Source organism: Melanaphis sacchari, unplaced genomic scaffold, assembly GCF_002803265.2.
Source record: "Melanaphis sacchari strain LSU unplaced genomic scaffold, SCAv2.0 Contig47_pilon_pilon, whole genome shotgun sequence".
Taxonomy (NCBI): domain Eukaryota; kingdom Metazoa; phylum Arthropoda; class Insecta; order Hemiptera; family Aphididae; genus Melanaphis; species Melanaphis sacchari.
In genome coordinates this window covers 813,418-864,731 of record NW_020271320.1, presented here as the reverse complement: position 1 = coordinate 864,731, position 51,314 = coordinate 813,418, and the positions used below count along the sequence as shown (strand labels likewise).

At 24.6% G+C, this 51,314-nt stretch overlaps 3 protein-coding genes across 4 annotated transcripts in view; all 3 read left to right on the top strand.

Annotated features, from left to right (window-relative positions):
* Positions 1-33,155: 33,155 nt before the first annotated feature.
* On the top strand, positions 33,156-40,714 carry LOC112598337 (gametocyte-specific factor 1 homolog). The gene is made up of 6 exons (XM_025344761.1): positions 33,156-33,354; positions 33,691-33,769; positions 37,501-37,666; positions 37,747-37,875; positions 39,166-39,294; positions 40,525-40,714. Exons 2-6 carry the CDS (start codon positions 33,759-33,761, stop codon positions 40,615-40,617), a joined length of 528 nt encoding a protein of 175 aa, XP_025200546.1. The 5' UTR covers positions 33,156-33,354; positions 33,691-33,758; the 3' UTR covers positions 40,618-40,714.
* A 3,647-nt stretch (positions 40,715-44,361) lies between these two features.
* On the top strand, positions 44,362-47,976 carry LOC112598330. 2 transcript variants are annotated; one of them, XM_025344742.1, is made up of 5 exons: positions 44,362-44,535; positions 44,845-45,486; positions 45,568-45,901; positions 45,977-46,089; positions 47,381-47,976. In XM_025344742.1, the coding sequence occupies exons 2-5, from the start codon at positions 44,872-44,874 to the stop codon at positions 47,612-47,614; spliced, it is 1,296 nt and encodes a 431-aa protein (XP_025200527.1). In that variant the 5' UTR covers positions 44,362-44,535; positions 44,845-44,871; the 3' UTR covers positions 47,615-47,976. The 2 variants fall into 2 exon arrangements, with proteins under 2 accessions (XP_025200527.1, XP_025200528.1); XM_025344743.1 differs by lacking the exon at positions 44,362-44,535 and adding an exon at positions 44,542-44,753.
* Positions 47,977-49,477: 1,501 nt separating this feature from the next.
* The window catches only part of LOC112598309 (RNA polymerase-associated protein Rtf1), a 6,618-nt gene continuing 4,781 nt past the window's right edge, over positions 49,478-51,314 (top strand). Inside the window, exons 1-2 of the mRNA XM_025344717.1 lie at positions 49,478-49,706; positions 49,799-50,075. Of these exons, the coding sequence (XP_025200502.1) occupies positions 49,650-49,706; positions 49,799-50,075 (334 nt within the window). The 5' untranslated portion in view covers positions 49,478-49,649. The remainder of the gene's footprint in view (positions 49,707-49,798; positions 50,076-51,314) is intronic.

Sequence of the window (51,314 nt, the reverse complement as noted above, 5' to 3'; positions counted from 1 at the left end):
CATTACAATCGTTATCATTGGCGCAACTAATTCTAACAAATAACACAATAAGCTCTTCTAAGTTAAAACCTTTTTACATTCCTGTATTCTTTACTAAATAACTATATACATGTATTATTTTTATAACAATTAACTATTCTTATCTATTTAAAAATAACAACTATTTATTTGTATAATATTTAAATACATTTTATTTTAACCATGTGTGTTTGACTTATATCAAAAAACATGGTACAAAATAGTAATGTGATTATATTATGGGTGTTTCATGTAAAACATATACTTGATAAAAATTAATACATTTTAATTCTTGACTTTTCAAATTAAATTAGATTACTTTTATAATATATTATATATTGTTTATCATCTTAAAAAACTACATAAGTAGTGAATATAATATGATGTTAAGCATTGAAAAATTACCTTACCAAGTTGTGCTAATGATTATAAAATAATATCCAAGTTACCGATTATTTCTTAAGTTCAAGAAATACAAATCTATTCTTAATTACTTGGTAGCATCATAAATTAATCTTAAAATAGTAACTTTTTTTATTAGATTTGCTCTATCTTTACTAATGGCGTGATTATGTATGATTTATTGAAAGTTGATTAATAAATGTATTAAGTAATGTATTTAATAGAGATTATTTTTAATATACATTATGTATATTCATGTAACAAATACCAAATTAATTTTTATTAGAATATTAGAAGAAAAATGTATGTATTGAAGCTTTAATTTTTTTTTCTGATCATTGTTTTTTTAAATATATTTTTTTCCTTAACAGATTAATATTTTTTTTAATATAATTATATATATATCAATTTGCATTTCTTAGGGAAAAATAATTAATTTCATTACGTTTGCGCCAGTATTAATTTTACAATCAAAAGTATTATTACATTTTGAAACGCATATTTCTACAAATTATTTTGTATATTTATTGTAAAAACCGTTTCCTAATAAGAAAAATCTCCATAGTAATAATTTTTTGATTTTAATTTAAGATTATTTTAATTTTTACATTAAAAAAAACTTAGCTTTATATAATTTTTTTAAGTGCTGAAGTTTACCCTTAGATTATTCATTCGTTACTTGCTGCAATTTTAATTCTTGTTCAGAGTATAACAACAATGGTACTTTGTTATGAAAATATCAATTATCAATCTAATTCAGTTTACATTTAATTATTCAAGTATATTTAACATGTTATGACTTATGAGTGTAATTAAACATATTGTTTAAACAATTATCAGTGGTCAAAGTTAGTTAAAATAATATTTAAATAACAAAATTTTAATTTAAGTATAAAAAATATAATTTATTAAAGTGAAAAGTTTTGATATCCAGTTAGCGCACATTTTTATGAAAACAAAATTAGTTCACAAGAAAAATTAGTAATGTAAAATTAAAAAAGATAAGGCAATAATACAAACCCAATTGATGGCAAATTATCTTAAATAGCATTAATAAAGTTGATAAAACTTAAGAATGATAAATATTTGTGGGATCTTATCCCTTCTCACCTTTCACTACTTTGACCACATGTAATTATTTAATACTATTACAAGTTTTATGTTTGATGGTTGAAGTTACAGACAAAAGATAAATATAATATGGTTTGCTTGTTGCCAAATTTATGGTGCTAATTATTTTCCAATAATTTTTACCTATTGCATACTTTTTAGTTGAATCTTATGTATTTAAAACTTATAAAAATTTAATCTTCATAAAAAACATTCTTGGCTACCAAATTTTTAAATACTTAATTTTAAAATAACTTTTTTTTTAATAGTCTGCTACCAAGTAGTTATCTAAATTTGGTAATCTCAGTGGCAGATCCAGGGAGGAAGGGGTAATATAATTAATGCCCCACCCCTTGAGCTTAGGTTAGGTTACCCACTATCCAAAAGAATTATGATAAATTGTCAATCGGAACTTGGCATGAAGATTTATTCCCCCCCTTAATTAATTTCTGGATTCGCCACTGAGTTATCTATATACATGTTGTCTGTAACTATCAATCATATACCTCATAATAATCATTTTACATAAATTATATATTTATGTTGAAATATAATTTTAATGTTTTTTTGAATATATATTAAAATATATTTGCATTAAATAAAATTTCAAATTAAATAAATATCAGTTACATACTATGTATATCATGTACTATAACTAATTCTGTCGCATGTATAATGCTGTGGTTAAATATAAATATGTGTACTTAATAAATATATTTTAATTATTGTATTATATAAATCCCACTTAAATTAGGATCATGTAAGACATGACTTAGTGGTACATGTTGTACAAAATATGGTGCTGCACTCAAGTTTAAAATAAATATTTAAAACATACAATAGTTTATATTCATACTTAAACTTTAGTTAAATATAGTTATTTTATTGTGTATTTTAATTAAAATCGTTCAGCGTTTTACTAAGTGCAGTGTTATATAGTATGTGTAATTAACTTTCAGCCTGGATATATTTAAAATAAATTTTAACTATGAAATTCACTTTTTATTTTAATTTGTATTAATTTTTAGTTCTTGTATTATATTATTAATTCTATATATAAACTTATATTTTAATATAGTTTTAATAAAACCAAACATTTTTTGTTCTAAAATAATTGAATATTTTTTTTTTTTATAGAATTAATATTTTTGAGACTTTGGAAGTTAAAAATGTTTGGTATTATAATGTAGATTATCATAACTTTTAATATGTAAGAAAAATGACTGGAGTTGTTCTGTATCATTATTTTAATATACATAATTTATACCTATATTAAAATTCCCCATTATTGTTATTACATTATTATTGATTTTTTTTTTTTTTTTTGTAAAATTAGACTAAATAATAAAAATGCTGAAATATACATATACTGATAAAAATATATACATACATACATATTTTATATATGAATACATCATATTTATGTATTAAGATTTTAGTAAACTATTTATTAGGTATAAATGTATATGTTATGATGCCATAATTTGTATTTTTTCTTATTAAAACTCAAAAAATGATTATACATTTTTTTATTATTATTATTATTATTATTATTATTATTATTATTATTACTATCATTAATTTATAATTGTCATTCTTTAGTATATTAATTAAAATTAATTTTGTTTTATTTTACGTTTAACTTTTAAAAAATGAACATCACTTTTAAAACATCACCACAGCAACTATGAAAGATTGTCATCCATAATATTTATGTCGTGGTTTATTGTATATATAGGCTATATTATTTATATGTTAATTTTTGTAACATTTGATTGAGAATAAAAGTTTAATAATATGTATAATATTATTAGTGTAAGAGGCACTTGAGTATCCTGTATATTTCATAAAACAATTTATACCTCTTAAATAATTTATTCTATCCTAGTATTTCTTGTTTATTAGTTATATATTTATCCTTTTTTTTTTACATAATACAGTGGTCGCCGCTTAATGTAATCACTTTGGTACGGGACATAACTGATAACATAATCCGATTGATAACATTAAACGAAAGTTAAAAAAGTTATAAAAAATAATAAAATCTACGTTAAATACATAGTTAATAAAAATATAATTTTTTTTATTTTTTATTATTTATTTATAAATAAAGTACATATGTAGGTATAAATTGGAAATTTAAAATTAAAAAAAAAATTAAATTTAAATAAATAAATATGTATAGTATGTATGTATACCACTAACTTGAACAATATTTTTTTATCGATGTCTGTTTTTTTTTTACCGTTAAAATTTCATTGATAAAATGTTCGTATTTGTACTGTCTTAATGCTGTACGAATGAAAGTTAGATATAAATGTGATATCAACGTGTATACTGTATAGACATTTATATCTTTATTACAATTTTTATCTTTATTGTGAGACATTCTACGAAAAATTTGATTGTATGTTACAAAATTATGATTTTATGAACTCAAACTGATAATATTATGTGGCATATTGATTACAAAAACCGACATGATTTACACATATAAGTATAGGTCCGGCCCGTACTTACACTTTTCGATAACAATAAACGATTGATAACATTAACCGTGATTTTAATAAGCGGCGACCACTGTATTTCAATTTTTAAAAAAACTAAGAATTATATTAAAAGTCAGTAACAGCAAAAGTTATGTGTTACTTAAGCAATTTTAATTGGCCATGTAAATGGGGAAATAATTATAATTTATTTTTATACTAATAGAAGTTACTTTATAATTCACTATTGCCAGCTGATAAAAGATCACTCTCAATCAGTTTGCATGCATTGATAATCAATAATCATATTCACGATAGTATCCAATAAATAAAAATGTTTAAACTTAATAATTTAACAAAAGCTTAATTGCTTTTCTATATGGCAGGTTATAAAATATAATTGTTAGCAATTTTGTCCAGTAAAAATTATTTACCACATAAATCAATTACATTGAAGTCACCTAAAGTTTACCTTAATGAAAAATATAAATAACTAATAAGTTTACTTTTAATATTATTTATACTCGTTGAAGTATAAATTACTATAAATAAAACAACAAAGGAGGTCTATTAAAATTTGTATTTCTGGTTACAGAAATAAGTTAAATCTTGTTTAAAATTTTAGCTAAGTCTTGGGTATTAAAAAGTTTGATTTAAGTTATTTTTAACTATGTTGTATAACAAATTTCTTTTTTTTAGGTGTAAACTCTTGCTTTACAAATTGAATTTGTTTTTATCATTTGCAGTAACTTATGAGTTAATCAATTATATTTCCATGCAAATTTAATTTTTTAAAGTATAATAAATGGTAAAAATAATCCACATTAATACAAAGTTATATGTAAATATGGTATAGGTTTATAATTGTATATTCATATAATATAATATAAATGATAAATGAAATATGAATAATGGATAAAAACAGAATATTATAGGAGTAACCATTTCTGAGAAAATACATATAAATCAATTATCCATTAAAATATACTTATATTTTATAAACTAAGTATTAATTAATATTTATTATTCTATTTTTATAATTGTAAAAAAAAATTATTTATTTAAGTGTAAGTAAAAAGTATTACTGTATTTACGCTTGAAAATGTTGAATAAATAACTAGATCATACATTTTTTGCTGATAATTAAAGTATAAATACAGAAGAGCTTAGTTAATGATAAAATAATTTTATTTTTTATAATAATATGATGAATTACTGTCTAGTGATATAGTAAAATAAAATAATGATTTAATTGAACAGTATTCTTAATACTATGTGTGTTGTTAATTTAGTATGTGATACTTAGAGAAGTAGGGAAAGTCATTGGACCATATAGATAAAATTACTTAAGCTAGGAGTAAATATATATTAAGATCTTGATTATAATTAAACAAATTCAATTACAATAATAAGTGATTGAATTTAGTAGTATGAAATATGTTAATGTCTAATATGTACAGTGAATTGACCTTTCTTGCACGATGTTAGTTTAAAAATAGACCTTACAGTTGATTGCGATGAATATAATATTATTATTGTATCAGTCAGCAAATAATTGTACCTATTGTGTCTGTTATGTAAATATTTTGTAACATAATATTCGTAGGTTTTATAATAATTTATTATTACACAGATTTACACATTTATTTAACTTGGCAGTGTATCTTTTAAGACACGTCAATTTTGCGAATTTTTAATGCAATTATATTTAAAAAGAATATTTTTGATTAGTTTTTGGATACTCTGTGTTACATATGTTTTGAAAAGTGAAAGAAACATCGGAATCACTATATCAACACATTATCTATCATATTAAAGTTTTAGTTATCTGTTTTTTATGTTATAAACCCGTGTGACCTGACGTTTTTTGATTGAGATTTTAGACGGTTTTAATACGTAATTGTTCATATATTTTATTATAAATAACGTATTTCTAAGTAGTATTACAACATTTATGCATTATAACATATAATTTAATATCTTTTATGTATTAAATAAATGTTCAAAGAATGTGTATCTTAAAAGATACATTGCCATAAACTGGCCATTTCATTAATTTTGCCCATTGTATCCTGTAAGATATACATTATCATGAATTGACCATTTCATTGATCTTATTAATTTTTTCCTATAAGATACATTGTCAATTTATTACTGATTGGTCTAGATATTATATTATAATTTTTATGCTATTTTAAAGATATTCATACTTCACAAAATATTATAAATTATTTATTACCATTAATATACTTATATTATATATATACTCATATTAATTTAGTTAACTTTCACCGTGCAACGAAGAAAGTCCCAAAAAATATTAGATATGATTTCATTAGAGAATAGTGGGAGTTCTGAAAATAAATCTAGCGACGATATTGTAGATTAAATTGATAATTATGATTCTTATCCTTTCACATCTAATTCTAATAAGAATGAGTTAAATGTATTTTTAAAAGATTTTGAATTAAATTTAATGGTTTTAAAAATTTTATAATCAAAAATAAATCAAAAATTTTAATATTATGATATTTTGTTTTACATTGTATTTTGCATTTTCGAGAAATATATTTAAATTAAAGTTGTAAGGATGGTCAGATTCGTTAAACTCAATAATATATAGTTGTTATAGTGATCTCAATCAACTGTTATTACTTATTCATAGAAAACTAGAAAATATTTCAAATTTACTTTAAATAATATAATAAAAAATAGATTTTTTTTAATATAGATCGAGATAGAAAAACTATAACCCAACTTAAAAATAAATAAAATAAGAAAAATCAAATTGAAACATTGGGTTTTCGCTATAAACGTATACAAGAAAATGTTAACTGTATCTTGGCAATGTACCTATCTTTAAAGATACAGAAACAAAAATATCGGTTTTTAGTAATGTATCTTTTAAGATCAATTGATAACTTTTAACTTTCAAGTTCAAAAATTGTTTTGATGACATTTTTAAATTCAGCGACCTTAAATTAGTTTAAAAATATCTGTTTTAATATTTTGATGCTTGCCAAGTTAAGGGTCAAAAAGGTTCCATATTGTAAATAAAAAAAAATATTGATTTTTGACCAAGTAATTGCAATTTTCTTATCATTAATTTTCAAATTTAAAACTTAGGTACATTTTATTTTCATGTGTTGATTTTACAATGATGTGTGATTTTTTTAGTACATTTGTACACGATCTATAGGAAAAAAAGGACTTCGATTTTCAAGTTTTAATGAGGTTTCTGGTAGAAAATTGGATCTAGTTGGTATTTTTAAGAGGTCAAAATTAAGAATTCTCAATACTTTTCAAAATAATCGAGAAAAATAAAAATACTGAATTTTTGTAAAATTAGTTATTGACAAAATCGTTTTTATTTTAGATTTAACTGAAAAACGAAAAACTATTTCATTTAATTTTCATTAAATGTGTCATTTCCTACATAATATATATGGAATACAATTGTTTAAACAATTAAATTCGTTTTGAGCTATACATAACATTTAAGGTTTATGATTTTTTTAAATTTTTATTACTTTAATAGCAATATTATTTTTTTAAGTCTTTAATGTTAAGAGTTAAAACATTGTTTCTATAGTGACTAACTTAGTTTGTATTTTAGTAGGTCATAAGTAACTCGCCTCAAAAATAAAATCATTTCCAGTTAGGAAAAACTAACATAAAACTACAGGTTAGGACAAACTACAGGTAAACGGAAATTAATTTACATCAGTACTCGGTAGTTAAATATATACACGAATACGCAACATTAGTTTTTGACTAAATCGATTTTTATTTTTTATTATAATATTCTTAAAAGAATAATAGAACATATTTAAAATGTTCGAATGTTTTTAGTTTTTTTTTCAATTAATCATTATAAAAATGTTTGTTTCAAAGAATCTCGAATTCCTCAGAATCCGTTGTTCTAATAGTAGCTATATATAAGTAATATCAAAACCTTTAATTATCAATTTGTCAATTTGTAAATGTATAATAGTTTGAAGATCAAATATTGACGAAATCAGATACGTTAATAGTTAAAAAATATATAAAAATGAAAATTTTTACAAAAATATTAACCGTAGAAACTTGAAATAATTCTGTATTCTACTATTATTTATAAAATATTATTCTATAATATAACCAGTGGAATTTTCAAGATATTTAGTCTTATTTTAAGTTATTTATGATATAAATGACGACCTTATTTACACCATTCTACGGCATGGGATCGGAATCGACTTATAAAACTTTTTAATCAGTAACAATAATATAATATGATTAATATGTAATATTTTCATTAAAAATTAGTTCAAATTACTGTGTTAAATAAATATTATTTAAAAAATGCATTCTATTATTCTTTTTTATTGTACACTAGCTGTATTATAGTAACTTATAGTGCTTATACAGTTATATAATTACACATTTCTGACAATTCAATTATTAAATCAGGAAATATTATTTATTTTTTTATGTTTATTAAAAATTATTATACCTTTACAGCGTAATTTAACTGATAAATAAATAACTACATTTGTTTTAACTATACAATTACAAATATTCTAACCTATATATTAATGTCATGATATTATGCCATATAACTTTACTTAGATGAGTCATTAAACAATTTTTTGATTGATGGTGTGTAAAATGTATATGGCAGTAGCTATATAGTAAAATATATGCAACGGAAGCGTATGACTCAATATTCGAGTATAAGAAACATATTAGAACTATTTAAAGAACATAACAATTTTACTATATGATTAAAAAAATTAAGTTATATAAGGTAATTCAAAAGTTGGACTATAAAATTGAAAAGCATATCTTTTTAATAAATAGTTAACACTATGCATTTATTATATGCATTTTAAAATGAATTTATTATTCACTAATATTATTTTTGAACATTTTTAAATTGTATTTGTCATTTTTTATATAATTAATACCTAGATAAAGATAAAACAAAAGTGTCGATTTACATCAATCCATTAATCCAATCCAAAAATTTTTATTTTTTAACTATACAAATAATAAATAGACTAAATTATACAAAAACTGTAAGCTTATAGCAGCTAAATATTTCAATAGGTAATCTAGAAAGTATTATTTATTAGAACGAATTCAATATATTTTAAACCTCAAGAATTATAATAAAATATCAAAATCTTAAAAATATAAAAATTTATTAAAATTGCTCTGATAGAAAAAAAATAATATATTTTCAAATTCATAGAAAAAACTATTTATTTATTTGAACAGACGTAGATAATTAATAAATTAGAAAAATTTAAAAATATCTTAAAATAATTGTATTTAAATGCTACGTTTAAACAACAATTGTAAAATGTCGAAACTAAAAAAATAATACACAAAACTACAAAAATGATCACTAGATCACCGGAATCTCGGGACCAATTCAGATCTGAATATTTTTATAAACATATTTTCAATTTAATTAGATTACTATTTTTTGTTTGTTATTTTATTATTAACATATTTTTAATAATATATGTAACCACAAAATCAATATTTGTAACCAAAGTCGTAACCTTTTAATCGATATTTTGTTTTTTCGAGCTTTGGACCGACGTCAGTTATTAGTAACCCAAATTTTAAATTTTGACTTAAAATCAAACTAGGAAATTAATAATCATTCGTAACAATTTGTTACCGTATAATCAGAATTTTTGACTTAATTATTAACCCCCCTCCCCAAATAAATGTTTTCTTATAATAGGTGTTAAACAAAATCATTATTAATTCTATATTTTTGTGAAATCTAATTATTGTTTATCATTTCCAAGTTTTTGTTCATGCCAAAATACGAGGTGCATTTTTTGTAAACAGTAATTTGAGTTCAGCCACCTTTCCTAAGAACTTGTCCATTGTTTTTGATACTCTAGGACATAATACAAAATTTAATTCAGTAGGTATCAAATATTATGTGTTATATAATAAAAATGTTATACTTTTTATTATATATATAATAAAATAATTATTGATTATTTTATTATTATATTAATAAAATAATTCTATATTTTTGTAGAACAAATTTATTTAAAAATTTTTTTGAATCTACTTTACATTATTAAAATAGTATCTAACTAATATTATTGTTATTAACTACAATTATTGTTCCGTTATCGCTTGAAATTAACCCATATTTAAATTAAGCTACTATTATGTTTATATTTTGATTCTAAGTAAAACGTTAAATAAATAAATTATTAAAACATTTTTTTTTTTTATATATATAAATGTTTACGTTAAAATAATTTTTTAAGTATAGTAAATTCATAAAAAATCTACATGGGACAACATTACATACGACACCAGTGATCAAATTTCCAAAATTTATTACCAATCTTATATTTGCAATTTGCAATAATTATAGAAGTGAATAAGTTGGAGTAGTTAACATAATTGTTTGTTACCGAACGCAATAGAGAACAGTTAAAAGACGATTGTAAAATACAAGAGTGTATTAACTATTAAGTATTTTAGTTATTAGCAAAACAACCAACGTAAATGCAAGTAATATTTAAATTCGATTATTATACAATTATCTACTGTAATCTGAATGATAGCGATTTTTTCGAAACATATTTTTAAATGTTAAAAATATTCAATATATTAAAGTTAAACAAATTATTTTAAAAATTAACTAAAAAATCTTAGTTATTACAATAGATACCTGTACTTTAATTATATTAATTTGAAAATTAGCGAACTAGTCAAGTTAAAAAGTAAAACAAAATTAAGCTTAGCTTTAATTTAATGCTGTTAAATGTCCACATTGTGACGAGGTGTATACCTACATAAAATTGGAAAATTACTATACTGAGGGAGAGCGATTTTAAAATTTTTATTTTTTTAATCCAATGTTTTAAAGTGAAAAAAAAATTATTTTGATTTAAAACAAAAAACAAATAAGTTATAAAATATAATAATATGATTTTTTTGATCAAACTGAAACACATCATAAAAATATAAAATGTATTGAGGACTTTCATTCAAAAAAAATATAAATTAATGATAATATTATAATTATTGTATCTTATAGTAATATGATCATTTATTAGATATTAATAATATTTCATTCAATTCATTCAACAAATTTAATTTGTCATTGGTTGGACACTGGATTAAATTGTAGATAATTATTTATTAAAATAAAATTTTGAAATGATATGTTTATTTTTTAAATTAATATTTATTTAAATTCACTTGTATTTGACTGATACAAAAGTAAACCTATTTATTAACTCAAAGATCTAGATACATATTTTTAAAATTTTTAATTTGTAACCTTGTAAAATTGTAAATTGTACTCAAATAAGTACAAGTAGAAACAAAATAACACATCACATATGGACAAACGGTGAAGTTATAATAATTTACCCTCAATATTTCAAATCGATAGATCTAAAGGTTCGGCTCCGCGTTGATTATGAATCTGTCACTCGAGTCTCATTTATATACATATATACAAATTTATTAAATGTAAATTAGGTGACTTATTGAACTTTAAAAACTATTATTTGTTATTAAGTATTATTTTAATTACTTTATTTATCTTTCTAAAATACATTGATGTTTAAATAGCAAGTTCGAAAATTTAGCGCAGGTAAAAACAGATGATGCGAAAATGATAATTGACGTAACAAGATTCATATAGGAATTCCTAAATTGTTGTCATAGGTCAGAGATGGACAACTAAATAAAAATTATTAGAGAGCCAATTTTTAGAAAATTAAAATTTAGCAGACCAGAGTATAAAGAGCAAAAAAAAAAGTTCAAAATGTGCATTTTAATTTAGCATTTATTTTGTTATGTATATACTATACATGACATTTAGACATTTAATGATGTTCAATACTAGATAACGATTATTATATAAATAAGATAGAGTATAAGACTATAAATAATAAATATAGAGTATACCTAGACAATCGAATTTAAAATTGTATGATGTAATTTGAAAATGTAGCGCGGGCCAGATAAAAAAGGTTTGCGAACCGAATGCGGCCCGCAGGCCGCCAGTTGCCAACTCCTGTCATAGGTTATGTCGTTTTTATAAATTATGTATGAGATTGCTGGTTAAAGTTGATAATTAAATTAAATATTCTTTAATGTTATAGTAAGTTGTAAGTTTAAATCTTAAACAAATTTATAATTATGTATTTAAAATTTTAAATATTGCATATATTATAATATAATTAATATAGGTACATAACAACATTCTTTCCTGCTACTTGACCTATCATACATGTTACAAATGACTATGCATAGTACATACAACAAACAACAGGTAATTAGCTTTAAGTTACCTATATATTATATACATGAATACTATAGAGACTATAGTATTATGTAGTATATATATAATTGTTTATAAAATGAATCACATTTAAAGCATAAATATAAAATTTAAAAATAAGTATTTTTATCAACAGTTAGGTTATTTTACTTCGTATATTATCATTTATCATTTACTCATAGCGGTAGTTTTAGTACTAAAGGTGGAATAGTAATAAAGTTTTCATAACTCACTTTAAGGTCCTGTGATAATTTTTAATTATATTATTTAATTATTTATTTTATTTTATTTTTTAAATTTACTAATTTATTATAATGTATAATAGGCCCCACTAAACTATATCACATGAGGTCATTTAATGAGCAGGTACTATTTTCTAGTACAATTTATTTTTGATAAACTTAATATTTAAAATAATTATTGTACATGTAAATAATTTTAGAGAACATAAAACAATCATTTATAAATTCTAAATATTACAAATAGAGGAGTACTTATTATTTAATACAATAAGTCAATAGAGAAATAAAATCTACACTCTACAGCTTATTGAATTATTTAATTAAAGACATTCATTTTTAATGTATAGTAACTTGAACAACCATGCAAATGTTTGGGGAGAATATTAAAAATACTTGAATCGACGTACAAAAAAAAAAAAACTATGTGAAAGATTTATGAACTTGAGGAGTAATAATTAAAATTTTTAATTTACATTTTCTATTAAAATTGTTAGAAATTGATTTGGAAGGTTATTTTATACTAACATACTGGGAGTATAAAAGTTGTTTTGAAAAAAGTTTTTAATTGGCAGAACGTTAAATTTCCTTCACATATATTCTTTACGTGGAAATCTCGACCTTTATTTATGATTTATCTAAAAAAATTATTTTGGGTAATTTCTAATTTATCCAGATTAGTTTTATTTTCATCACCTTATGCAATTAATAGGTGAGTGAGATCTCTACTAATGCTTTGTATACACCAATTTTACTTGAATATTGGTTTAAATCGATCTTATTGTTTGAAGATATAGAATAGGTTTCTTATTTAAAAAAAAATAGTATGTTAAATGTATTATAATTAGGGATTAGAAATTAATGACCTTAAAAATATCTAAAAATGACCTAAAAAAATTCAAACATGACTTAAAAAAGAAAATATGACTTAAAAAATCAAAAAATGCAAAATAAAAACTAGTTATTTAGATGCATATGTTTATGAAACACATTTGTGGCCAGGAGAACAACGTTTGTTAAGTTCTAAAAAATGCAAAATGCCTCAACTTCCGAGCCCTAATTATGTGTAAAAAAACCTCAGACTCCTCTTAATAGACAGATCCGTATTTTTGGAATGAGGACATTTTCCTTATTTTTCTGTAAGAAAACCTATACATGTAGGACAATTAAAATAACGGAAAGTTTTTATATGGCATTCAAATTTTAGATTTAGATTATTTTTCTCATTGATTTAGAATAACTGCAGATTACGCAAATATAAGTTTACAACAATTTTTCCATAGATTGGTATTACAACAATAATGTCAGAATGACAAATAAAATAATGAGAAACTGGCTAATAAAATTTATCTTTTTATTAATTTTTAAATAACGAATACATAGGTACATAATTAAGTAATTATAAATATAATTACACATACAACAAATACTAATATTCATCATCGTTTATTATTATTGATATAAGAATTACCTACAATTTTCTTTACTACAAATGTAACCTTCCCTCCTAAAAAATGGACAAACTTTCAATGACCACGAGAATGTCAGCTACTTATAGGTTTGACTATATATATATATATATATCATTAAATGGTTCAATTCTTGTACGTTAAATTTAAAAATAAAAATATTTTTACAAATATATTATGATTTCTTTTAAGTATTTTGTGGGTGTGGGCAGGCTATTGCACCCCGGGGCCAGGATCGAGGCTCGATTGTACTCGGATATTAAACCCTCCTTCATCTTATGAACTTGGTATTTCTACACAAAACGACTGAAAAAATTTAAACGACCAAACTATGTACGCATAATATAATGTATACCTATATATATTATTTTTAATGTATTTTAACAGTTTCCTATATAGGTGTGTAGAGGATAAAAGTAAAAATATGTCTTTGAATTTATAGTTACCTACCACACACATGTTTATCTGGGCAAATAACACAAAAATTTTGGGTACGGTTTTGTAGAAGGTAGCATTATATTGTGTTTTGTGCGAGGTCTCTAAAGAATGCATTGTTAATCGATCGACTTCATGGTTATTTACTGATTCGACTTGTGACTGTATTTATACAATAATACATGAATATAAATAATATATATACATATATCTATCTATCTATATATATATCATAGTTTCGTAGTAAGCCGGCAACAAAAAAAAAAAATGAACTCCAAACCAAAATATAATAAACAACAAATAATACATTATAATGGGCATTATATGTCAACACATCTATAGTGTCTTTTATTGTGTAGGTATAGTATATCTATATCTCAATACAAAGGGTTTTATATACAAATGTAGAAAGCAAAGGAAAATGCTGTCAGGTATATTGGTACATTATAACATTTTGGATGACCGGTTTAATGCATATGCATCACGTACGAGTACAAAGTATGCTTATTGTACACTACTACCTGCTATTATATGCCAGCCGATTCTTTCAATATAAAGATTATTTTATAGATATACAATCCTTTAGAATCATCTTTTTGTCATCAGATTATGTACAGATGAAGTGACTGTGGATGGTTAGTCCAGTAAAAAAAAAACTCTACAGAAACCAAAAATATAATATGATTAATGAAAATAAATCATACAATAGAAATTGTATCCATTTACAGACGGTTATAAAAATTATTATACCTAAATATCTGTAAAAATTGATTTTAAATATTTAAACATCAAATACGTTAAAAACTGTTATTAATATACTATTATAATTTAATATAAAGATCATTAAATGTTTAGAAACCTTATCAGAGGGAATGGAGAAGATATTTTCGTCAAAACGTAACTTTGAGATGTTGTGTAGTTAATAGTTATATTACAGTTTGTTACCTCAGTCTTACAAACTATAATCCTCAATCGAGTAATAAATTAACCTTAACATATTTTAATCTCGTTACTTTTAATACTAAAATAAATTGACCTACTTATAAATTCAAATACCTCCATTTTCTCTTTTTTTTTTAGTTTGAAAAGAAACAGAAATTCTAGCCGTAAATTTTGACATGAAAGATTTTTGAATACCTATCACCGTTAGATCGTTTTTAGGTCTACGGAGCAAATATATTTTTTTTTTTTTTTATTGAATACGATTGACTAAAGTATTGATATTTTTGTATTACAAATAAACATAGAGATTAACACCTATTACATTACTTTTATTATTATGTTTATAATTTATTAGTATAATATCTAGCTATATATTGATAAATCATACCAAAAAATACAGAATAAATTATTGGAGTCGAGGAGGGGTGTACAACGCAAAAAAATCCCTACGCGGCTATTACACTGCATTATAACTTAGGTACTAGTTAATCGAATTTATAATCAGACAAATTTAATTTTATGAACTAATTATGTGTTTATCAAAAACATTTTAATTTAAAAGCAAAAATAATAAAGCAATAAGTAATAAATATTATTGTATAATAGCGTCTTTTAATTTAATATTATAAAAATATACGATTAAAATGTAGGTACTCACCATTTCAGACTCTGTAGGTACTTAGTCGTGCAATCATAAACTGTGAAGTGACACGGATGGAATATCGAATGCGAAACAGAATTACTTTTTTAACAAAAGTTACTTAATTTAATAAAAAAATTCAAAATTTAATATGAAAATTGTTTTGAGCACTAAACACTATAAATTGAATCACACACAAAAACCGAAAAATCGAAAAACGTTATGTCTAGTTTATAGATATTAAAAACTGTTGAGAAAAATAAAAAAAATTGTCATTGCCACGAACAAACAAAAAGGTAGGTTTACTACCTACTACCCGGACGGTGGTTGTAACTGAATTAACTGTGGTCCGTGGTCTGCGGTTTCACGTGAACGTTGTCTAATGGCGCATCAACAGAATGCGAATGTAGCGCTATCGTGAATTTTATCGCAGAAATAGAAAGGGACCACCGGACCACCAGTATTGGTAACAGGCCCAAAAACAGACCCAAGGTTAATATATCCAAGAATGTGTTCTGTTATAATAGAGTAATATACGAATCAACATAATATTATGTTAGTATTAATATTCCTTATAACATTATTTAAAGAATTTATACGTAGCAAATAATAATATTATAATAGTTGAGTTGGGAAATCTAAGAAAATAAGGCTATTTAATAAAATCAATAAAATAAGATCAAATTAAAAAAGGTATAAAAAAACAATAAATATACAGCTAACAAAATTTATATAGGTGATGTTTAATGTTTTAAAATTGAAAAATGTTTAGTTACCAGTCAAAATTAACCTGATCAAAATATAAAATATGAATTAAAATAAATAAATATTAATCTATAGAAAAAAAAAATCGAAATTGATCATGCCCATAAATATAGATCATACATATAAAATAGAAACCTAAACATTTGGTAAAAATTTCAAGTATCTAGAATAAAATTATAAATTTTAAAATTACAACAAAATTAAAAGGTTAAAAAATAAAATAATTATATTATAATTATTATTTATTTATTATTATTTTTATTAATAATATTAATAAAAAATACTACAGTAGTATATTTTATTTTTGTTTTTATTTTTTCCAATAGGTACTATTTTTCTTAGCTATTTGATTAATACTGTTGTAGTTTTGTTTTCTTAATCATTCATTCTACAATAATAATTTAAAAAAAATTCTTATCGTCGATAACTTATTGTGCTATACGTATAATTTATTATTCGTACAGTCGACAGTTTGCCGAAAGTCTCGTGTTAATCCCAACAATTTTCGTTTATTTATGAACAAATTGTGAAAAATTCTCTAAAAACTAAGAAAATGCACTAAAATTGTCAAAAAATGACCTAAAATGCATTTAAGGTTAAATTTGTTAAAAAAATGCAAAAAAAAATTACTTTAAAATAATCAGTATCACCCAAAACACATTTTTACTTACGGACCAACGTTTCAAAACACCAGAAAAAAAAAGCATTTGCATCAAAATCTCAGCCCTAATTATTATTTTACAATTATACATAAATAAATATAGTACTTTTAACAGTACTTAATAAATAGAGTTTGAATTTAAAGACAATAATGCCTTTTATTGAAAATGATAATAAGTAAAAATAAAATTTTACATAAAAAAGTGTTTTATTTTTTAAGATAATGGATGAGCATTATTTTTGCTTTTTTGTATTTTTTTTCATATTCAAATATCGATTGACTATAAAAGCAGAAAACATGTTTATACAATAAAAATCGATATTAACTTTCAAAGACGCGCGTTGTCGATGTTATGTTTAAAATTAGCTTAAATAGGTATATAAAATAATAGGTATAATAGGTATACTTTATTAATATATTATGATTTTTAGATATATCAATCAAGTATTAAATTAATTGAATACTTTAGCATTTACCAAAGTATCTATAAACCAATATATTTATATGTCTAGATTAAAATGTGTTTCTGTTGGATAAATTTAAAATTGTCAGTAAATATGATATTTTAAAATTTTTAAGTATTTACAAATGTATATTAACATATAAAATAGTATTATATAAATTATTATTTTTATTGTTTCAAATCCGTACTCTAATAATATACTCGTATAATCATTTTGTCTAATAATATATACATTGCCTATCAAACATCGTTTAATAGATTGTTGCACTATTTTATCAAATGGATGAAGGGGCAATAATCAGGATATAAGGACCCCATACATATTTCATATATTAGTTCAATGAAGCTGTTAAAAATCATAGGTTTAGTACCATACTACTTGTATTCAACATTTTATGAGTTATCAACTTGTATTCTTATAAAAGTTTCAGAAAAGGTCGTAGGAGAGTTGTATCAGTTTTTTAACCTAGAACAACGATTCTCAAACTATGAAGCGAATCTCCCTTGGAAAGAGCAAGAATTTAAAAGGGAAAACGTTAAGTAAATATTGATATTGTATATACTATACTACTATAGTACTATACACTAATAAAAATGTTGTTTTATTTATTAAAGGGAGTCGTGATTATTAGTTTTTCGTGGGAAGAGAGAACCAAAACAGTTTGAGAACCACTGACCTGAATATTGTATAAAAATTATGTCTGTATAAGTGGAGTTATTTAAAAAGGTGATTTACAGCACAGTATTGGGTACCCTAACCAATTATTTGAAGATGTACCTTTCCGACAATAGCCGATCATCCATGATGTCGTTTGTAGTTCAGGTAAAGACTTTAATGCAGTGTCATACGCAAATAGGACGAATGCGATAAACATAAACTCAATACTTTACAAACATCGTTTTCAAACGGAGCGTAGTTGGCGGACGGTCAGATTATACTGCAAATATACCTGTATAGATCATTTTATTTAGAAGGGTGACAAAAATCGCAAAATTTGGTACCAGGGCCTTATCCGTAAAAATGTAAAATACACCTTCTCGACAAAACGACCATCATAACACCATCTGTAGTTTTCAAAGACGTTAACGCAGCATTATACGGTAGAACTCTATCTGAATAAGGCGAGTACGATCTGAACATGATCAGCCACGATTACGGTGCAATCAATACGACTAGTTATAAACGGATTTTGTTTCTGACAATTTATATTTTTTTCTATGAATATCGATAAAATAATTTTCGTACTTTAAAATTTATACCTATATAAATTTCCTCATAAGTTTTTATGTATTAATTATAAAATATCAAAAATACATAGTCTTACTATCTTTTTATTTTATAGCTGTTTAAAATTAGAAATTTTTCAAAAGTCGTAAAAAGAGCAAAAATATTCAAGTGCAATGTTTTTAACAAAAATTAATTCAGCTTACCAATTTACTAATGGTGAAAAATTACTTCAGTAACAATATATTTAATTTTCCATAAAAATAACTCAATAATATTAATTTTATAATTGTATGTACCAACTATTTCAGTAATGGGTAGTTAGGTACTAAAGTAAATAAAATAAAATGAAAATGCTCTGCAGCATTACATTCTATAATGTAGGTAATTAATAATAGCATTAAATTATATACACCAAAGCCAATATAATTTTCCTCTTAATTTAAACTTTAATTTTTATCTTTGCAACAACAAAAATTAAGATAAAAAGTGTTAAAATTATTTATATTATACCAATGTGTTAAGCTATTTTTACAATTTCAGTGAAGCTGAGCACTATATCTTTTTTAACATACACAATTTTAAATAAAAATTTTGAGCAAGTTAACTTAATTTTATGTATTTTTCGTTATTTCAAATTTTATTTATTGTAATACTATATCTATGTATATAATATTACTAGTTTCCAATATATTTTTTTAAATTGTTAAATAATAAATCTTTTTTGTAATACTAGATTCAATGCAAAGCTAAAAGTGAAAGTACGATTTTAATATAAATTTTATAATAAATATTATACACAACGTCACTACCAAACACTCATAGATTATAAAGTTATTATTTTTGATTATTTTAATCTTTAAAATTAAATTTTATAACTTCATAGATAGACTATTATAAATACTCATATTCATCTAATCGAATTGGTGATTGTAAACTACGCCTGGGTAAAATTTTAAAAATCAATAACTTTATTTTTGCAAAATAATCTTCAATGTATACTTTTCATTACAACCATATAGTATGAATAATTTATCGTAAATTTGAATTAAATTAAGAATTAAGAAAAATATATGATTTTAAAAAGTAAAATAATTACAAATAATAACATATTGTTATTAAACATTCATCAATTGAGTTAGACCAATATCATATTAATTAATTAAATTTTGTAACTTTTTTTTTTTGTTTTAGAATACAACTGCAATTATTCATTCAATATGTGTTGGTATTTCTAGACAAAAATAAAATTTATATGATATAATTAAAAAAGTGCACAATCATAGAGACTTTAATAAGCCAAAAGTTTTGTTTATTTTACAAACGGGGCACAGGCGCACAGCACAAGTTGTCGTGCGCAGTTTATATTATACTTTTTTTAAAATAGATAAAATTTCGGGTGCAGTTTACATATGCCCAATCAAATACTCTAATTAAATGAATGTGCGGCACGATATAAAAGACAAAACCCAAACTATAGCATAATTATAATATTATACAATACTTCAATGAGTTTACCGTCTAATGTTATCACATAAGAACATTGGTGCAAAATTTCGATTTTAATAATTAGTTAATTCTATTAAATATATTTTTAGCCTTTATTATAATGTTTAAATTTTCTATAAAAATATAATTATTAAGAAAAAAATAATGAATAGTAAAAGAAAAAATTAGATAATCACTAATCAATAGTTAGGTAATTGCTCGTAACCGATTACTTATTTATTTTCAAAAATTATATTATTATGATTATAAAATCTTCACACAAAATATAACATAATCACTTCTAACTTTGATTATTTTAAGCTATAAAAGTAATCTAATAGTCGACGTATATAGTGATTGTAATCGCGATTAAAATGCACCGGTTATACGTAACTTTCAGTTTTTGAATGAACCTTATAGACTCATTAAATACTATACTTTATTGTTGACAAATAATATTCAATATTAATTATAGAAGTAATTTTAATGTTTATTAAACACTTTTCTAATACATACGTATTTCGAGTCGACACTTTAGAATGATTTCTCTTTAATTTCTCTTTACTTTTATCGACTGATTATATGAACACAAAAAAGAAACTGTCGGTACCCTAGACCGGCTAGGCCGATGCCCGATAACAATATTGAGATTTAGAATTAATATAATATTAATAATATGTAACAGTGATTTTAATATAAAGTCAATTAATCATTATAAAATATAAATACCTACCTATAAGATTTGGTTTCGGTGAAACCCAAAAGCGCAAATCATCTACTTTTTTCGATAGATCAAAACGCAAAAATAAATATTGTACTCGTTACACTTACACTATGAGCTTCATTTTAAAATTATTAATTATTAAATTAAATTATTCATTTTAATTAAATATATAGTATTTTTATAATTATTAAAAAAATAAATACATCAACAGTGATCGAGTTCAATAAAATTGAAGTTTAATATTATACTATTATATCGTATACGAATTTTATCATAACGAATTACGGTGAAGGTTGATAATCATTGAAGATAACTACATATACAATATATACGGTATAAACTTATCTAAACTTATAAAATAGACTTTATTTTTGTAAAATGTATTTGCGCATACAGTTATTTAAAAAGATATTATTTATTTTTTTTTTTTGCGCTTATAGGCTACAGCCTTTGGTTTAGTTTTTATTTGTGATTCCAATAAACGTCTGATTCTATAAGCCAGTAATCACATTAAGTAGAATTTGTTGTATAAGTCTAAGAAAAAAACCGTTTTTTGAATGTTATCTTAAAACCAACGAGAAATATGACTCATAAGTACTGATAATCAATTTAAAATAAATCATCAATTAAATAAAAAAATTAATATAAAAAAAAAATTTATGCTGTGAAATTATAACGATATTTTTTTGTAATAGGATATTAATTAAATTAAGTTAAATTGTTTTAAAATTTTGCACCATCTTAACAATGATTGTTTTTGATTTTTAATAAACAGCGAACTACAGGTAGTGTCAAGATGATCGGCCTACTCACAATATGCATCTTACAGTTAAAATCCTGATACTAACTTTCATGTTTTAAATTGCCCTCCTAAATAACACCTATATAAAAATATCCGTGCATAATCTAACCAGCCGTCAACGCTCAAACAATTTTTAGTAAATTTATTACCTAGCTAGATTTAAAAATATTTAATTCTTATCACTAAATTTTCACTCTGTGCCCTCAAAAAAGAAAATTGAACCGATTAGTTTTTAAAACACAAATAAAATTGGCTATAGCTTAAACAAATACAAATTATCTACGCGGACACGATTCAAACAAATTACAACACATAACAAAACATACCAAACTGTTTTGTAAAGTAATTTCTTATAATATTGTACTGATTCTTATTTAGTAATAAAATTTTTATTTAATTTCTAGAGCCTAACGCTTTTAGGCCAGAGGTCAGCAAGCTACAGCCCATAGGCCGCATGCGATTCGTGTAGCGATTTTATGCGGTCCTCGATTATAATTTATAATTGGTATAAAAATATGGAATATCGTATTATGTTAGTTAATAACCTAACTTTATTAATATATACCACGTTAGATTAATATAGGTACCAAACAGTGATGAAACTTAAATAAATTAAATTAAACTTTGTTTAAAATGTAAACTGTAAAATGTAAATAAAAAAAGGTGTATGGCCCGTGGAAATTATTTTTACTATATTTTAGCCCTTAACATCAAAAAGGTTACAGACCCCTGCTTCAGGCTATTACACAAACGACGACGGGATGTAAGCCTGCCAAAAAAAGATCCATCTCACGGATGTGATCCTATTATCTAATTTTCAATTTAAGTCACCTTCTTAAATAGTACTACCAATATATATAAATAACAGTGGAAAATTTTCCAAATATGTTGAACAAGCCATGCTTAAAAATACATATCCAACCATACTAAAAATATTTTACCGTCTAATGTCAATAATATTTTATTAAGTATTAAATAACAATAATAATGTATGACAATATGCATTCTATTTCTGTTATACATACATATATATATGCTTATTGTTTATCATATTTTAATCGTTAGGTACTGTATACGCCATCAGCAATTGCTAGTGAAGTTTGCTGAACGACTCACGCGATGTATGAGAGCGGATATTAAATTTACATAATAAAGGGTATAATAATAGGTAGAATTAATTTCTATATTGATATTATATAACCATAGGCATGCGCACGGGGTGAGCCAGTCGATCCAGGGCTTAGCCGGAATTTTTTTAAGGGCATAATAAAATTTCAACCAGAAACGAATACTAATAATGAATCAATACATTCGTGGCTAGATTATATGAAAGCAAACGGTTACATAAAATCGTTTATTAGATTTTTCACTGTACTAAAATTATTCAGTGTAATACCAGTTAAAATTTGTTCCTGCAAACAAGTATTTTTTAAATTAACAATAGGTACTAAAAATAACACAAGTGTACTATAATACATCAAGACGACTTGATAGTTTATGATTAATGTTTACTGAACCAAAACTAACATCTAGTATTAATATTGACATGATCATGGACGAATTCAAAAGTATGGAAAATAGAAGAATTAATTTATAATTCTTTAATTAAAATTATTACATAATTCAGTTTTTATAATATTATGTATATACAATTTTTTATTCATTAAACCAAGTTTTTTTTAAATTTTGGGTATTGTTTTCTTATTTTTATGTATGATTGTATTTATATAATTTTATTTTTAACTTCAAAAATATATGTTTAGATTCTAGAAATTAGCTCATTAATGTTGTGTGCACATACAACTTGATTCTATTTACACAGTTTTTAATTCATAATTAAAATGTACGTTAATTTGTTAAAAAAAAAAATTAGGAGCACTGTCCAAGTATTGGGGCATTAATTGTTCCAGACTCGACCGGAAATTGAAGTCTGCGCACGGTGCACGCCTAAGTATATAGGTAACGATATGACAGGGCTGACAGGCCATACAACTGCCAAAGACCGTTTCTTTAGACAGTTGGAAATAATAAAATAATAATAATTATTATTATAACAGAATACTAGGTATAGAATAGGTATACAAAATGTATGCAATGCAAACATGAACTACTAACAAATAATAATAATATATAATATGATAGGTAACGATACTGTTGGTGAAAATTATTGACGGTCGAACGCGGCGAAAACGAGAAGATATGATTGCCGGTGTCATCCTGCTGTTGATGTTGATGGCGTCGGCGAGGGTCGCTGAACTTCCGACGGCGTTAATCATTTTAATCGCCGGACGCACAAAATGTTCACGTATTATTAGACGTAAACTACGATAATACGATGGATGGTGTAGGCATCCCAATCACGCACACACGAAAATATAATGTCGCGTAACGCACTCAACCACGTGGTATAAAATGGTACGCACACCCATCACGCCGATAAAAATTAAAAACACCGGACGACGGTGCCGAAAAGACAGAAAGTAGATAAAGTCGCGGGAGAACCGGTGGTCAGAGACGCCGGTCAACAAAAGTCCGCGCAGACGCACTCCGGCGTCAGGGCACCAACATTGTGACAACAGTCACGACTCACGGTGTCGCGCGAACGCATCAGTCGTCACAGCGCGAAAAAGCTCATATTTAAACAGTGACTTTTACTGAAACACACGACACGTCTTGTTATCGTCGTGAAATGTGAATTACCGGATATCCCGAAAACCCACTCTTCTAGGAGCCACGGTTACTAACGCATTCGAGGCGTGCTCGGTTGCTTTTCATCAATGATTTGTATTATTTGTGTTCGACAACGTATACCTAATAATTATTTGAGTTATTTCTCGTTATAATTAGGTAATCACCTTATTTGCTTTTCTTAATACTGTTTAATACCGTAAAGATATGATTTTATATTCTAAAATAATCTATTTTATTTACAAATAGAAAAATGTGATGGTAATTTATTTTGATCAACTCGATTAAAATGATTCAAGTATTGTAACAACTAAAAACTGATTTGTGTACTGATTAATACTACTTTGGTCACCATTCGTCTTGCATAATACACATTTAAGTTACTCAATAACCATTATAGACTATAAATTGTAATGATACGCATAAAATCACGTCGTTGAACGTTATTACTTTGTCACCGCAATAAAAATGATACAGGTTACAGATTATTATAATAGTTTAACTATGGTGACTTTAAATGTATTTCAGTAATTACTTATCAGTACCCACTTCCTTAGTTCCTTAGTCATAGATACTTAGTGACTCGTAATTATAAATTTTTTTTTTGATGATTATAGAATATTTTTGTCGTTTATCAATAGCACGAATAGGACATAGGTATATATATTTTTTTTAAATGTATTTTTAAATATATATTATGCATAAAAAGTAGGTAATTAAGAACTTAATAATAATAAACTAAATATAAATATTAAACTGTTACTTTTTTTTGAAACTAAAGAAAAACGTTAGACAATTTCAAAAGTTGATATTGATACAAATGACTACCATAAATTATTTATAATTATTAAAATTGTAATTGTCATATTGAGTAAATGCTATTATATTATTATTACTAATTTTGATATTATTTTAACTTTGTTTATTTTCTTATTATCAACACTATGTATTAGATAGATTGTAATAATGTAAAAATTAATTAATAAATGATTAAAATAGACTCCTCACTTTCACCTCAAGCTATTGCTTGTAAAAATAGTAGGTTTAAAATACGAGATAAATTTATAAATGTAAATATATTTTTGTTTGAAATAATTTGTAATAATTTCATTCTATCTGTAACCCTGTGCATATGATTATTGTTAGGTAGGTACTGACTACTGATAATAATGCAATGTTCTTGTAAACAATCAAATCAATTAAGTGCTAATAGATTTAGTTTCCAACTTTTTTTTTTTTGTTTGACTCAATACTTTTTTTATATTACATTTTTTTTTTCTAATATTCGTTTATATATTAAGCACCACTTAATTAAGTTTTTATCTTATTAATTATGCAATATTATATTTTTAACACTTCGAAACTAAATTTAAAAAAAATATAAACAACTGATTAAAAATTTATGTTTATCTTTTACATCTCTATATTGGGACTTCTTTGAAGTGAATGCTATGAGATTTCAATTTATTTTATAATTATGTAATATTATGCTGACATATAATATAATTGTACAAGTATTAAAAATTTTTGTATAATAGCTTAAATATAAATAAACAAATTACGGTCAAATAATTATCACACGCAGATAACAGTTAATTCCATTACACAGATGTTTATATAGACATCTGTGTTCCATCACAACTCTTTCATCTTTGATAAAAGACAGGCTTGTATTAATCGCATAGAAATTGACACGTGTTGGTGACAATGAACCACATGACGTGTGACTTTTTTTGTACCACAAGAGACTGGGGAAGACGGAATAAAGGTCTCTACCGGTCTACCGCCAAGGACAAAGATAGTTTCGTGGAAATGCAGAGACTTTTAATGAAGCCACCAGTCTCTCTGACTGGATTGACTATATGTCCATATCGTCTTTTTCGCCAGTGCAAACACAACTACCACCAAGCAAGAGCTCGCAACACAAGATTCTAAGAGCGACAACTGGACCTTTTTCTTTTCAATAAGCTAAACCAGTGTATTTTTTTATTTGGACTAAAGTGTTCAGAAAGTTGTTTCTTCATCTTCATATGTGTTAGCTTTCATTTTTCTATCAAAGTATCAAGCATAACATATTCACGGCTACGAAACTGGTAAGGTGCATGATCATATTATCATACATTCATACTACTTATTATTATCATAGTTTTTATATTAAATTTACGTAACGGTGTACTTGATCACATTCACGAGAACACAACCTTGAAAACCCTCCGAAGATCAAGAGGAATGTAATAACTTGAAATTAATATTAAAGTCTGGTGAGTGGTCATATTTTCCTAGCACTTGTAAGTGTAGGAGTATATTGCCCAGATCTTCCTAGTTATACTTTCTTTTTACTATATTATATTTCTCCTATTTTTCTCGATACTACAATAATTAAATCGGCTGTAGCCTATAAGCACAAAATATGATCCAAACGCAACCTAAAAGCGCAAAATAAATATTCTATAAGCGCAAAAATAAATACCTTTTTAACAAACCATAAGCATAAATAAATTTTACAAAAATAAAGTGTATTTTATAAGTTAAAAACAAGTTTATACTATATATTGTAATGTATAATTATCTTGAAAGATTATCAACCTTTACTGTAATTCGTTACGATAAAATACAATATGATAATACTAAACTTCAACTGAACTCGATTACTGTTGATGTATTTTAATTTTTTTAATTATAAAAGTACTATATATTTAATTAAAATGAATAATTTAATTTAATAATTAATAATTTTAAAACGAAACTTATAGTGTAAGGTGTAACGTGTAACGGGTACATTATTTATTTTTGCGCTTTTACCTTATTACGAAGGTACCAAAGCACAAAATGAATTTGTCTCAAAAAAAAAAATAGATAATTGGCTCTTTTAGGTTTCACCGGTGTATACACTATACACCGATATATGAAGACTTAATTATGTAGTAAATTTACTTACCTAAATTCAACTGGAGGCTTACCTACTGATTATTAGCAGAACCAATGAGTAAGAGATAGGTTTAATATTAATATATTTATAATTTAATACTAATTAAATACACACATCCAGTGATGTATTGGTAAATAAATTTATGAGTATGCTTCTTGAAGTAGTTGAATAGATATACGTAAAAAAAAATTTCTCGTTTCCCTCGAAATATCTTAATGCTTATAAATTATAATGGTATTTAATAATTTTTGTTTTATTACAAACACTTTTCACGTACATATGTATCAAAGTAAATAACTTTTAATTGGCACACTTTTGACATTTAATTTTGGTAATTTATTTTTTATAGTTTTTGAATTTATTTACTTTATTCAACAAATATTTGTATAATTGTGAATTTTTTTTAAGTAAAATCAAAATTGCGATTTTAGTGATAAACAGAATGTAAACAGGTAAATTTGGTTTGAATGTGAGTAGTATTCTGACAGCAATACAGCATACAATTCAGTGGAATATCCACTGACCACTATGGACACGTCATATATTTTAAACTTTTACGATATTGATGCTAATATTTAAAAATTATACTAAACACTAAACAGTATACACGCTCGGCAGTTGCCGAATTCCGAACTTCATACGGGTTTGAAGCTATTTTTTGGACAGTATAATAATGTACCTACATAATAAAACAATAATTGTATACTATTATTTTTTATTTATTTTATATTCTAATATTAATTATGACTGATGACTGATTATATACTAAAAGCTTGCGCATACCTATAATGCATGCATTTTCAGTTGGCGTGTACTCATAATAGACGAATTTTCATTAAGGTACACATATAAATCCAAAAATAGGGAACCATAAATAGGTATACGTCGTATACCCGCGTATACTCACCAATACTACACTGCACAGTGCACACGTCAACATCATTGAAACAAATTGTCAAAATACTATTGTCGCCTGTCGGGGACACGAAAAGTAGCGCGTCACGTGAAACCGCCTCGATCCTAGCGGTAAAATCATCTAATGTGTTCTCAAACCTCTAAAATAAATTGGTTAGAGATTTAAAAATACACATTTCATGCTACACATGTGAAAGACGCCGTAAATTGAAAACCATCGTTTGCTGACAGATGAGGGTCGACGTACACACCAGTTTTCGTGTCCTCGACTATAATATGAATTTGTATAACACCACTCGTTACACATAACCAAAACCGAAGCCTGAAAGCATATGCAAGAAGAGTGATGTTGTAGGGATCCAGCGAATGGTCATTGGATTCGGTACTCATTAGTCACAGATGACCATATGATAATATAGGCATCTGTGTGAACGTGTATTCAATAATATGTATACACTGAGATTCTGATGATAACCAGATGACACCCTTTTTAGTCATTGGCTACAAAGGGAGGTCATCATTGCAACCATTTAAATGTAGTTTATACCGATTTTAAAAATGCAATCATTAAAGTCGGTCATTTACTATAATAGTTTAACTTAACTTAAATCATCCAAAGAATATACAGTTTAAAATTTATAAATACATATTTATACACTATAATATTTCTAAACGTTATTATGACCTATAACTTTATAAGTGTTATTTTTAAAATATTATTGAAAATGTGTCGAGATTCGAGACGTCTTCGAAAACATTATTTCCTTTCATTTTAATTATTTTAGTCCATGACTAAAATAATTGTGGGTAAAATTGTTTATTATTGCTATTATAATCTAAGTATGAATTAAATTATTTCCTTCTATAAAAAAAAAAAAATTAGTAATGCTGCTCCTATAATATTATAGCGGTACTTTTGTGAATTCCAAGTTCCGACATAATTTTCGATGTCGACAGTGGTCGACAATACAATAATCTATTGGAACTGCGTTATGATAAAAATTAAAAACAGCACTTCCACAACAAGGACGGTGTTCCATATTATTTTAAATATATTATGCTACTACATAAAATAACAAGTATTAAAATATGATAAAAATATTGTTATTATAAATGAATAATGATTATTGATAAGCACAATCTAGGACAAAGCCACTATTAGGAGACGTAATATTGTTTTACAGTTATTTTTTTATAATTAATAATTAGTACATTTCTCACATTTTCTTATTTTGATTTTATAAACTAGCATTTTTAATTTATAAATAAACTTCATAAATCTATTAATTTTTGATAAAATATATAAAATGAGGAATTAAAAATAGAAAATTCCGAGTACCTAAACAATGTGCAATATGTACATTGTACAAACAATAAAGTTAAAATGTCAAGTTTATTTCATCTATAAATTATTATTGTAGCAACTAGCAAGTATTAAATATTAAAACAAATGTTCAGTATTGATAAGAAATATCTTTATTAAATTATTTAAGTACAACAATATTATACAAAATTTAGAAGTCAAAAATCGAATGGATATTAAATTGAAAATTCGACAATAATTTATGTACAAATTTTTCTACTTTTACTTATACAAATATGCAATGAATTGTCACAAGACACTTGTTTGATTTTCATGACATCGACAATGGACTATAATAATACTTATATGTATACTATGAATTATGATCATTATTATTGATCTAAAGCTTGCTGACTTTTATATTATGTAAAAAAAAAAAATAATAATCTAAAAATAAATTCCATTGAAATAATCGATGGGTAATTGCCACAAATTGTATTTGTTTAATTTTATTAATCTATATCAACTGTATCTAAACTATCTAACAATTAACAAAGTAATCATTTTCTTTTTCTAATGGGCAAGTGAGTACTACCACTTGGCTATACGACAGGTCACAATTGGGTCACTAACCACTGTAATATATAATATATATAGATATGTTAAAATTAAATTAAATCACAATATATGCGTATATCGTTATAAATAAAAAAAGATTCTGAGTGGAGACTATGTCTATCAGCCTATGTCACTAAATATATTTCATGTTATTTTTTGATATTGTTATTAGGGAAAGCAATTTATTTTACTATTAGTAATGGGCAATAACCAGTAGGTTGAATTAATTTTTGTAGGAAGCATTTCATTTGAAAATATTGTGTATAAGAAATATAATAATATATACGTACAAGTTTTACCTATTTCCGCACGAATAATGTTTTTGACCTATAACAAAATGATGAATGTCGTTATTGAACTATGTAATTTCGTCTAAATTTAAACTTAAAATTTTTACAAAAAAAAAAATACACTTCTATATTTGTTGGTTTTGGAATTAAAAACTTATAAGTAATTTTGTATTACATTTAGGTATAAGACTTAACTATAAAAATTACACATTTTATTAATTTTTAACAAAATAATTTGCATAATTTCGTGATACTGACAAATTGTGTACAAATTTGAATTTCAAATAATTATAAAATTTCCTGCCATACATTTATAAAAAATTTTAGCGGTACACTTATGAAATGTTGTATTACATTTTCAATTGTTTATTAACATTTTTTATAAAAATAAAATAAAAAAATTTAATTTAAAACTTCTTTAGATGGCATGTAAGTCAATAAAAAAAAGAATCATATACGTACATAGAAAATGATAAAATAATAATTGTAATAATGTGCTTCTAAGCAATCATAATTAAATATTTAATTACTGTATAATAAAATAAATAATAATGACTTTTAGTCGGATCACAAGAACGATAGATAACACACACACACACACACAGGATATTAACTATAAAAAGGCCAGTCACAGACACAGTGTCCTTATTGTCTTTTTGTAATTTTGTATATAGACGATCACAAGCGAGAGTAAAAGACTACGCAGATCGTATATACAAGGAGACATAAGCATTGAAGATTGTTAATAGTAAAAATTAAATATATATCATGTATTCAAATTTTATAATAAAGTTAATGAGTTTAATCAAATAAAATAAGTGTTGTAATTTCTTAACGCATACCGGTCACCTTTCAATATATCCAATACATCCATAGAGAAAACATTGTCAGGAAGAAAAAAAAAAGGTAATATATAAGGTACTATATATCTATAAGTCCTTTTAAAATTATTACATTATTTTATAGAATTTTACAATATTTAAGATTGTTCATTTTTGAATTAAAACAAAATATTAAACATAAATATTTATCTTGTACAAGTGAATATCCAATGCCGTAAATTTTAATTTCAATAAGCAGTTATAAACAATTATTTTGATTTTTCAGAAATTTTTTTTTTGTATACATATAGTATTGTTTGTGAAATTTAATATAACATTTTCAAATCTTAAACATAAAGAAAATTTTTATTTAAGATTTTTCTACTACATAATAATTTGTAAGTATTCGAAATGTTAACAATATTATAACATAGAACAATTATAAAAATTGTATGTATATTGTATATGAATATGTATTTTCCTAATTTATAGTTGGAGAATTGTTTGTTTTTCCGATTATAAAAATATTGAAAATTGTCAGTTTAGACCTCTCAAAAATACAAATCAGATCAAATTTTCTCTCTAAACCCATCCTTAAATATGAAAATTGAAGAATTTCCTCATATATAATCATAATAAATTTTAAACACACAAATATGTCACATCACTGTAAAATCGCTTTGCTTAGATTGCTTAGATTCTAAACGATTTATAATATATTGTTTGTTTTTTTTTATATTTTCCTAAATGCTATTCCTAGACATTATGTAACTATGTAAGGCATAATACGAACATTATATCTATGAAAAGTACTTTTTGTTACCATATTATATTTTATACTTATAAAATCATAAAAACATAAATAGATCGAATTATGTTGCATTAGTGTTTGTCTATTCTCTGCATAGGTATTAGTACCTACAGAAAAATAATACACAATTTATTAATTGGGGAAACAGGAACTACGTCGTATTAATAATACCCAATACGGCCTACAGTAATAACTAATAATAAACTAACAAGTAAGAAGTAATAAAAATAAACTAATAAATAATGACGCACGTGGGATCGTTTTTGATATAATATTATGTTATATATAATATAATGGGCGATAGCGATATAGATTATTGTAGACACAACATCAATACAATGAACAAAACAAAAATAAAATACCAAATTCCAAATTATTATTTATTAATAACACCGTAGTTCCCGTGACTACACTTATTCCAAAGGCAGTGGAGAGTAATTCGATTAAATTAGTACGTTTCGCCGTTAGGTTAGATTACAAAACTCATATTTGTGGTACGAGTTGTAGTGTCGATTGTACGAACATACCGGATATTCCGATTATTATCAGCTTGTAAATGGTGTAAGCACGGAGAGTAGAAATACTAGAAATTAGTGATTGTTGTTTTGTGCGCTTGTGGCGTTGTTTTATTATTGTGCTTGTTGCCGTAGTCGGAGTTTATTCTTCTACGGTTTATCCATGACAATAATTTTAATAACCGTGTATTTTTAGTCTAGTAACTGCGATTAAAAACTGTTTATTAAGTTCATTTACAATCCGTCTTTTGTCATTACATGTTATACGTTGGGTGAGTAAAAATTTTTAATTTCTCATTGTCTCAACTCAAAGCTAACGGCAAACAGGCTAGTAATCTGATGAATCGTAAATTTTAATAATATTTTTGGTAAAATCAAATTTTCTTTTTCATGATAAAACGAGTTTCTCCGTTCTCAGCAGTTATCGTTGGACTGTTCAATCTGTTGATTAGTAATAACTAATTACTATTGTCACTATTCGCAATTAATTTATATTTATTATACATTTTAAACAGTTATCATTATACACTGTACAATTATTTAACATGTTTGATTTTCTCTCTCATGACTCATACTAAACGCGAATAATTGTATCTTTTTTTTTTTAGAACTTGTTTTCTACTGATTTTGACATTTTAACTTGTTTTACGCTTTGGACACATCCATATTCAGCATAATGGAATTATTGTAAGTACCTATTTATTATACCTATTATATTGTAATCCTTACAATTGTTTTAAATAAATTGTTGTAGATAGATATGAATAGGTTCAACCTTTTTTTTTAAATATTTCTTATAATAAAAATTAGTTGATCTAGGATTAGCTCAATTAGAAATGGACAGTATCTAAGAAACTTGTATCATATATTCATATGTCATTAAAAATTTATAAATTGTGTCTAAATATTTTTGTTTCTGGTGTATCTTTGTATCTTTTATGTGTCTAAAGCAGCGGTTCTCAAACTTTTTATTTCGCGTACCACTGAAGATTAAAAATCCTACCACCATGCGGCCTTCCGCAGTTCCGCGTACCATCATGTAGTCTTTCGCGTACCACAGTTTGAGAACCGCTGGTCTAAAGATATTGGATACAAATGAAGATTCATTATTTTATTTTGTTTTTTTTTAAATAAAAAGCCGAGAAATAATAAGTATTGTACATTTTTCTAAATTATTGCAAAAATATAACTATTGAATGCAGATATTTGTGTATGTATAGTGTATAGCTTTTATAGCTGACATAGACGTATAATTGTTTTTATTATTCGAGTTTCTGACAAATGGTTGTCATTCTACGTGTAAAATTAAATAATATATTTTTTTTCACAAGTATATGTAAATAATATATTTATCAATCTTACTATAGGTTTTACAATGAATTTTATTGTTAGTTTGTTAATTATATTACCCATATATGTCTGACTACAAAGTAAAATTACTACTTTTTTCAAGTGTTTTATTATCCATCCCTCGTATATTATTTCATAAAAATGTATTTTGTATCTAGAAATAAATTTTATGCACCAAAGATACATGATATTAATTTTGTATCTAGATACTAACTTTCTAGTATCTTGTCCAATTGTGCATCTTTATGCGCAATGCTTTAAAAATGTAATAATATTTTTTACAATTAATAACTGAAACTTAGTTTGGTTTACACAATTCTTACAATCTATTATTTTAAAATATGTATTTATTTTACACTATTTATAGTTTGCATTTTTGATTGGAATATTATCATAATTCAACATCATAAATCAGAATATTTAACTCCAGATTTATTAGTTATTACTTATTACTAACACATTTACTAATACATTTTATTTTTATTTTTTACATTTGAAATTTAAATAAAAACATTTGAATTTATATCGTTAAATTTTTAAATAATAAAAATACCTTTAGACATGTTATAAAAATGCAACTTATTCCCATATCTTATTGAATATTTTTTATGCAAACTTATGTTACTTGATGTATGAAAACAATGGTGCAATCAGAATTTGTCACTAGGTTCCAGGACATAGATTTTGATGTTTAATTATTTTTAATTTGTCAATTTGTATTTATCATTTGTATTTATCATTTGTATTATTATTGCCATTGTGACCCAATTAGTTTGTAAGACCTTGAGTTTTTCTATCTGAGTCTGAAGAAGTAAGGAGCAACTACTTATCATATTTTAACTGGAAAGGTTGCTATATTCCAAAAGTATACACAATTCATGATTATCATACTGAAATGTCTTAAAGAAAGTCTGATCATTGGCTATCCTAACCTTAGTTAATTTAATATTGTGACTACCAGTTCCGATCTCAATAACAATGATAATGCGAGTAATAAATCTCAAATTGGCATACTTCAAATGGCTATATTTTTTTGAAACTAAATTTTAGCAACAAATTATGATCGCACCATAATATTTCACTTCTCAAGTTACACATAAATTGGAATAAAGTATATTCAAAATGATTTGGTCAAATTAAACTGTATTTATTTGGGATATCAACATTTTTATCAAATTTCATCATATTTATCAAAATAATTGTTTAACTTAAATGTATCAATATGGAGATCATGCTCAAAATATATTCTAAATGTTTTAATTAATTTAATTTAAAATCAAATAAAAGAAGAAAATGAATAATCACTCGTTTTAAATTATGTATTGAGAGTACATTGTCATTAAGGAGTAAATCGCTGTAACATTTGTGTTAAATTTGAATTCAATGATTAATTATGTATGAAAACAATTCTGAGCAGATAATTTGTAGGTCAATATTAATTAGTTTATTTTATAATTTTTATGATTTATTCATACTAATTATACTGCTAATTAGTTAATTTTGTTTATTTTTAATGAATGCCATGTTGAATTATTTTTTGTTGAAATCATTGTATATGTAAAAGACATGGTGTATACAGAATATATTAATACATTTTAAACATTTCAAGTATCTATAAATAATATTTTTAAATTATTTGTCTATAACTTCTACTTATAATGAACTTTGTATTAAATTTTCAAATTTTTTGACCCAGTGACATTTGTCTCAAAAATACTAAAGTTTTTATGCTACATTCCAAAGCCCTTTTTCCAGTCCCATAGTATTCTACACTTAGACGGATAAGAGGCCAAAAGCTGTATGTCTAACTTTTCTCAAAATCGTTTTATAAGTCTATTGGGTTAATCTGGGTCATCTTTTTGATTTGGTAAAATATAAGTCATTATTGTAATTAAAACATGTTTTATTTATACTTCAATTTTTGTAATTTTAGTGTAAGTTAGGTATTTTAGTGCACACATATTATAACCAATCCTAAATTATTGAGATATACAATAAATATTTTATCCTGGTCTAAATATTAAGCGGACAAATATACAAGTCCGTATTTATTACTTTTGTCAACATTTTGTATGTGTAATGATTTAGATAATATTGAATTTGTTAATCTAATTATAAAAATAAATATGTTCGGACGTATGTTTTAGAAAAACTATTTTTAGTGCATGCTGTTAGATTATTATTATCACTGATGAAACGTCAACATGTCATAATAATGTTATTATTAATTATTATTGATACAATTTTAATATTATCATTTTTTTATTTTTATTTGTCCGCAATATTTTGTTTTTTTTTTCATATTTCATTAAGAAAATCATACGTTTTAAATTTTTTTATTTTTATTAGGTAGTTATTATTACACTCTAACTAAATAATTAATAAAATACATTATTTTTTTTAGAATTTGTCAATAAATTATGTATTTAATACAAATTATAACCCTGATTATATATGATATCTTTAATTAGCATAAAATAACATTAAAGAATTGGGTTTTATTTGACTAAAAATTTGATAAAAAACACTATTTTTATTTTTTTATTACTTTTTTTATAACATATGTATATATAATTTAATATATCAAAAAAATGAATCTAAAGTAAATTTTAACTGTTTATATTATTAATTAATTAGAATTTCTATTAAATTAACATTTTTTAATATGTCCATCAAAACCTTGTATGTTCATGGTAAAAATATATTATAATTTCCAGTAATAACAAATCCCATTTAAGTATTAAAGAAACATTATTACGTTTAAAAAAGTATTTAAGACCTAAAAGTAATCATTTATGTAATCTACAGAATTTTTTCACTAAGAAATCAATTGCAACACTGAAAACAAAAATATACAACAGAAATTGTTTAGTATGGAATAATTTTAAATCTTAAAACTGCTCTCCTGTAAAATTTAGTGTTTTTGACATACAACTTTGGCCTCTTGACCATCAAGTCTTATAGTGATATATCATTAATTTTTTTTTTATCTTTTGATACCACATAATTACTAAGAAAACATTTGTTTTGATAAAATTGTCTTAGTTATTTTTTTAATTTTACTGTAGACATTTGGCACCAGAGACAGTCAATTTTCATTGTCCATATAATGCGTCACATACAATGCCACAAAAGACATTAACTAAGCATTTAACAAAGTGCCCAGACAAACCAGCCCATTTTAAACATTGTATTTACAATTTATCACATGTAATGCCTGAATCAGAGTTGAAGGTAAAGTAAAATTAGTATATTAAAATCCATAGTTAAATTATTTTTAATAATTACTCATTAAAATTTTGTATTAATTTTAGGATCATGAAGAAAATTGCCCAAATAGAATATTAATTGATGTGGTTGTTTATCAATCAGAAGATATGGTACGCCCAAATTCTAATGTAGAAAATGCACCATCAATTAAGTATGATGAATCTTGGGATGGCGTAAGTATTTATACTATTCTGTTTTAAGTTAATACAATTTTAAGGACCATTAAATTAGTAAACTAGAAATAAAACACAATCAGTTATTAGTAGTACTCCAATATTTTGTGGGATATCCCCATACAACTTCACTATTAACCTAAATTTAAATACTTATAAGTTATTCTAAAAATAATTTTTTACAAATTTTAATTTTTATGTGTTGAAATACTTCAAAAATATTTATGTTATCATTTAGAAAGTAAAAAACTTATAAAAATATTTAAAAAATAATATATTTTTTGAAAATGTTTTTTTTAACTGTGAATTATATAAAAGAAATATTTTCAAAAATGTTGATAGTTCTTGAAATAATGTGTAACTTATGATAAAATAATCTTGGTTTATGGTGTCCTCATTCCTTCTTTTATGTACCAGAAGTCCAATAATTTAATGTCGCTGTTGCATTTTATGAAAAGTTTTTGTTTATCATTAAATTGTAATAAACGAATCGTGTAGAATTTTTATATTAAAATAAAACTGATATCTTAAACCAATATCTATTAATAAGTAATTACTATTCATTCAAGTTCCTATAAAGATTCTTAGAAAAAAAAAAGACTATAGTTATTATAAATATTTAATGATTAAATCTAAACCACTGACGCAACCATGTTCTAACTTATAATTTTAAAGTATTATGCTATTTTATATATTATTTATATTATATTAATATTGATGTTAAATATTATTACAAGTATTGACTAGAATAACATTTTTTAATTTAATGATTACAGTTTATCATCTTATAACAAATGACAATAATAGTTGAAATATTATGGTTAATTATACTGTCTTATCAATAAACAACTGTCTGTATATATAGGTGCGGCATAAGTCGATTCCCCAATTAACACAACAAATTAAATATGTATATTGTATATAGATTTTATTTATATTATTAAATAATTACAAAAAATCACTGGTTATGCTCAAACTGATGACCGTCTTTTTCGATGCAACTGTGGAAGCAAGAGTCCACAGAACGGCATGTGCCGACTTATGCCGCACTCTGTATATATATATATATATTTAATAATATGCTTGTGAATTTGGATTTATTTTTACAATTTTAGTTAAAATATTGGGTTTTAAAAAAAAAAAATTTAATAAATAACTTATTGGGCCTGTTCCTACTAAATATATCACTATTCTATTGTCTATCTATATTTTTTATATGCATTCAGTATAATCCTTTTGGTAAATTAAGAGATCAATCAAATTAAAACATGTAAATTTATTCATTTTAAGTTGGAACAAACCTCTGAAATTCTGCAAACTATCAAAACAAAAACAGCATCAATGAAAGCAACTCATGGCATTACAAAATCAGAACGTAAACAACATCGCATCAATTTACATGAAAATGATATTCATAACGTAAATATAAAACACATTAATTATATACTAAAAAATATAATTTTATTTTAAAACATGAAATTGTAACTAATAATTTTCTAATGGTTTTATATCATTAATAATAATTGTCTTTAATTTATTTTAATATTTATTCATATAATTATGTTGTTACATTTACATTACAGTTAATTGAAAAAAAAAATTGTCATATTCAAAATTTTAACTATTAGTAAATATAGATAATACTATAATATTACACAACTAATGTTTAGATGATTAAAGAGGACGCTACACCCACATTTTTTGTTGTCTCTATCTTACATCCATACAATTAAGCAAATGTATACCAAGTATTATAACCCATTATGTGTTGTTAGCTTTAATATTAGAATTAATTTACCTGTTATCAAAGTTAGGTTAGAAAATTACCAGAGATATAGCGTTGTATTTTCTTAATATTTTAATTTTAAGAAAGACATGAGTTAGTAAAATATTACGAATTGAAAATGATTATATCTAATTTGAAAATTAGAATATTGAAAATAATACTTCATCATTGATAATGTTCTTACCTTTAATTTTGATAATCTGCATCTGGCGTCCTCTTAACTTAAGTACACTTCGTAGAAATAATATTTCTTATATAATTTAGGGGATTGAAAGTAATAATTTTCTGTTTTATCTAACACTGTTTTTCAACACACTGGGTGTGTTGCTGAATAATTTTTAAGCATACTAAATGACAAAAAATATACAAATGTTTTGGTCAGAACTTAAAAAAGTAAATAGGTATTAGGTATAATTTCTTTGATGATTAATGAATTAGTATTATTGACACATTTTACATTATCAATAAAAATTAAATATAACCCGTTATTCTTTTATTTTTATTATGTTGCCATACCATATAAAGGTTGAAAAAAAGTAGTTTTTTCTCAAAAAATTGTAAATTTTATTTTTAAATATATATTTTTCAGGGTTTAGGGAGATAAAATCATCACATCATAAATGTTGGAAAATTTATCTCATATTCTCATGTAGGCTTTAACACTTATTGATTTATTAGAATATTAATAAGTTAGAAATAGACGCACTTAATTCCTACATCCTACATTAAGCCTGTGTTAACAAATGAAAAAAAATCATTACTTTCAATCCCCCTAAAATTATTCATGGATAATAACTTCATTAAATTTGTTGTATAACGTTTTTTACTTACACTATTTTTTACTTAATTTTCAAATTGTTTAGGTCAACAATAAAGGCTTACAAGATCAGAAGAAACAGCAGAATAAGAAAAAGGAAGCTACTCCGTTGTTCATTGGAAAAAGACCCAATACATAAATATTATAAGTTGTAATACACTAGAAGTTTCCATTTATTTGACTTAACTAAGATTTTATATAACAGCATTTATGGTATATTATTTTTATTTTTACTTTTTCATATTTTGATTAGTTTTTAAAGTATTACATTACTTATTTTAATAATTTTGAAAACATTTTAAATAATTAATAATGTTAAACATCTATTGTAAAACAGATTTAATTTTATTGCATTTCTTTTAACAGTTTGTTCAAAAAAAAAAAGGATAGTTATTAATTTAATAAGTTTTATGGGTTTTTTTTTTTTTTTACCTTGTTTGAAATTTTTCATGTGATTATTTCCTTAAATCCTTAAGACTTATTTTATATGTTGTAATCCCAGTAATTGTTAAGTAAGTGTGTTTTTATAATATTAATAATAGTTTTTTTTTTTAATGAAGTAGGCTATATTTTTTATCATCTCCCATCTACAGAAATATGAATAATAATTATGATGTATGGATGGTAAATTACATAAGTGTCTTTGTTTTACTGTTACATGCTCTTAAACTTCAATTTAAGAACTTCAACAAATTTTAACTTTCTAATTATTTAAGTTACCTGTGTCACAGTCTTGACCCCCACATCATATTTTTTGGCTCTGATACAGAGTTAAATCTGGGCCCCTTATAGATAACAATAATTTTTTTTAGCATGCATATACCTTGAATATTAATTTAATGTATAGATTATAAGAGTAAGTATAATTAAAAAATAAAATATCAACAAAATTATTGGTATTTTTTATAAATTGAAAACAAAGCAATGGTTTTTTTTTTTTTTTTAATAGATACTAATGATACCATTGATGCCCCAATGTCGCGAGTCGGCTTAGCCAACCAACTACTATATGGTCTATATGTTTTATAGGAGTTATATCGATGCACAACAGATCATTATTAAGTGTCCTTTCTAGGAAAATTAGCATGAAATACATTAAACAAATATTTTCAGGGCTATTCTCTGCTTTTTAAAAAGTTATTTTTAGGGCTATTTGCTTTAGTTTTATGAAACAGTTTAATCGTTTAATGGTCTTCTCTGAACCAATAAATATCATAATTTACTTTCATTCTAATAATTATATTTAAATATAAATTTATATTGTCCTTATTTTATGTTTATTTAATAATAAAAAAAATATTTTTATTAGATTTTTAATTATTTTGTTCTCTTAATCTATATTTTATTTCAAATTCATTGTAATGTAATTTTATTCTTTACTCGGAATCGTTTTTCATCATATTATATATACTTATCGTTAGTTTTTAAATTTAACTCATTCAATGTGTACCTACCTATTCAAATCAAAATACAGTTGTATTATTTTATTTATAAATTATAGCAATAATTTATTTAAGTATGTTGTTTACGTTGTTTTTTTATTCTTTTTAAAACTTAAACACAAATAGTTAATTTTATTTTATAATAAAATCACTGTGTATTAAAATTCAATAAAAATAAAAATACGATATGAATATGATTTGCTCTACTGTTAAAATTTGATAAATCTAGTGAAATGTGTAATGTTCGATAAATACTTCCGCACAAAGCAAATTTTACTAAATCATAAAATAGCAAAATGAATTAATTTTTCATATTAAAATAAATTGTTACTTTCTTCGCGTTCAACATGACATCATAATTGACAATTTTGTGGCGATACCGCGATACCTCAATACACAAAATATATCAGTTTTCTCCATTATAAATTACTTTAAAGTTTAAAGGTTTATCGCTCTTTTAGTCACTGCCAAAAACCGGTCTAAGAATATGTTATTTGCCATCAGTAATAATAATATAATATTAAATATTAATTCATACAACGTTACTTATCGGCAGCTATTATAAATAAAATTTTAGTCTGAAAATCTTTATATCATTGCCTATTTATCTATTCTATAGACTATAATCAATGGTAGGTAAATAGGTACTATAAATGACTAATGAGTCATTTCCGTGGATATTTTCTCTATTATTTGATGATTTAGTGTATAATGAAAATTTAGAAAATATTTTACCGTTAAAATCTTAAGATATAGCTTTTCTCATTTTAAATATGTTATCGTAATTACTAATTAGAAGGATCCATAAGTCGTGGTCAAACGAATCGTTAATATCGATTTTGATTGTAAAGAGAATACTTATTTGTATTTTCATGATCACAAACTAGTATATTTTTAATAGTGTATTTGTTTAGCTTCTTTTGATTGAACAAATTTACTTATTAACCGAGTGTTTAAGACTGCTTTTTCTTTTCTGATATCCAGATCTGTGTTCATAAAAAGACATTTTGAGATTGAATAATCGAAATAAAACAAAAACTTCTAACATTTACATTTATGTGTAAAATGTATGTTTACACATAGTATATAAATAATAATACAACGATATAATATCTAAATAAGAACTAATGTATGATTAGAAAAACATTTTTCCATTAATATTACACAACTAAATTATTAGTAACAAAAATATCACATCGTTAGATTTTATAAATGAATCAGTTTTAGTTACCTATTAGTTTGGGAAAGATGGGGAAAATTTTATGGGCGATCAATGTTTTTAAGTAATTAATAAATATTGGTGAGATATATTATTTAAGATATAATTATAAATCATATATTTCGCATATGATTTTCTAGTCGATTTAAAAAATCTTAAAATAATATTTGAATTCTGATAAAAATGTATTCAAAATATTTTTCTAATATATATTGAAGTAATTATTTGCATGATCGCCGGGCCAATACCATGGATCCTCCCTTCTCCGTGTGGGGGCTCTGGGCCGGGCTACAAAATATCATTATTTATTACAATAATACATTACTATAACTCATTGCAAGTGTCTGCAATTAAATTATAATGTATCATCATTGAATGTGGTCAGTTTTTTACAACAGATTTCCACACACTCTAAGGACATCTGCAAGGCCACGGGCCTTCCATAACAAGGAACCTACTTATTTATCAGTCATCCCAAGAAAGCAGTAACAGGGAGATGGACCATAGTCGTTAAGACCTGCCGAGCCCATTAATGCCACTCAGCCACAATCTTAAGAAATAACGTGTACCGGTGTACCTACTTTATTTTACACTAAAAAAATAGGTAACATAAAGTATTTGTTCGCTGTTATAATTGTTACAACTATATTATTCAAAAAAATTACTTAGGTATAACTTGATCGCTGAAAGTACCCGTCTTATAAGAAGTTAAAATATTTTCAAAATAAGGTTTTCTATTCTTTCATACAACATTCATAGAGAAAAAAAAACATTTATCAAAGTTCTAGATATTCATACTTAAATATAAACAAATCTAGAACTGTAGAAGCAGTCAAAGTTCAAAATTCACATCAGAATTTAATTAAATTGAAATATCTACTATATTTGAAAACCTAGTTTTATTAGTAATTGGGCTTTTACGTACATACAAATTAGTGACAAAAATAAATTATTTCAGTTATTGCAGACCATCGAGCAAAATTAATTCAAATAAATATAATAATAATGTTATTTCGGAATAAATTCACCTGTTAATATTACATTTTTTAAAACACACCAATGAGTTATGATTTATGAACGACGGCGTAAATGAAATTAGCGATTTTTCTCATAAGAATATTGTGTTACCGTACTACAAATAGCGCGCTTTTCCAGCCATGATATATTATTATCATTAGTTTTTAGTGTTATCACTTATCGCGGCTTGTTGCATGTGGTGATGGTGATGTAGTGCCAGTAGTTAAGTCACAGAATTAATAAATTTAGTATATAAATATTAATGTATTCTGTGATTTAATTATTAAAATTATTATTACCTATATTGAACTATTGGAATTTAGAGTCGAATACTTGTCGATTTTCGGTACACGATACGAAGTTAGTCAATTTGGAATAGGTAATTGTCGGCATTCGTTATTGTAAATCGTAATTCGTAATATACGGACAGATAATAATTAATTAAAAATTTTGTATTTTTAAAAAATGTCTCTTTTTTTAAAAACTTAAACCATAAATCGATCTTGTAGTATTTTAAATAATAAATTTGAATAAATCCTAAACTCTGTTATTCGCATTCTATAGGTATTTTTCAGTTTAAGACTGTTTCATTTCTAGGTAGATACCAATCGCCTATAATTTTTTATATATGTTGTTTTGTAGTTGTAAAATCATATACTATTAATATTGTAAATATTTTTTTATTTAGATGACAGTGTAAATACAAACTTTATAAATGACTTCAATCCCTACTCTGATTTTCTATGTGGCTATGGTGCTGGTGGCGTTTTATATCAACGATCGAAACAGTGCCAATATCAAATTACTTGAATTTTATGAGCATAATGTAAACATATCATTTGGGCCTTTAAAACTAGGAAACGATTCTTCTTGCAATGCACTTGATTTTCAACTGAATTACAAAAAGCATGCAGATCTCGGAGTATTATTTTCCAATTATGCTAATTATATATCCATGGTGAGTTTGTTCAAACTCTGGACAAGCCAACAAAATGATAAAATATTCTTTGGCACTCTAAAGCTCAGCGACAAAACTGTAAATGCTGTAGCAAAAGGGCCTGGACGTAATTTTTTTGAAATGTTTGAGCAAACAGTCAATCTTGCTACAGATATAGAAACAATTTCAACTTATGGCCAATGGACCTTATTACCGCTTAGTGGTGATAGTCGCAGCCTTGAAATATGTACAAAAGACATTAAATCGTTTCAAAATGCATTACTTTATAGTTTCTTCAACTCGGTTATTAGCGAGGATGGTGATAATAAAGCCCAGTCGTTGATTGAAGCATGGATTGCTGCACATGTGAGTGTTGAGCTTTTAGTTCTAAAGGTAAGTCAATATTTATGCATGTTATACTAATATTGAGTATAGTTTTTTGTTCAAATTACATTATAACCAATGTTTATATAGGTATTACATAGATATCGTTATGTACCAAATATTTATGCTACATGTGGTCGAGTTTATTTTGTTGAGGATTGTGGCCATACCTTACAATATCACATGAGTAAGATGAATTTCATTAATAGACTATTAGTGGCCAAAGAGTTACTAACATTGGCGTTGGAGCTTGCAGATGGTACGGCTCATAAAAATTATTCATTTTACCTTACCGATTTAACAGCTGATAATATTGCTGTACAGTTGGATAAAACATCAGGATTATTACAATCACTGAAAGTTATTGACTGGAGTGATGTTATAATTGTAGTTAATAACCATAGTATGAAGAAAACTGATAATGGTAATTTTTTACTAGGCACATTTAATTATTATTATATGATAATTTATTTTATTGTTTGTATACTTTGATTATTAGAAATGATACATGTGAGTAAACATATTGATTGTGGACTTGGATGCTTAGCTTATTCAAAAGAAGAAATTTGTCAATCAAGGGTTAGTGATCACAATGTATATGCTGTGTGCAAAGTGAGTTACTACTTTTTTTAATACTATATATTAAACATTGCTTATTTTAGCCAAACAATAAAAATTGGTACTGTTCTGTTATACAAGACTCCCTTTTTTGTAAAAATTGACAATTATGTAATCTAAAACTATTAAAATTTGACGCTTTCATATTTTTACAAAACACCTAATTTATTTTTAACATATCATACTTAGTTCTTTGTATATTTTTAAGTCACTCAAAGATGTTACTGATGTTAGATATGTTAATATAAATGTTATAAAGTTAAGTTTAAGCAGATCTAGTTTTTCGATTTAGGTAGAGAGCAATAATATTTAATAAATACAAATTAGCTATAAAACAAAATAAATAGATTTTGAATCTTAAATTATTATTACTGCATTAAAATCAGAGTAGGACTGTTAAGCTGTTTTTAACTAACGAGTAAATGTAATGTATTTGGACATTATTTAGATTATGGTAGTTGTGATAATAGCCTTGTGTCATAAAACAGGATAGTACCTAAAATTTAAAAAATTCACTTCTACTATTAAATTTTTTTAAGAAAATGTTAAACTATTAAATATAGTTTGTTATATATATGCATAGCAACAATCTATGTATAGATTTCTTATTACAGGTTATTTATAGAAAATAATAGATGGAATTTATATATTATTGAGTTTATAAATTTGTAAAAGAAAATGTGAATTATATTCCTTATATACCAAGGTGAAGAGCTCTTTTTATATTTGAATTTTATTATGGCTTATTAAAAGTATTTAAATAATTTAAAAATCATATAACTCATTTTAAAATAAACTTATGACAATAAATTCTTCATTCAAGTACAGTTCATATTATCCTCCACAAGTTTATTAATATGTAAATTTGCTTTAATATCAACTATATAAACGAGTTGTAAGAATCTAGTAAATTTATATGACAAAGAATAAATGTGATTACAATATCCTCTTGGTATATTTATAAAGAACACTTTGATAGACTTATTATTTGTCTCATTCTCATGACATACTATATTAAATTAATAGTTAATGAAATTAGTATTTATTATAAATATTTGATTTATAAATTGTTAGTTGTTTAATCTTGTCACTAATGTATTTTGTTACAAGTCACTAGTATGCCAATAAGATTCAAAAATAAATTTTAAGTTGATAAACATTAGATAGAGCTTACTTTAATATCTTTTACTGAATTTATTGTGACATAAGAACATTTAGTTTCATAGTTTCTATGTTTTTCTCTTAACATTTGTAAATAATAGATAATTATATTTTTAATGTTTAGGAATTCTTAAGCAGCGATGGTAGACTGTTACATGAAATAACAGACCTAGATGAAACAATCAAGTCACCAGAAAAGGAAGTCAAAAACCTTGCATCTTTATTGAACAATTGTCTGTGGAACTTCAATGTTGAAAAGCAATCTGAATTAAATAGATTAGATACTGCTAAATTGATAATAAAATCAATTCAACTTATTTATGACTCGGAAATATCTGATATTAATAATGATGGTTAATAAATAAAAGTGCATTTTAACCAATAATAATACACCAATAAAAAGTGGATAAAATATTGAGACTGAGTGTTCAGGCCTGCTAACACTGTGATGTTAGTGGTAAAATACAGCCGAACATAATTGACTTCAAACATGGTGGTATAACCAGGGTATAATGTTAGTACTACTGCTAACATTGTTTGTTGACCTTTAAATTTATTTTACCTTCAAAAATTAACTATTAATGTTAGTTTATTTACTTATAGTCAATATTATATTTTGTGTTATCCTAGATTATTTTTAAATCCTTAAAATACTATTAGTTCTACGGAAAATTTGTCTTTTTATGTAACCACAGATTTATTGTACTATTATATATAATTATATATATATTTGTTAAGCATTATTCCATCAATTTTTGAAACTAAAATGATTTTTTTTATTTTATCATTTTTATATTTAAGCTAATGATTTTGTTGTTTAAAATATAATATTACATTAAAAATTAAATAGCGTATGTTGTTTTCTATCTTTTCACATAATTTCAGGTTTGGTATACTCTAATCTAAGTGTGTGTGCATTACAATGACTATTAATCAAAAAATAAATAACTTAAAATATTAATAATTTCATTTGTAATTGTACATAATTTCTTAATGAAAATTTTTTCTTTTACCAAGACAATAACTTGATACTTTTATATTTATTTAAATAATAAAAAAAGAATTTAATGATTGATATTTATTCAACGGTTAGCCAACCATAGTTGTGTACCTCACTTTGTAGAAAGGTACTAAGCTACTAACTGTTAACAAAAGTGCTTTTGGTTTGAATGCTCAAAAGTGTAGTAAAATATTAATGTTCTACCAAAAGTTCATGGTTAACACTTCTGAGATACACTTATGGTCATAATTTTTATTTTTTTTTTTTTATCAAAAAACTATTGTTAAATATTATTAATTAGAATATTTATGTAATATTATAATAATAATTTATTGTTTTTTAGTTCTAATGTTAAGTTAGTGTAGTCATCATTTTGTTGTTTCAAGTCCACAAGAATAAGATACTTTCTATTATTTTTAAAAAAATACACACTTCTATTGGATAAAATTATAACACTTACTACCATTTTAGAGAATATAATCTCCCTACAGTGATCAATGATCAGATATGTACAAGCATTACTTATGCTAAAAGATCTTAGAATGCAATTTAATTAGTGTTTTAAATTGAGGTTCAACTGTTTACAGCATAATACACATGGATGATGGTTCTTACATCACGAAAAGACCTAATTTAATTTTAACTTAGTGGGGATGATACAGGTGCTGAGGTGCCAAGTTTATATGAATTCATTACAACAAATAGTTGATAGCCAAATTTAAAAGACTGGTGGTCGCAACGAGTCTTGACACCAGTGGTATTAGATTTTAATCCGTTGTATGTGAACATTTCACAGAAATATTGTAATTAGTTTCGACATAAATGTCATCACTATATATATATTTCCCCTTCTATACATTCGCCGTGAATGCGTGCCAAAGTAATCAGAATAATTAATTATTATACTTATTTAAATTGTAAATGTTATATCTATTGTTTACGACTTTATGAATTACGGTGAATTGAACAACGGCTGTCGACTGGAGAAATGGTGATAATAATAATAATAATAATATATACGGCGTATAATAATATGGTTTATCATTTACACGATATCAGTTGGAGAAGTGACTTAGATAACAAAATCCTGACTGAAAGCAGTGTATCTATTGGTACAATAATAGCGGGCACCGTTTCTCCGGTACATATGGTTAGTCTGTGAGCGCCTGCATAACGGACAGTGGCGTCGCTATGCGGACCGACTATCATTATTCATTATTATTTATTTTATCATGAGCTGCGGTACCTTCTTTTTTTTGTAGTCAATTTGTAACCAGAAATGTGAATAGTGATTAATATTGTAATTTATAAAATTATTTCGATCACCGTCGAGACCGACTGATCACCTTTTCGGACGAGTTTTTTTTGAAATCCGCTAACTCACAGCAGAACAATGGGTAAACACAAGAAGGCCATCAGTTCGGACGAGTCATCCGATTTTAGCGACGATGTAAGTTTAATAGTATTGTGTTTTAATGTGCACTCTAGATTATTCAACCCGTAACTTTGTGTTTATGTCTGTGTTTGTGTGTCTGTATGCAGGATATGAGCATGGCTAAGAAGAAGAAGCGCTCTAAAGCATCATCACCTCCTAGTCGCAGCTACACACCAAAAACAAAGAAAAAGTCCTCTAAAAAGCCAATTTACGATTCTGATTCATCATCTTTGTCTGAAGGAGAAATAGCCTCAGATGAGGAGCCAAAGAGAAAGCCACAGAACCGGAAGCGACCTGGAAAAAAATATGATATATCTGATGATTCATCGTCGAGCAGCAGCAGTGAGTCTGAAATCCAAAGTCCAGTTCAAGAGATTAGTCAAGGTAAGCTTATAATATTCATATTATACATCAATTTTGTTATTTTCATTGTATACAGTGAGTTCCATTTAATTTGATCATATTGGTACTGGTCGTTTCGATTCAATACTGGTTGATTCCATAAACCATTTTTATCTTTAAAATTTTTTTTATTTGTATACATAATATAACATAAAATGATACATTTAAAATAAGAAAAAGAAACTATCAATTTTAGTTAAGAGTTGAGTGTCTTCTAATTTTATATTATATTAAGCATAAATTTAAAACTATACGATATGTTATGAAAATTTTGTTCAAGTAGATGAAAGTAATTCAATTCTTTATTCAGTACCCGGTGATAGATCAATTCAACATTAGTAATATGAGATTTAGTTTTGGGGGTTTTTTTTTATTTAAATTATTGATTGATACTATAAATCAGTATTTATATTAAGTTAAATTTGGTGTAATTTCTTTATAAAAGATTAGGTTTGACACTGTTAAGTATTGTTCGTTATGTGCTAGAAACAAAAAATTATTAGGAAATTTACTATATTATGGCATGATACATTTTAGTCGATTGTAGTATTGTAGTCAAGTATAACTATTGTGTTTTACTAATACTTCATTTTACAGGTTATTTTTATAGCAAAAAATATAAATTCTATTTTTACTTTATAACTGTATGTATTAATAAATTTAATATTATTAAAATATATTAAGGAGAGTTAAATAGTACATAGCTTTTGTTAAGTATTACTCACAATTTTATATAACCAATGTACATATTAATAACACATTCAATTTTTTATACTACAGTCTTGTTATACATATATTTTTATTATTAAATTGTATTTAAAACATCTTTATATTAGTTAAAAGTCAAATGTTTATTTAATTGAATGGTTTTCATTATGCTTTCAAAATGTTAAATAGTGTTGTATTAAATAATAAATTAATTGTAAAATTATCAAGAAACTATTTTGTTAAAATTTTGGTATCATTGGTTTCATTATGATCACAATAACTTTAATTACCCATTACATTTTAAAACTGATTATATCTGAAAAAATTCCTTAACACATTTTAATGGCTATTCAGGATCAACAATATAGATCATAAAATTAGCTTTTGAAGTTTATAGATCTTTCTTCATTTAATAATCACTTAGGTATTAAATAGTTATAAATACTTAATTTCTCCATTAAATGCATCACATTTTTGTGTAACATACCAACCTACTATTTAATTATGTTTTAA

Bases quoted from the DNA above. Each gene is read 5' to 3' on its own strand.
- LOC112598330 (XM_025344742.1), top strand. From the start codon at position 44,872: ATGACTTCAATCCCTACTCTGATTTTCTATGTGGCTATGGTGCTGGTG. The intron at 45,487-45,567 runs GTAAGTCAATAT...ATGTTTATATAG, and splicing joins TTGAGCTTTTAGTTCTAAAG to GTATTACATAGATATCGTTA. The intron at 45,902-45,976 runs GTAATTTTTTAC...TTTGATTATTAG, and splicing joins TATGAAGAAAACTGATAATG to AAATGATACATGTGAGTAAA.
- LOC112598337 (XM_025344761.1), top strand. The intron at 37,667-37,746 runs GTAAAGTAAAAT...TATTAATTTTAG, and splicing joins TGCCTGAATCAGAGTTGAAG to GATCATGAAGAAAATTGCCC. The intron at 39,295-40,524 runs GTAAATATAAAA...CAAATTGTTTAG, and splicing joins ATGAAAATGATATTCATAAC to GTCAACAATAAAGGCTTACA.